The sequence below is a fragment of the Squalius cephalus genome, assembly GCF_949319135.1.
Source record: "Squalius cephalus genome assembly, chromosome: 10".
Classification (NCBI taxonomy): Eukaryota; Metazoa; Chordata; class Actinopteri; order Cypriniformes; family Leuciscidae; genus Squalius; species Squalius cephalus.
In genome coordinates, this window is record NC_137131.1 from 13,213,415 (window position 1) to 13,285,503 (window position 72,089).

Consider the following 72,089-nt stretch of genomic DNA (forward strand, 5'->3'; position numbering starts at 1 on the left):
ATTTTCATAGGCAAAATCCAAACAAATTCAAAACAGTGTGCTAGTGCACAAACAATAACCAGCAGTGAACAGAGAAACAAGAGTAGCTTAAATACACAGAGATAATGACAAGACAACAGGTGAAGGAGATGATGATGAGTGAACACAGGTGCTGAGGATGATGATGACAATGTGCAAGTGAAGATGATGATGACGGAGGATTCTGGGAAGTGTAGTGCAGACACAGACGAAGACAGATGGTGAATGTGACAGTACTATTGAAATGGATTTATGGCCATCGGAATGTTATTTTTTCTGAAAATTGTTATTGCACATATATTGTACATATATCTTAGCATACTATAGCAACCTCCTCTCCCCCACACCTGTCCCACCCACTTTTTCAAAACAAAATTATGCCACTGGTTGGAGATGTGTGTTCGGTTGCTTCGAGTTTTATTCTGTTTTTAATCCACAAATGTACATTGACTAGGAATGAAATGGCTAGAATTTATTCACAAATCTACTATTGAATCCAATGTATCATCAGCGCTCGGATTCGATTCAATGGTGCTGGTGAAGACTTGTAGTAAGACTTGCAGTCTTTGAGGTAAACTAAACGCTATTGGCTATTTGAAAAGGGGGAGGAGCCATTCAATATGTCCCTCCTTAGCTTCATGTTTCAGTGGAAATGATGTCAAAGCATCATACAAAGCTGTGCGTACCAAGGCACTTCAGTGGACATTTAAGCTTATTAAATAGAATCCACTCAGGACAGGTATATTCAAAAGTAAGAGTCCACCAACCAGAGTGCTTAGCACAAACAATATCAGACAACTCTATGAACCAAAAAGAGGGACTAAATACACAATGATAATGAACAGAATAGAAACAGGTGTGATCGTTACATTTCATGGTGTAATAATCATGGTGACAACCAAGTGGTGGGAAAATGAGAACCAAGGAAACAGGAAACCATAAGCAAACTAAGTGGCTTGTTTACACAACACCGTTTTCAACAAAAAACGTAAAGAAAATTATGCGTTTTGGCCGTTCGTTTACACGACAAACTTTTGAAAACGGGTTTCAAAGTGCAAGTTTTTGAAAACGATCTCTGTGTAAACAACAAAAACGCAAATCTCTGAGGACGATGACGTCATTCACATGTGTATTATGTGTTCAGTCTATATAGCTAATGGTCTGTATATCAATCTAATGGCCTGGCAGCAGAATACAGCGTTTTTAGTCATTTTCGTGGATCTGTGTGAATGGGGATCGTTTTGACAATGGTGTCGTCTGTACACGGAAAACTCAAAGAAAAAACTTCTCCATTTTAAGCTTATTGTTGTTGTGTAAACATACCCTAAGGGTCCATGAAAATGAGATTAAGACAATCTAAACGGAATGTGAGTGTGACACAACTTTAACGCATTAAGGTATGCGATTAATTCAAAAGGGTTGCCTCTTTTGCATAGTTTGTGCTTGCTCTTGAATAATCATTTGAAATGTAGCAAAATGGCAGCACCAGTAGTAATGAAAATATTCTGCCACAGATCTCTGCCATGGAAATTTGCATGTATAAATCATAATTAAACAATTTAATAATCAATTAAAAATGAATATATACCTGTATTATATTACGCTGTAGCCACATTGGATCATCGGTTTGAAAAATTGACAGACGGACGATTCAGCTGTAGGCGCCATCTTCTGGTCAGATGCATTATGGGTATTCTCTAGCCATTGAACGTTCAACAATTGTACACTCCTTATTGCGGTGCATTGTGGGATTGAATGAGTGCGCTCAATAACGTCCACTGTGGTTCTGGACATGATTACAATTGGCTGTCTCCTCAGTGTCCTATTTAAGGGGGTGATTTCAGACACAGCCTCCCTTACGAAAAAGTAGTTTATTCAAGTGTTCTATTAGTATACTTCTTTTAGACTAAAAATAAGAAAGTATACTTTCAGTCTACATTTTATATACTTCTCAAAAATATACTTTATGTACCTTTCAGAAATATACTTAAAATTACACTTAAGTGTACTTGACTTATACTGAGAGAAAAGTCCAAGTATATTTGGCCTGTACTTGTACTCAGTCTTTTGATTGAGATATACTTAAATTATAATTAAGTATTCAAAGTATACTTGGTTTGTAGTTGTGTTAAAGGAATAGTTCACTTTAAAATGAAAATTCTGTCATCATATACTCACCCTCATGTTGTTTCAAACCTGTATGAATTTCTTTCTTCTGCTGAACAGAAAGGAAGATATTTAGAATAATGTCAGTAACCAGACAGTTTCTGGGTCCCATTGACTTCCATAGTATATTTTTTTCCTACTATGGAAGTCAAACGGTAGGAAATTAAATTAGATTTAATAGAGGATTTTAACTGTGACACGATGACTGACAGGCCAGTTTAAGTGACAGGATGCACGCGACAGATCCGTCCGATAAAGATGATGAAGTAGTATGTCCCAAAGCTTGCCTACTTTTTTGCTACACATTCAAAAGTAAATACCTTTTCTTCACAAAAAGAGTACATACTTTTATGGCGTAGTGTAACTTAGGCAAATTGGGACGCAGCTTTACACAATGACGATCGCTCTTGACGAGGCATTTGAGCGACGTCCGTTGGTGACGCCCCTTTGGAAATGATTTGTCTATGGAGCTTTGCCAGACCATAACTCAGTTACTACTGAGAATGGTCTGGTTTTAACCAGGCTAAGAAGATAGGCCTATGTCGCAAAAAAATTGAAGACCGGAAGTACGTCTTTTAGTAGGGATACGGCTCTTCCGGTTAGCTTTTTACAATGGCGGAGTCCGATAGATACCGCTGGACCAAATCTCTCCGCAACCTGCCTGAAGTCACATATGACGATGTGGGTCGGATGGTAAATGAAAACTCTCAAGTGGAAAAGCATGAAAGCTGAGGTATGGCTGTCTACATCCTGATGCAGAGCAACCCGGTACACTACAACAACAACTGCGCGTGTTCGCCAGTAAGGTAAACGTTTCTATGGTAACAGCGAGTTGGACCAATCAGCAGACGTTGCTGCTACGCTTAGGATTGTGGGTAGTGTAGTTTTTTTTCATAAGATCGCGGATAAAACATGTTTTTCTTAAAACAAGGTTGATTTCATACGAACTTATAGCTTCTACAGGAGCAAAAACCTTCGTTTCACAACCTCATAGCTCGTGGTCAGTCTACCTCGGATGGTTTAGACATTATGGATGATAATATAGATCCTTATCGAGAAATACCGTTGACCGGAAGTTCTGAATCCCTACTCCGTGTTCCGGAAGCAGGAAGTGTGACATAGGCCTATTGCTCACTCAAATGTAAAATAACGTGATCATCAAACATTAAACAGCGTGTAAATCAAAACTGCCTAATGTTACCAAATGAAATGTCGAACCCATGAAGAGAAAACGACCGTGAAGCTTTGGGGTTGTTGGACTCGATCTACTCCATCTGTGTTTTGATCATCGTTCTGAATCTGATCAAGGCGTAGTCTTTGACAAAAATGTGATTTTCTCAACTTTTTTGTTTAAAATGTTGCCTTTCTTTATGAAACTTACCGACATTCAATTGTTGTTTTTAAAATTAGTTAAAGTACAGATAAAGGTATTTATTTTTCAAGTACAAAAAAATAACATTTGAACATAGTAGTAGGCCTATACTGCAAGTGCAAAAATAATATATTAATATTATAATACTTGCAGTATAAACTACTAGTAGTTTACTGAGAGTACATTTCAGTGTGTACTTTCATAAACTAAAAAATGTACTACTTGTATTAAAATAGTAAACAACTAGTATACTTATAAGTTCACTTGTAGTACAGATGCATTACAAATGAGAAACTAGTTGTGTACTTAAAGTTTAGTACTCTTACACTTATAGTACACTTAAACTTTTATATACTAAAAGTGGGCCAATTTAGTTCCAAGCAGTATTGAAATAGTACACTTACAAGTTTACTACAAGTACACATTGATATTAGTATACTTACTAAATAAAGTATACTTAAAAATATACTTGAACATTACTTAAGTATACTTCATAAAATGATCTTGAAGTATACTTCTTTATCGTAAGGGCTATGACTTGCTCTTGTCTGAGACCATGTGCAGCGTTGGAACTCACAGCTCGAGTTCTTACTTACATCTTTCTTACTTCTTACTCTTTTATATAATGATGAAATATATTTATGATGAAATATGTATAAAATTTAAATCTTAACACGTTTACAGAACCACTCAGTGTATGTGATTCTTGCATAGGTATCAGTTTTTCCAACACTTTATTGAAATTTATTGATGAAATATTTGTTCATGAAAATATTTGTATGCAGATTTCACACAGAAATCCACATGCACGCACGGTTAATGAATGAGACCCAATGTTTTGATTTGTCATGTGTAGTATGTTGCTGTGTTTGGTAATTCTGAATTGAGTTTTATGCAGTCAGATCAAGGTGATTGGATTAGAGTTGTTTTTTGGCATCTCCATGTAGTCCTGTTTGGTATTGCATCTTAACTTGTCTAAAATGCAAAGAAGCTTTTTGCTGTTGCACTGTAGACATACTATGCACTGTGAATTCTGAAAAGTTTGTATCTCTAACGTTTATTTTTATTTATTTTTTCATGGATGCTGTCATGGGTGTACCTAAATTTATGAATTTGGTTATAATTAAATAATCCTTATATAATTTCCCTTCTGGGCTTCCATAGAAAACGACTGACAGTTCTGTTAGTAAAAGTTCTGAGCAGCAAATTCAGAAGCTTGCCACAAGTTTGACATTTTCTTTTAGTTCATAAATAGATAATAAAATGGTAGAGGTTTTGAGAGAGGAGGGAGGTCGTAACACTACAATAGTTTATTATTACCTTTCCACTGTAAAAAAAAAACAACAACAAAAAAACACTAGCCATCATTGGAAATCTGTCCCAATATAATACCACAAAGCTGCAACGTAATAACCGTGAAATTCAATATTGTTCCTCCTGTCTCTAAAGTATCCAAAACAATACTTGGTTAAGAGGTCAAAGAACAAAGTCTGGTGACCTTTCTTTATTTGGAATGATTCCTGTTATTGAGGTTGTGTTCACACATGTTTGGTTCGATTAAAATGAACCCTGGTGTGATTGCTCTGTTAGTGTGGTTCATTTGAATAAGTGTAAAGTAAACGCTGCCATCTGATCCCTGGTGCGCACTAAACAAGTGGACCTTGAATCTAACTTGAAATGGCCTGAAAACATGATGACTGTGGGGGGTTTTAGTGAGCAATCAGCTTGGGGAAATTAAAGGTACATCTTTGTGTCTCTGACCACTGTGTTCAATCTTGAAGATGGCTGAAAATAAGTTGACTATTAAAAAGAAAAGCAGAACCTTAGTTCAAAAACCATATATTGTTTAAATTGTAACTGTTAATATTATTGGTTATTTAGTTAACCAATAATAGTTATTTAGTTTAGTTATTTAAAATAACTATTTATTATTTTGGAATAAATGTAAAAATGTGTAAAAACACTTGCGTAATATGCAACACACACATATATATATATATATATATATATATATATATATATACATACATATATATAAGACAGGCCTTAATAAGAGAGTTGTAATGTCTGTTGAAGCAATTAATACTATTCTGAAAATAAAATCTCATTTTGCAGTTAAAAGGCATTAGATTGAGCATCATAAGCATCACTGTTTGGGTAACATTGACTTGAAATGGAAAGAGTAAACAAGCCATTGTGCCTTGGAGCCTAAGCCCCTTTTCTATATGAGCTGTTGTTGTACATGCTTTTGTTTTAATGTACCCCATGTGTACCAATAGTAATTTGATAATACATACGGTTGATCTGTTCTGCACCAAAGACCTCAACTTGGTTACTCTGCTCATTTCCCTGAAATGTTCCTCTGGCATTCACTGACAATAGGCCTCCACAGACTGGAATGCTAAAAACTAGATAAGGAAATGCCAAGCATGGCAAATGATGTCTAAACGACTGCCTGACATAACTAATAATGAAGAAAACAGATGAACATCCTCTTCAGGAGTACTTCATCACAGAAACTCACATCAAGAATGCAACCTGCTCTGCAAAGATAACTGCAGCCAAGAGCTGCATCCCGTTCACCAGCTTCTCCCTGAAACCTACAGCCAAAAGGAGGAAAGGTGTATGTGATAGAGAGAGAGAGAGAGAGAGAGAGAGAGAGAGAGAGAGAGAGAGAGAGAGAGAGAGAGAGAGAGAGAGTGAGTGAGTGTTTAGGCAGCAGATATGAAAGGCGGTGCATAAAGTACTCATCATTTTAGCACGCATGTTTAAGTAAATAACAACAACATCCCAATGGCACTCCACTAGTGTGCACCCACACTTTTGTTCGTTCTAATACAGAAAAAAAGAGCAAAACATCAGAATAAGCTGTGTGTACTTGTACATAATGTTTGTATTTAAATGCAAGAGAGAGCTATTAGAGGGAATCTGCTGAATTTAAACATGTAAAATGTTAAATGGAGCTGAAACCTTCCAAAATATTTAATGAATGTACACACATAAGGTGAGGGATTTATAGAATCTTATGAATGACAGGAATTCAGATTCTATGGAAATCTGCAAAAGTTTATTTGGCTGCAGATTACTTCTGACCATAGCTATTAGGAAAATGTCAGTATTTGAGAAATATTTCTGAAATATTTTATATTTCTATGAAATATGTATTATCATACTGGAAACTAAACTCACATAGTGGACTTTTTTTCTGCAGACCAAAGCATGAATCCTTCTCCCATTCATATTGTCCAACAATAAAATGTACAACTGCCTAGAGAAGCAAAGCAGTACTTAAGATGTCATGTGCTTGTACTCTTGCCAGCAGCAGGACAGCATAGGCCACACCCGTCAAAGACAAAGCAAAAAAGAATAGAGCCATTTTGATTTTCCCAGTCAAAAGTAGAAATTTATGGAGGAACTCAATGAGCCTCGGCATCTAAACAACAGCAACCTCAGGCACTGCATCTCATCAATCATTTGACTCTAACATGCAGCTTGACAAAAAAACAAAACAAAACAAACAAACAAAAAAAACTTAGGACGGTGTAGGTGCTAAAGTGAATCTTAAATAGCTGTAGAAACATTAAAATTTATCTGCAAAATTGAACTGCAAAACTGAAAATAAATTTGGCAAGTTATGGTTTTAATTGGCTTACAGTACACCCAGTTGAGAACAAAATTTTAAAACCCTTTTTACAAGATGTAAAATAGGTATTTGATGTCCCCAGAGTGAGTATGTGAAGTTTTAGCTCAAATTACCCCACAGATCATTTTTTATAGCATGTTAAAATTGTCCCTTTTTGAGGGTGAGCAAAAACGCATAGTTTTGTGTGTGTCCCTTTAAATGCAAATGAGCTGCTGCTCCCGGCACAGAGGGCGGAGCTACAACTGCTCATGTCCTTGCAGAACAGCACTAAAATGTCAGTAACTGTCTTTTATGTTCAAACCGGAGTTGGACAATGATGGAGAGACTCAAGAAAAGTGAAAACATGAATGCAATATGACGTTTCTGAATGGTTAGTTGATGAATTTATGTAGCTGATGTGGAGTTAACTATCATCAAGTCATTTATTAGCATATTCTGTCATGATAATCTATAAATTGCTCGTTTTGGAACTGTTGTAAGATGCCTACAGAGTGACATGCTATTCCATTTTTATTACGTACTGTATTGCAAAAAATGTGAAAAGATGGATGCGACAAGTATTACTAAACTTATATTTAAGTTCAGTAATTTCACTTTAATGACAATTAATAGGTAGGCTACTTTTCATTGCCATTTAAGTGTGAACATAAACATACAAGCTTGATAAAAATGCTCTTTTAGAAGAAAATTTCAGATGGTACTTAGAGGCTTTTGCCTCTGAAGTCGTCATATATATAAAATGATATTATTTAGATTTTGTTTATTTAAATGACTATTATTATCAGCTATCTTTGCAACAAAAACAGAAGAGAGACGTAAGCATTATTTCTGCCATCTGTATAGCTCGAAAATCATTGCCTGTCCTCTGGTTTGTATAATAGTAACTTATACAACTACATTTGGATTATTAGACAATGTCGAAATAAAGTGAATCTGCAGAGTGTTGCATTCAAAGGCATGTATTGACAGAGAAGAGTTAAAAACTCTTCACATGCTCGCGCTCATGACTGCTACTGAACATCTGAACACACACACACACACACAAAAAAAACAAAAAAAAAGTACATCGACGGATCTTCTTCTGACTGTTCTCCAAAATATAATCAAATGTACATTTCTGCAAGCATGTTTAAACTGGTTAAATGTCAACGGCAGGCAAAGGCATTCTTTTCAAGTCGAGTTCGCACGCCACTGCGCAACAATACACACAATACCGCGGGATGGCGGGTGTTCATAAACTGTGAACAATGGTAGCTTTATTTAATGTAAATTAATGTATATGTCCAAAAAACGGTTAATGTCATACTTTCTAGTATCGTGGCGTAATAATCTGTTTGGTTGTAAAATGTATTACCTGAGTAAAATGAAATCGAATATATCGTCCTGACTCCTGTGGAATCATTCATTCACAGACAGCTTACGAAGATGTTCAACTAATAAAGATCTTCATCGCTGGCAAAAATATGATGCATTTGAAGATTTGCTCTCACTTGACTGTACTGTAGGTCGGTCTTTGGTGTTTTATGCCCCCAACGTCGCCTTCCAGGCAGCGAGGGGATGGGTAGGTTTAAGGTTGAGGGTAGGGTTAGCTGCCTCTAAGGAGCCATTGGGGGCAAAACACCATCGAGCACTGTAGGTCCACTGCCACTTCATCTAACGCTCTCTTCATCTTCCTGTTACGACTCCGAGTCCAGTGTGAATTGAAATCGCTTCAGATGATTCAGTGCGTGCATGGAACTGAACAGAATCAGGAACTGAATCATTCAAACTGATTCGCGAACCGACTTAGACAGATCTGCCAACTTGTTTGATGAAGTCTTTGAACAGAATCGACTCAATAGAGTGATTCATTTGTGAATTGAGCATCGCTCAAGTCCAGAAAAAAAGATACAGCGCGCTTGGAATAAACTACGCATTTAACACCACATATTGCATTAAAATAAAGTAACGAGAGGAACGTCGCCCATTGTAACGAAGTAAAAGTAATTTTTTTTCATTAGAGATATACTCGAGTTAAAGTAAAAAGTACCCACATTCAAATCTACTCTTAAAAGTACAATTTTTCTAAAAAAGTACTCAAGTAAATGTAACGAAGTAAATGTACTTCGTTACTACCCACCTCTGGGACTCACCCCCTTTGTTGCTTTCCAGGGGTGGGGTTTATGTAAATGTTAGGGTTCATGATGTCACCAACCCAGGAGGAAGCTTGTCCCTATCAGTTGTTTGTTGTAGTCCTTAAAAAGCGATTTCTGTAAAAGAAAATATCTCCCTTTGCTTTGAACTTTGAGCGTTGTAACTTTGCAGATGTTGTTTATGCTCAAACAGCAACATTAAACACTAACTAAAGTTAGAAAAGTGAAATCATAATCAACCACCCCTTTCCGAGGTTTCTCGGTAATATAGTTTCTCTGTAATATTTTTTATGCTGGCTGATATATCACTCATCTTGAACTTATAGGCCTACCTGGTAGTGTGGATGCAGTGATATTTACAATTAAAAGTGCAGTAAGCATTTCTGAGAAATGCTGTTGATATTTGAAATAAACCCAAACAGACACACCCCTTCCTTCATTGCTCCGTCCCCAAAATGTGAAGATGGCGACCGAACGACAAGGAATAACAAAAAAAAATGAACATACAATACACAAGAGTAAATACAAGCAAGAGTTTGTTGTTAGTCGCCAGCAACACACCAGATCCAGACGAACAATGACACTCAAAACTGTCCTGTTACTATAGCTAACATTACAACAACAGCATATCTTGGGCTAGTGAAGCATAGCAAAAACCTGTTACTCATGTATGGAGCAGAAGAAACGCGTACGTTTTCAGGCTTTCCTGCTTAGGTCTCTTCAGTGACTAACAAACACAACTAACATATGGTGAGGGGGTGTCTATGAAGGGTCAGATGTTTTCAGTTATGGATGTTACTTTAAAGATGCTCTGTTTGCAGCCATGATTAATTTATTCTGTGAGCATAAATTCCCAGTAATGAACTACATGAACAGAGCTTTTTTACATTCTTTCATTTTCCATTAGTTAAGATCACCACCTGCATGTGATTGTTAACACAAAATGGTTAGCCTACGATGTATGTATTTTGGCAGCAATTTGGTAAATTCATATTATTTATATAAATATATTCATGCATATTGTAGGCCTATTAAGTGTATTACAGGAGTACAGGATAAAGACCAATAGTGAAAGAATAAAAGCAAATTCAAAGAGTCTGTATTCTTACAGATGTTTCTGTAATATAAGCACACTTAGCCTACATCCACATCTCAAATCAGAGTCAGTGCTTTACCACCACAGTCCGTTTCCATGAGAAAAAATATTATTAATGACTGCACTTATTTGTGAAATACAGTAGTAATATTGTTTGTGTCTTCTCCCCCTCCAACAAGATCCCATTTAATGCATTAACTATAACAATGAGCAGGGTTAAGCAACTGTTCATTGTTAGTTCATGTTATTACATGGTTGAATTCTAATGTAGAATGCGGTCTGTTATTTCTTGATAAGTATAACACACCGTTGCCATGACAAACAGAGCGTTGCTATGGACTCAGGATTCTAACCGTAGAGACGGAACAGACTATTTTCTTTAGCGGAAGCAATGCAGTCGTTTTTAAATCAATAAACTCCTTTTTAAATCAATATTTTGTGTCAAATTATTGATTTATTTGGTAGGTAGCCATGCAATAAGCGGGATAATGTAGAGCGAGGCGGTTGTTATAGTGAATACAACCCCTTCAGGCTGATTCAAGACCAAGTCCTGATCAGCCTGTCGGGGTTGTATTCGCTATAACAACCGCCTCGCTCTACATTATCTCTTACTTACCTCAGCTCCATTAACAGATACACACTTTTTATTTTAATAATGTATTAGTATATGTTGCAGTTAACATTAACTAAGATTAACAAATACTTTAGATGTGTTTTTCATTGTTAGATCAGGTTAAAGGAGAAGTTCACTTTTAAAACGAAAATTCTGTCATCATATACTCACCCTCATGTTGTTTCAAAGCTGTATGAATTTCTTTCTTATGCTGAACAGAAAGGAAGATATTTAGAAGAATATCAGTAACCAGACAGTTTTTGGGTCCCAATGACTTCCATAGTAGGAAAAAAATATATAAATATATAATCTCTGTGTGATTTTTTAAAAGACTGAGTGCTTGCAAAAAAAGCACTTTTCATTTAATTTATAAATAAATGTATAAATTGAAGCTCAACAGGTATGAAACATGATCAATGAGTAAAAAACAAAGTTAATGTGAAAACTTGCACTTGACGGCTGGTTAGCATGAGCCCCTGCTGGTAGATAGTACTACATGCACTGTGGGCAAATAAAACAAAACAAACAAAAAACCCTTTTATGCCCGTTAGAATGGATGGATGGATGGATGGATGGATGGATGGATGGATGGATGGATGGATGGATGGATGGATGGATGGATATGTGCATATATGTGTGTATATTTGTCCCTATACTTGTCTCTATCACTAAAGCCCTCCCCTACAATTCCTACACATTAAACACTTTATTCTCTCTATTAAATAATCTTTAGGCACTTTATTTCCACTTTTTGAATATTTTATACATTTATTTATTTTTTTTTTAAATAAGTGCCTCTCCAAGCTGATTTGCAATGGTAAAAGACAGAAGAATGAGTTCGGAAAAAGGCGTATTTGAACTTGGGTCGGTCGTGTCAAAAGCTAACGCCTAACTCTCCAAGCCAATGCTATCAGGACATAAACAAGATCGGAAACAAGGGAACTTAGGGGCTGTTTACACGACACTGTTTTGAACTAAAAACTGAATACTTTTTATGCGTTTTGGCCATTTGATTACACGACAACGGCATTTTGGGTGCCTGAAAAAGCAAACTTTTGAAAACAGGTTTCAAAGAGTAAGTTTTGAAAAAGGTCTATGTGTAAACAACAAAAATGCGAATCTGTGAAAATGATGACGTCGTGCACATGCATATTATGTGTTCAATCTATAGCGTTTCATCGCTATCTAATGGCCGGGCAGCAGAATACAGCGTTTTTAGTCGTTTTCACGGATTCGTGTGAATGGGGATCGTTTTGACAATGGTGTCATCTGTAAAAAAATGACAGAAAACAAGGCAGGGAGAAATAGTGCAAATGGAAACAAAGTCCAAACTGAATGAAACTGTGACATTACGCCCCCTCCCGGAAAGGCGTGACCTCACACCGGCAGATAAGAGGAGGCTCAGGTAGAGGACGAGAGTCTGGGAGAGGAATCAGAGGGAAAGTCCAGGGTGGTGAGACTGTGTTGGAATGGCCTTGAACAGGGACAGGCAGGTGGTGACTCATGCCACAGCCAGGACTGTGCTCCATGGTGGTGTCGCTGGAGGGAGGAACCATGGAGGATGGAGTACCATGGGGATGACCGGAAGCTACGTGGGAGGTGGAGCCCACCACGCAGCCGAAGAGCCGTTGTAGCGTAGGGACAGAGCCGCAGCGACAACCCCCTGCTTTAATGCTGCACACATGCAGGGAATAAAAGACGGCCTGTAAGATGCAAAGACACTCAATTCTTGCAAAGCAGTGACGCTAAGAAAATGCATTTTACATGAACCTGTCTTAAAGAATTTGACATTTCATCTAACCCTGCATGAAAAATAACAGCTTACTTGCAAAAGCACGAAAGTTCAATCACATGTGTTGGTTTTAGGGACTAGGAGGGACACAGAATCACACAGACTTTGCCATTCCCTCAGTAGCTCTTTTTTTCTGGCCAAGCACAGCAGTCTACAGTGATGGCTGGGGGGGCCTAAGAACGCTCACTGTTTCCAAATCCCTTAAATATTTCACTCCTCTGACAGAGCTGAACACTGACTCCTCTGTTTGCCTTCTTTGTGCTGTGCATTTGCACCTGTTTCAGCTCTAAGTCATGATCTGTTCCTCTGTTCATTCTCACTGCAGCGCTTTCTCCCTTTTTTTTTTAGAAAAAAATCCTCGCCAGGCCAGCATTATGCTAATTTTCCCCACAATAGTTTAGGTGAAGAAAACATATTGTGTGCTATTCTAGCAATGACTTCTCTCTCTCCATCTCACTTCCATGCTAATGTACCCTGCAGCTAAAGGCAACTTCTCCTGCTGTGTGGTGTTCCTCGCAGGGACATTTGTTCCTAATCAGGGGAAGGTATCATCAGCATTGTGTGCCATGAAGAATTAAATTGAGAGAATGCTTTTCAGTTCCTGAATTTGAATTGAGATAGCAGACAGGATGCATTATAATTCACATTTATTCATTAAAAAAAAAAAAAAAAAAAAAAAAAAATGGAATGAGAATCAATAACTGCTCTAAATGTAGTTTTTATGCACTTTTTTGTTTCCCATATCAGTGCAATTTAAAACTTAATCGAGTTGGATACAATTAATGTGAACAGTTATAGATTGGGCATTATATGTTACCAAGACTGGACAGAGTCGGTGGTGATATGACAGACATGAAAATGGCACCCGATTTCAGTTACATGATGAGCAGCTATGGGCAATGGTCAATAGAAAATGTTCCATTTCTGTATTCCAGAGACGTATAATGAATAATACACCATCAAGAGATGCAAATGTATGTATACTTTTAAATTGTTTTATTATTTGAAAGATATGTGGTGAACATTTTGGTGCTGTATTGTAAACCTAAAACTTTATTTCTCATTTTAAAAATATGCCTAATTAGTTGAGAGAAAAAAATGTTTTGCATATTAGTGAATACATTTGTGTGACTTTGTTGAATTGTAATTCACACATTTTCTCTCCCTTCTCTTTCTTCTAATCATGTCTGTGCAGTTCTCTCCAAATCAATTGAATTTCTAACCCAGTGAAAGGGAGCCAATTCCTAAATTCTGAATTTTGCCCAACCCTGATGCCCACTTACTCACGCTTGCGCACACATTTGTATACAAGAATACATAGTGCACAGGGTAGAAAGATTTCTCTTCTTTCTAGAGCCGACTTTTTAAAAAATGTTGCAATAAAGATATTGTTGCACTTCAGCAAAGCTGGCAAGAGGTCATGAACCATAAACCAAATAAAGAGTTATAACAGTCACAAGTCATGCATGAAAGAAGTGTCCCTCCAGAGAAAGAAAGGGATTTGTATGTTTGTGTGTGCTTGAGAGAGAGAGAGCCTGCAAGACAGAGAGGGGAGAAAAGAGATGCAAAAGGCACTGAAGGGTGTCAATATATTCTGAAATTGAATTAAAGAGTAATTAGGGAAATCATTACCTGACACTTCAGCATTGGGATTTGGTTAATTTACTGCGCCATCGTTCAGTGAATGAAGTATGTCCTATAAGACTTCTCCTTTTGCCAAAGGTGATAGGCACATTAGATAAAAGCTTAATTTAAATCAGCAGCCTTGACTTATGTCCTTGATGTTGCCACAGACACTATTCCAAGTTAAATTACTGCTATTGAACTGATAATGGTTACCAAGCTGTTTGTTTTATTTGGGAACAGAACATACCAAATTTCTCAAACAACTTTGAGAGAAACTAAAGCAAGTAATCAGTAAATAAACAGTTTCATGGGCAGCAGCAAGACCTTGGCCCTGTTTCAGTAGGTCATTTGAACACTTCCTTGTTGACTCTGCCTTGGCTATTCCCCTTGAGTGAATCGAATCCCCACTGCTGTCCTAACTGCCATTCAATTACTCTGATATCTCAGGAAGTAAGTGAGATCAACCATTCGATTAAGGGCGAGTTAACAGAACTTCAAGAGTACAAACTGCCCTGAGACCGTTGTAAACATTTTTAATTACTTCTTTAAAAACAAAACTGACATAGTGGATGGATAAATGACAGATAATTTGCTTCTCCACATAGATTAATTAGTAGTCCTTTCCTCTTTTAATAAATAAAAAAGATTGATGACAGCAAATTGTTAATTAGTACTGCATGCAAGATTAAGACTTGGTACAAAAGTAGCTGGAACTCACTATAGTTTACACAAGGTTCAGTCTTTAAATTAAAAAAAATATTCCAGGCTTAGTACACAATAAGCTCAATTGACAGCATTTGTTTCATCATGTTTAGTTTCTGTCTTGTTTAGTGTTCAGTCTTAAGAAATTAAAGCTCTATAGTACATGTACAAAGTTCCGCCAGGAAGACTCAATGTTACGTCACTCATTACTTTCTGGTCTATCCAATTACTATCTAATACTTGGAGTATAAAAGATTGTTACTTACACATGTTTGAGTTTGCAGATGATGACGCAAACATTCACCTCCATCCTCCCCACCACCACCAGGATGGTCCCTGTCCATACCTCCCAGGGGGTCGGCTGTGCCCCTGCCTTCATCTTCAGGCAGGATATGCAGAGTCCGCTACCCTCCAAATGTGAATTACAGATGGGGCCTGCGCCAAAGAATTTTACCATCCAATATTGTTGTTTTCATTTTCTGGTCTATTAATTAATAAATGTCATTGTGATATCATCTTGCTTTCCGAGTCTTTCTGGTAGAACTGTTTATGCAACACTATTTTCAACTAAAAATGGAAAACGTTTTATGCGTTTTGGTCGTTCATTTCAGCCCGGTCTCACCCCAAAACGTCACATACTGACGCGTCTTGACCATACGGCAACATACGACGAAAAGGGTACCCCTAAAACGTCCATATGAGACGAAGACATAAGCGCACCAGCAGCGCCTCTTAGCGGTACCCTAACGCATACCTAAACCTACCCATAACCCGAATCGTCAAATATGGACGTTTTAGGGGTACCCTTTTCGTCGTATGTTGCCGTATGGTCAAGACGCGTCAGTATGTGACGTTTGGGGGTGAGACTATGTTATTCATTTATGTTCATTTTATTTTTGGGCCTGAATTAACGCAAACTTTTGAAAATAGGATTAAAAGTGCAAGTTTTTAACAACAATACAGTTATCATCTATAATTGCCAACTACTGGTCAGGCGTAATACAGCATTTTTAATCAATTTCACGGATGCGTGTAAACAGGGATTGTTTTGACAACGTTGACGCCAGTATGCGGAAAACGCAAAGGAAAAACTTGATTTTACACTATCGTGTAAACGTACCCTCAGGTTTCACTGTCACCGTTTGCCTGAGTTCTAGTCCTTCATTTATTGTCATGGTTTCTGATTGGTTGCACACCTGTTCCCTGTTCCATTGATTATCTTCCTCAGTAAGCCCTCAGTTCTCCTCTGTTCATTGTCTCTCGTTAACGTTACGTTGGTTCATCTCATCCTTGAATTAAACTACAACCTGTGACAGTTTGTGGTATAATGTTGATTAACACTAGAGATAATTTTGACTTATCCTTTGTTTCTTAAAAAAAGTTAAGGTTACAGTGAGCACTTACAATGGAATTCAATTAGTGAAGAATTAAAAATCAAAAATGTGAAAATTATAATTTTATAAAAGCATTTGCATTATTTTTTTATAAAAATATTGGTAGCACTTTATTTTACAGTCCTGTTATCCATGTACATGTTATGCACTTATTATAGTAATTACAATAACTGGGTAATAACAAGGTACTAACCCTGAACCAACCCCTAAACCTAACTTTATATTACTTTATATTACCCATACTTTCTTAGGTAAGAACACTGTAAGTACACATAAGCGCACATACTGTAAAATAAAGTGCAACCAAAATATTTATTATTTCAACTGTAAATCTGTTTAAATTATATATTTTTACACTTGCTTTAAGAGTTTACAGTGTTGCATCTTGGCTATTGAAACTCTTTTTTAACATTTACAAATTGGCCCCATTAACTTTTGGTTAATCAGTATTAATCTATAAATACTGTTGATTGAGCCTAACTTGTACTAAACCTGGAAAATTCCTCTACCAAACTCCCAACCCCTAATGTCCATACCTATGTTGTTGAACTTAATGATGAAGCATTTTGTGCTCCGAACTGTATTGTAACAAGTCTGAGTGCTATCGGATCACTCGTAAAATATTGTTTGTTTTCTAGTCACAATATGCATAGTGCTAGTCTGTTAAGGATTTTTTTTTTTTTTTTTTTGGCTGCATGGTAAAGGATAGCGAGCCAAACCAAGAATGCTGCCAGTCTTTTCATTTACAGAGATTACTTAAAGACAGATGGCAAAGAAAGACGATGTTCAAACCAAGATCTTTATTAAACGGTCCTTTAATAACTGAGCCTCTCTTTTTTGTCGAGATTTAACGATTGTTTGAGAAGATTATGGTGTTATTATTTTGATCTTTATTCCAAGAGAAACATTTAATCTGCAATTTAAGCAGGAAAAATGATAATTATGTCACATTTATCATAGTATTAGATGTCAGTATTGTTTAGTTATATTATTAAAATATATATCTGCACTAAACAAATATGCAAATAAATAAAGAAAGGTTCTTACTTCAGTGTTCATAAAGCAATTCACTGACTTTTGCTCATGAAATTGCCACTTACTTGTTCTAGTGCAATGGTTCTTAACTGGTTTTGCTAAAAGACTTAGATTATACATTACAGATGACATTGTGACCCACACAGTACCAAACCTCATTGAATCCAAATGAACAGTAGCCAGGGTTATATTTTATTTATGTGTAGTTTTATTCATTGTTTTGAGGATGAGAGCACAGTCAGACTGTGTGACACTGGAATCTGGAAGTGACAGATGATTATGGACCAAAAAACTGATTTCTGATTTGATTGAACAAACAACCTTTGATGTCAACAGTAAATGATGGACAGAACTTTCTCCTCCCTTTAAAAAACGTATAAGTCCATATGATTAGTTTCAGTTTAGTATTTTCATTTTTTCCTCTGTTGCACAAAACTCTGACCCAAGAGTTGAGATTCACTGTTCTGTATGTCCAGTCATACGTATCTCAATTTCTCTCTATTGTCATGCTAATAATGAATCTACTATGAACGTACAGTATAAAAAGGAAACTCTGGAGCTATTTGATATTTTCAGACTGATGTCCACGAGGCTAACCCTCTGGACTGTGCCATATATCAAGGAACTTCTACAATTCATTGTGCTGCGATATGCCATTTTCTATCAATGACCTGTACAATCAGTTCATTCCCCAGACAAATGCCACCAAGTCCTTTTTAGTCCACCTTATTCAAGCAAAAAGTCACGCCGCAAGTAAGAAGGGAAAATTGCGTTGCCTCTCAACCATGACAGAATCTAATATCAAGATGGATCCATTTTGAGGGCAGAACATCACACAAATAATGCATCTATTTAGTGGTTTATTAAAAAGAAAAAAAAAATCCATTAGCAAATGACCTGAGGTCTGGAATGACAGTACTCTCCTTTTTATTCTTTCATCCATCTTTTTTTATTTTATATATTTATTTATTTTTCCAACAATAGGTTGACTTGTTACATTTGAATTCTTTAGATTTTTTTTTCTTTGATAATGCTTTCTATTGAGCTATCTTTTTTAACATACAGTTTGTCAGATATTGTATCATCTAGAGGGCAGATGGGACAAACATCATACAAAGCTAAAGTATTTGTGCATTACATGAAATGTAATTAAATTGTTCATCTACCACAATCTAAGGGGCAATATGATTGGATGCTTGTGGAAAGTTGATATTTTACAAAGGTGCTATTTAGCATTAAAATATAAAATAATCTATGCAGTGATCATTTTAAGCTTTTACTATAAAAGAAAAATCAAAAATAATACCTGAAGAACAGAATGAATAAGAAAATAGAATCATAACCCTGTATTTGTAGACTGAGCTAACAGAATTAAGACTTCATGCTAGTTTTCACCCCTTTTTTGAGGCATCCTGACATTTATAAACCCATTTTATCTTCAGGATTGTGATGTTTGCAAGCTACGTAGCTGTTAAACAAAACCACTTACAAACTTGCAACGTTGCGGATTGATTTATGGGCCTGCACATTGACCACCTGGCACTGAGAAGGGAGGGTTAATGTTTTTTTTTCAGACATCATCATTAGACATTTCTAGCTGTAGCAATGGTGCTTGTTACTGTGAAACAAAGCTCATATGTCAGAGTCATTAGAGAAGGAGAGCATGACACTGGCTTGGCCTCATCACTATTCGGGTGATTCATACAGCCAGAAGAGACACTCTGACACTCCAGCTACACATGCAGCGGCTGCGACTAAAGCTTCACACACTGCTTACGACAGTTAATAGCCTGTGATACCTCGTGGTGCAAACATACTGCATTAATAAACATCACTTTTACCTGGTTGCACGTAGTTAATATGTAATGGGCATCTTCAAGCTAATTATCAGTATTTCATGTTTTCGTAGTAGGCTACTATTTACAGAAGCCATTATGGGGCAGAGTGAGGGAGAGAGAGAGATGAGGAAAGAAGCGAATAAGCATAATGCATTCAACGAGATATGCAAAAATACCCTGCCTCAGCTGTCAAGATGGTAGCTAATTAAAACATTATCTTTACTTTGCTTCCTTGATTACTCTTCACCAGCACATCACTGGCTCCATCAAGGCTGCATTTTAAGTGAATATTTACCTGTTGTAATGACTTCCTGTCTATGCATTGATAAATGTCCCTGCTTTGTCGTCTCAAACACTACCACGATCCAGATCTCAACTCCGCCTTCAGCAGCCGACTGGTTTTAAAGAGTGCTGTCTCAGCTTTGTCAAACAGTTATTTTCTGCACAATCCACTGATCTTCTGTTGGTCCTGTGGATGTCTTTTCACTATACGCATCATCTGAAAATATCTCGGCAAAAACGCTGCTGATATTTCTCTCACTCTCTCACTGTGAGGACTTGATTTGATTTTGTCTTTGATTTCTTCCCCTTCCTTTCCTCCCAAGATTGCTCATTTCCTCACACGGTCGATCACTGTGAATCAATTGGAAGCCAATGTCAGACTGTTTCTACTCATTCTTGTGTTTAAAAGAGATGTCAGCATTGTCAGTTTAGTGTACTCCTTTGATAGTCTGTTTTAATGGTAAACTTCTACTTATTACAAACATAATCATTGCCACTGTTTGAGATGATATACAACATTCATCTGTCTGGATAGAGGTTTTTCATTTGAATTTATCTGCATTTATCTGCTTTGTGCAACCTTATGGTTATAGTTTTGAAAAGATTGCAACTATTTATCTTAGAAATGTTGATTTGTGCATAATTGTGCATAATAGCCTAATCCAAAGAGACAAGCCACCATTGCATGCTTTCTGTTTTTAAATACATAGCAAATGATATGTGATATTATATTATATCCTATATTAAAGCCACATATTTAATGTAAATCATGTTGGTTCATTTTGTTGCAATATCGCAATTGTATTTGTTTGTAAATTAGTTTCCAGTTTCCATTTTTTCCATGTCACCCCATAAAAAAACTGGCAATTTGTTCAGCAAATATTCTAGGTTCTTCTTCATTTTTTTCCATTGTTTTATCAAAAGTTTACAGTGAGACCATAATGAAAGCTAATCCCTCACACTATATACTGTGTGTATATATATATATATATATATATATATATATATATATATATATATATCCTGAGACTTGAATAATTTTTTATTATTCATGTTATCACATTGTTTAGAGCATAAGAAACAAATGGTAAAAAAAAAAAAAAAAAACATTTTTGAAAAATTATATTTTATTAAAGCAACACTAAGGAACTTTTCCTCTTCGCTCGCCCTACAGGTTGGAAGCGGAATTGTCCGTTACCGCTGTCGTAAATCATTTTGCCGCCCGCAGCCTACCGTCACACGCACGCTCGCTGTTTATCCAGCACCGGCTTTGGAATGAACGATGTCCACAGACAAGGTAGAGTATGTTGCATGATTTCATGAAAGTATGATGTATTGCGACATCAGAAACTAAGAAAAACGAAATAATGTAGTGGACACCAGGACTCAGTTGTTTAAAAAATAAAATGACATGAAATTATGTATAGGCAAAAACAATGGGATTTTTTTTCAATCACCAATACATTTTGGGGTTTCAGGATTTATTTGAACTCAAGATATAATGGAATGAATTGAAACACCATTTTACTTTATGCAATATGTGGGTAAAACGGCCATAAATGAATATTCCCATTCAATGCAATGTATCTATACACTGTATCTAATTTGCACATTAATGTGTTCTTGGAGCAACATTTAATGAAAAAAGAAGTGTAATAATTGGAGTAATAATTAGCAACATTTTAATAATAATATCTAATATTTCATAGGAATATTGATGTATCATTTATTTCCATATTCACTTGTTGTGTCTCCCAAATTGCCTGATAAATATGATTTAAGTCCTGATGTCCTCTACAGTGGACATGTATGAAATCAATGCCCTGTTCTGTAACAGAAAGTCATTTTTTGTTTTGAAACCCCATAACGTTTTCCTGATATATTATCATATTTCCATAAGAGTGCTACATTTGATCACTAAATTAATGTCAGGCATTTTTAAAGACCAAGGATAAGTTGTTTTTCATGGTGAAACCTCCAAACATTTGGTAGCCTATCTCTGAAAAGTCCTGAATGTGCTCTTTACAGGACACTCAGGTTGTGACATGTGACATGTATGAACAAAAGTCTATTCCTGGGTCCCAGGAGTACAGTAAGCCCAATAGGCCTACATCTCAATTCAAGCAATTTTCTAATAGGCTATAGTTTACGACTATCAGCTAGACTATGTGAGTAATGATGTGTAGAATTAATAATACAATATAAATCTTGCAGCTCGAGTAGGCTACTATTTGTATCATAAATATCCCATTCATAAATAAGCACAATATTATTTTCATAACAAGCACATAATGTTCAAACTCACTGTCACCCTGACAAAGTAGCGACATTCTCTCAGCAGTGAAACCCCTCCCCTATTGCTCAGGAACAGCCAATGAGGAGTGGAGGAGGCTTGTCTCTGAAATAAATAGGATTTTTTCATGGTGTGTATGGGAACCGTCGAGTTTGAGCATCCGACATACGCGCAGTTGCAGTGGACCACTGGAGTCTGCATTTATATAGTGCTTCTTGGGGACCGGGTTAAGTTACTATATCGAGGGGAAACAGTAGACTTTAATCGCGTCAGTCGTTAATGGTTATGGGATTGCTTCAGCGTAACTTCCAATTCATAAGAGACCCGTCTACTTGGAGAGAGAAGAGTGAAGACAGGGCGACCGCTTCTAATCACGATAGTTTTTTTCTTCTGTTCACCCGGATTATACGGCACAAGACGTTGGAAATATACACCATAGTGGAAGCAGAGAGTTGGATGCTGGGTTTCCAGGGCTCTTCTCGCATCGCGATGGTGTTTAAAACAAGTTGAACTGAGCCAAATCTTTAAAGGTCACCCTCAGTAATTTGCCTATGCTTTGCGTTTACAATCATTTGCCTCTAATCGTAAAACTGTAGAGGTTGTTGACTTCAGTGGTTGAAACAACGGACAACTAGAAAAGGTAGGCTAAACTTACTATAACTATAGCCTAATCATTAAATTAAACAAGTTGAACTATAATGAACTATTTGAACTCATTTTTATAATAATAACTGAAAATACTCATTATAATTGCAAGCATGATCTCTACATAATCCTTTTATTTGCATTAGAGAAAATGCATGCGATTTAACATTATTAATGAGAAGGATGTTTCTAAAACCCAGGTGGGATGGAAAATGGCAGAAAAAATGACAATATAATGTATATTGTTACATGCCTGTGTATGGAAATATATTTGAATAGCTTAATTCTATTTTTATAAGATACGTTAAGTCAAGGGTTTTCAATCTGGGACCCCCCAGCCAGATTCAGGGACCCAGGGACCTCCATCTTAAAGAAGCTAGATTTTTTCAGTATCACTTTATAAAGGCTTTTAATAAGAACAGTGACTACCATTACTACATTATTTAATGCTTAAAAGAACAATAGTAAGAAAGTTAAAAATGAGTTAATAGTTGGAAATGTCATAATAATTTAAACTTTATGTCTTAGGCCTATATAATATATTATATACCTATATATTATACATACCGGTATAGAATTATAATACTTTAGGGACCCCAGACTGAAAACCCTGGACTTTAACTGTCTTTACTACTGTGTTTGGAAAAAAAAGAGGTGTCAGGACACAGTTATACTTGAATTCAATGTATTGTCTTTGTTGTTTCAGAGGGCAAGGAAAGTTCGGAGAGAATGTCGAGTCGCAGGGTGAAGCATGAGCTGCCAGTGTACTGATTTTAGACTGGCGTATCTGATGAGTCTATGGGTGTGTGTTGTACTAAGCCTTCACTGCTGGGTTCTAGCCCCTGTGGCAGCCTCCCATGATGCCGCTGGTCCGTTTGGGTGGCTCCTTTCAGATAAAGGGCCTTTTCATCACTCACAGGAATTTGCAGAATTTGTGGAGCGTTATCAACAGGGCTTCACAACCAAATACAAGATTTACAGGTGAGTTGGATAATTACTTCTGTTATTTATTGCCAGTGATGTTTAGAATGTGTTCCTATTAATGATATGCGAATATATGGTGCTTTTTCATTTTATTTGAACACATATTACTGTTTAATAAAAAAGTTAACAAGATACTTTAATGGAGGCTGGCTCATTTTGCTTTCACATGGAATACAAAAGAAAAGAACCTTCCACATGCAAATTGCCACATGGTAGGACTAGTGGAAAACGCTGTTGTAGATACAACTATGCAATATAAATGAGATTATGTAAATAAAGCAATATATATATATATATATTGAGAGAGAGAGAGAGAGAGAGAGAGAGAGAGAGAGAGAGAGAGAGAGAGAAATGTTGGGGAAACATCTGCACATGAGGAGTTACTTTACAGCTGTTTTCAAGTTTAAAGAGTAGTTAAAAACTTTTAATGCCAGATTATTAGTCGCAACTGATGTGAGGTGAGGTGTTGAGGGAAGTTGTGCTGAGTTAGAGCTGAGGATTAGATGAAGTGATAAACAGCCCAAAAGGGGAGGAGAGAAAAGCTGGAAAAGAGTTGGCTGTACTGAACCTGACTGACACGCTCATTTGGCAGGGCCGTTGGACCACGCTGCCAGGCGCAGATGGAGATGGCAACATTGGGGTTAGTCAGACACTCTCTCCTCGACATACGTGTGCATCTGTGAATGCTCCACTGGCTTTATTTTTTGCTAGAGACAGACTAGGAGTCAACAAAAGTACAGTTGTGCTTTCTCAATGTCAGATCTCCCCCTGCTGGTGGAAACCTGCAGCTTTGTCTGCGTATGTGTGTGTGAGCGCTGGGGTGCGCGTGTCTTAAGCACATAGTTTTACTTTACATGCTAAGCAGGGCTCCTATCCCAACATCCCTTGTGCCTTTTGAATGACTTTTAAGTACTTTGCTCTCACACTGGCAGTACAGAGAGGGACAAGTTTGCATCTGCGTTGATCTGAGTTGAGAAAGAATCAATTCTGATTCCTGGCCTCTTAACACTCTTTGCCTTGAATGAGACATTTGAGAAAAGATAATGATGTGTGGCACTGGAACAGTTTTATAAGCCTTAATAATGTGTGTGGGCATGTGTCAGATATTCTGTCATCTTTTCTTTGAAAACAGAAATGCAGTGTGCGAGGAAAAACAAGTAGAAACAATTTTCACTCAAAATTGCGAGTAGATTTCTCAAATAATTACAAAGAAATGCCAAGTAACACTTTGGATTATACATGACATTTTTAAGTAGAAAGAATGAAATAGTGTTCTTGTAAAATGTACTCCAGCAATGAGAATTTTTAATTTTTTTCATAGTCCAGTGCTACTTTATATTTGACGCAAAACCGTGTTCATTACACAATCGTTGTAAATAAAACTGCAAAACTTGAGCTGCTGTCCCACCTGCGTGGTTGTAAAATCCGTCAGGATAATAAATCCCCACCAAAACATTCTCACCTCAAAATTGGACATCATCAGCATCCGCAGTTTGCGGAAACACACCTAGCTTTTTACAAATTCATAACGTGCTTGTGGTAACATAGGTTGGTGTGCGGTGACATAGATTAAAGGTAAATTTGTGGCATATGTTATATTCTCATTCTCCCCATTTACCTTCCGCCAAAGGTCGAACAGAGCCCAAGGGTACTGTAAAGACTTAGTAGTGTCTATCCTTCCTGTCAGATGCATGAAAGGGATCTCATAAAACACCAGACATATGCTGCTTGACAAGTGTATGATGGGAGGGTTCTGCACGGAAGGATGGGTGGGTGAGGCGGACAAGCCGATGGCAGCGGAAAAGGTTGCCGGAGCACATACTGTACGTGCTCGCTTGTTCCTCCCGGAGATGCTAATAGCGAATTTCCCAGAGCACAAGGTGACAGCAATTGTCGGCTTAGCCAGAGCTGTGTGAGCAACAATGAGGATAAGCAGTAATTATCCCACGCAAACACTGTCTTGCTTAAGTTTTCCTGCACTATGGATTGGAACTTAAAGTCAGCAGAGTCTGTGATGTTTTTCATTTTAGAATTCGACAGGACATGTGTACTTTCAGTCCTTTACTGGAATTAAAAGTATTAGGAATATTTAAATACATACATTCAAAAAAACAAAAAACAAAAAAAAATACAACAGAGATATTCTGCAACTTTCCAATGTATGGTTGTGTTTAAACTATTTGCTTTTTGTTTCAGATGCTAAATGAGCCCCTTATATTTAAATCAAATATTTTAATTATACATCCCTAAGCAGGAGAGTTGAGCTGTAAGGGAAGCCTGACAATGCCTCCCTTAATGTGATCGTGTTGATGCACCACTTAATTACCCTTTGCTTAATTAGTTAGTCATTACTTCAGTATACAAGTCTGTAAAGGCTATATGTGGACTGTAAACAAAAGAAGATCATTTTTTGTTCAAGATAATTAAGGGACTTAGTTAAATGGTAAAATCCATAAGGTTAGGTCTAACATTTTATTTAGATTACTGTAATTAATCTTAATTTAAAGGGAGATTTGTAAAATCTTAAAATTAGAAACACATACTACCATAGCATATACCCAGACTGCTGCTTTTTTTCCATCAGAGGGTAAAGCTTAGAATGAGGACAATGTTGAATAAATCAATATTTCCAATTAAGAAAGCTTCTGAAAGGGTTTAAGATGAGTAAATATAATTGAATTATCATACATTCTTAAATATGTACAAGTCATAAGTGTTATTAATGCCTGAAGCATTAGAGGTCTATTAGCCTCCGGAATCTTCAGCGTTCTAAATAGCTTTAGACGGAAAATGTTTAGCCTAACGACAATAATGTCTGAACATTCCCCATAAAAGCCTCAGATCATTGATTGCTCAATTAGTGGCTCTACATTGTGCTATTTTAGAGAGATATTTAACTTAATGCAGTCGTGTGTGTGTGCTGTGTACAGGACATTAATGACAGCTGGGTTCTGTAGAAATACTTTGAACCACTCTTATCAAAGAATATCTCAGTGTTGTCCTGAAAATCAAACTGGGGCAAAGACTGTGATGTTCACCAGTGTGGAATTTCAAATTAAACACATGAAGGGGTTCCGGTATGGCATACATGACAATTTTTTTATTTTATTTTTTCATTCGTGGAAAGAAATGGTTTCATTTCACACCTGTTGGATTTGTTTTGCCCTTATTATATTTTCATTCGCCAGTTATATGTTATCAGGTAAACTCTTAAAAATAACAGTTCTTTATTGGCACCAATGGTTCCATGAAGAACCATTAACATCCATGGAGACTTTCTACTTTCTTTAGATTATTCAAATGTTCTTCACTCTAAGAAAAAATGGTTCTTTAAGAACTGTTCACTGGAAGGTTATATAATTACACAAAAATTATTATTCTATGGCAACACTGTAAAAAACTCCTTCTTATGGAACCTTTATTTTTAGGAGTGCAAAGGAGAATTTAGTTTCAATTCAAAAGCATGATTAGTGTGATATTGCTTTTATACAAAAGTTATTTGAACAAGAATTTAATTTTGAATGACTCACATTTTATACACAATATGGCCAGTTTATTTTTGCATCACCAAGGGAAGTAATAATAATAATAACTTGGACTTATAAAGCGCCTTTCATGGTACCCAAGGTCGCTTAACAAATAGGGGGGGAGTTAGGGGTCAGTATTTCTAAAAGTAATCAAATCAGCTTGCAACCTAGATCAACATTAGGTGAATTATGGTAATCTAGAGCATTGTTTTGCAGTTTTGACCTTTACAATTTACTTCCATTGTCACGCCCAAAACATTCCAACAAATAGGGCGTTATCACATGACAGCCCAGTTAGAATATGCCTATCATAGACTTGCTTGTAATTGCGCAAGAAATGTACACAACAGAGACTGGGTTTCCCAGAATCCTAATTCACCCTATATAAGAGAACAAGAAAAGGTGGGTGGGAGTGAGAGAGGGAGAGAGAGATCGACAGAAGGAGAGGGAGAGAGAGATATCAGGCTAGTAGCGTCAGGCCCTAGCTAATCGTCTCATTATTTATGTTTCAAGACATGTATATCCCCTGAGTATGCTTGCACTTGCATTGGAAACACAATCAAGGACAAAACACCTACTGGCTGCTATGGTAGATTGTTTTCCTTGTTCAGTTTATCAGGGCCAGAGCTCGACTGAGAGAGATGAGCTGTTGGACTTCCCTTATGGGAATTGAATGATGGAAGTGCACAAAGGTGCGTAGTTTAAGCCATATCTCACAACTGGGAGGAGTGATGATGATTGGGGCTTTGATGGCTTAATATTTTAGTATGACGAAATAATCTTTGAATAAAGAGCGAATGTCCTTTGTTGACCAATTAGCTCTAATTTTAGGTCCGGAAAGTTTCTCGAAGTCCTAAATGACTCATGCTGTAGAATGAGTGAGGCCCTAATGAGCGTGTTTACTTCAGATTAATGTTAGCTTGAAGAAGTGTTTGATAAACACAGCTAATGAGGTGTAGCAGCTTTCAATTTGCTTCAGGTTAGTCTTGAATTAAGAATCAAGTTAAGACCACAATACAAACACAGCTGGTAGTTGGCAATAAAGGGCATTTTATTGAAATATATATATAAAAAATGTCATTTGGCTTGTTTTATCAGCATCTCATGCATATTTTAAAGGATCATGAAACAAGGAGACACTTTTAGGTGAAAGCAGTTTGTAATATACAGTGCTATGCATAAGTTTAGACACCCATGCTAAAGTTGACTAAAAAGAGGAATAAAAAATCATCTTTTGGAAATTGAACTTAATGCCTTAATTAAAAAAATTAGGAAAAATCCAACCTTTAAGGACACCAATTTTCTTTGTGAATGAATAATGTATCGTAAATAAATAAATGTTCTTCCTTAAAATACAGGGTGCATAAGTCTGGACACCCCTATGTTAAATTCCCATAGAGGCAGGCAGATTTTTATTTTTAAAGGCCAGTTACTTCATGGATCCTGGATACTATGCATCCTGATAAAGTTCCCTTGGCCTTTGGAATTAAAATAGCCCCACATCATCACATAGCCTTCACCATACCTAGAGATTGGCATGGAGTACTTTCCATAAGATCATCTCTCAATGCAAATCAAACCAGCTATTAGGCTAACTGAAATAAAACCATGCCAATCTCTAGGTATGGTGAAGGCTATGTGATGATGTGGGGCTATTTTAATTCCACAGGCCAAGGGAATTTTATCAGGATGCATATTATCCTGGATCCTGGAAGTAACTGGCCTTTAAAAATAAAAATCTGCCTGCCTCTATGGGAATTTAACATAGGGGTGTCCAGACTTATGCACCCTGTATTTTAAGGAAGAACATTTATTTATTTATGATACATTATTCATTCACAAAGAAAATTGGTGTCCTTAAAGGTTGGATTTTTCCTAATTTTTTTAATTAAGGCATTAAGTTCAATTTCCAAAAGATAATTTTTTTATTCCTCTTTTTAGTCAACTTTAGCATGGGTGTCTAAACTTATGCATAGCACTGTATATATATCAGTGACTTAACCGGATATGCTGGGTGGCACGTTATGTCAAAAAATGTGCCTGGTGCAGATACATTGGATGGGTTTAATAAGCAAGACGCTCGCGCTCGCGCTCGCTCTATATAGTGTTAGCTACTCACTTGCTTCCTCTCATGACACATAGCAACACAGCTAAAATTATTCCTAATATGTTGTACGGCGCATCTGCCTTAAAGGGTTAGTTCACCCAAAAATGCAAATTCTGTCAGTAATTACTCACCCTCATGTTGTTCCAACCCTGTAAGACTTTCGTTCATCTTCGGAACACAAATTAAGATATTTTTTATGAAATCTGAGAGCTGGCTCAATAGGCTGCTAGGTAATTGTATCTGCCGGTCCAGAAAAGTTAGTAAAGATATTGTTAAAATAGTCCAAATGACTACAGTGGCTCAACCTTAAGTTTATCAAGTGACGAGAATACTTTTTGTGCACAAAAAAAAAATAAAAAAAAATAACGACTTTATTCAACTATTAATTTTGTTCTGTGTGGGCCTCTGAGTGAGTTCACGAGAGCGCCACAACGCATGCGCGAGAACTGAGAAGATGACGCAGATGGGTCTCAATGTAGTGTTTATTATGGTTCTAAAGTGTGCATTTCCTGGATGTCCGAATCGTGAGAAACCAATGAGAAAACGTAAAAGTGCTTTACCAATGCTGCAAAATGAATGGCTTACCTTTCACACTTTCCCATCTTCTCAGTTCTCACGCATGCGTCGTGTCGCTCTCATGAACTCATGTCAGAGGTCCATATATATTTCACATTATTACTGTTTTTTTTTACAGTATTTTTGATCAAATAAATGCAGCCTAGGTGGCCATAAGAGACTTCTTTCAAAAGCATTAAAAAAAATCATATACATGTACATATGTGTCAGCATTACCGCTCAATACTATGCATGAGAACACATGGCTATTACCCTTTAACAGCAGTTCATCTGCCAAAACCATTGTAACGCAGTTCAGATGTTATGGGAAGAAGGAGGCGGGAACCGGCGAACATTCAGGAACTTTAATACCAAAACAAATACAAAAAAGTAAAGACAGCAGCCCCTCACGGACGACTGCTGTCACAATAAAACAAAACACAACACAAGTTCAGGCCTGTGCTCTCTCGCTCTTCACTGTCGTCGCTCCTCCTTTATTCTTCCGCTCCTCCGTGAGAGATACGAGACCGGTGCGTCGCGCAGGTGTCGCTCATCAGTAATCACGCCATCGTCCTGCTCGCCACAACCATCCATAGTCATGTGCAGTGCTCGAGGTGGGCCGGTACGCACAGGTACATAGTACCGGTACTTCTATTTTTTAATCAGTATGTACGTACCCTCACTTTTTCTTGCGTACTGGCACTTCTCACATGTTGCCGGTACTCTGACCGCCCTGGAACATGATTTCAACCTTCAGGAGTACTGACACTTTTTCTTTACCCTTCGGTTGTGTGTTGCAAGAAGTGTGCATACACCTGGCTTCCTCCATGAGTGCTGTCAGACCACCGAGCTTTCAATCAGAGACTGACACCATTTGACATGTTTGTGCAGCAAGCATTTATTACGTGAGTTTCTAGATTTATGGACTGTTTGAGTTATCAGCCTGACACTGATAGTCTTGGACACAAATGCCATCCATCCTGACTGTGAGAGTGTTAAATGATTAAACCCCTTATAGTATATTTGTGGGTCAACAGCGGAATAACAGCCGCAAAAGTTATTAAAAATGTAAAAGAACCTGCAAATATATTTTCAATGCAGGGCACAAATGCAAATGGCATTACTTTACAAATGATACATGGTCTTTGTAATTAATGAATTGCAAACTTACAGAATATTACCAGGCAGAAGTTTGGGGTCGGTAAGATTTTGATCATGATCCTTCAGAATTTATTCTAATATGCTGATTTGCAGCTCAAGAAACATAATCAATGATGAAAACAGTTGTGCTACTTAATATTTTTATGGAAACCATCTATTTTTTGATGACTAGAAATTTCAAAAGAACAGCATTTTTTTTATCGAAATACGTTGTTGCATTATAAATGTGTCACTTTTGATAAATTTAATACATCATGCTAAATAAAAGTATTCTTTCAAATAAAAAAATCTTACTGTCCCCAAACTATTGAACAGTAGTGTATATCTGTATTTTGTTGCATGCAGTTATGAATATAAGTGATTAAGCATGCATTTGATACTGTTAACTCAGTTAAAAGTTGTTGTTCCTACTCTCTATTTATTTATTTACTTGCTTACTTAATTTTTCAAAACTGTAGTGAGAAATTACCTGTGGCGTGTCAAAAATTATTAAACTTTTAAAAACTGGTCTCGAGACCCCTGTATTCTGTTCCATTCCGTTGCTCTAAATCTTTTTGAACGCAAGAACGTGTTATGTGTTAACAGCTTTTTACTCATTCTGTTCTACCTGTTTCTATAAGTGTGGTTTAGCAAGGCGCAATGTATTACAGAATTTACGTACAGGTACTTTTTTTCATTCATTTTGCAGCCTACTTGAAACTAATTAATAATTGCTTAATAATTGAATGTAATGTAACCTATCCATAAATCTCACCATAGAGTGTATTGCATAATATTGCAAAAACGTTGCATAAATCTGACTCTTTCCTATTAACGAAGACTGAATGTAACAGTCACCCAGATGTTTCAAACATAGCGCTGCTTCCGACAGCATAACAAGCTGGTCTCATTTGCTTGTACCGTGACACTCTCAGTCTCCCTTTGGCTTCAGACTGCTTCCTCTGGAGCGTGTTCTCACCGTTGACTCCATGTAGCCGTGGGTCTCTGTGGGGAACCCTGGCAGGTAGTTCTTCAAAATGCCTTCTCCTGCTGTGAGGCTCTAGCGTGGGCCCAGTGGTGGATTAGCCTCCAACTCCATCCATAACTGTCTATCAAAAACTTTTGTTCTGACACAGTGTCGATCATTTTTTCTCTCTCCATTTTTTTTTCTCTTTCTCTCCCTCTCCCTCTACATTTGTCTTTCTTTGTCTCATTGTCCTTGCTGCTCTTCCTTTCTGCTGTCAATAAGTGTCATCTGTTATTATTTAGATACATACACACTTAGCAAGCTATTTATTGCAATATCATATATAGGGTATAATGAGGCAAGATGCCCTCTAGGGTATGCTGTCCTGAATTGTGACATTTGTGACAACATTTGTGTGATTTATTCAGTCTTTCAGTCAGTTTTGAGGTTTCTGATTTGTGTATTGGTAGCAAAAGGTTTCTGTTGATGGGGATTCGTGGATACAGTAATTGATTTAGATTGGAATGGAACTCCTGATTACTGCTTATTAATAGTAAGGTTGTTGTAAAAGGGATAGTTCACCCAAAAATGAAAATTCTGTCATCATTTACTCATCCTCAAGTTGCTCCAAACCTGTGTTTTTTTTTTTTTTTTCATACTATGGAAGCCAATGGGGCCCATTAACTGTTTGGTTACCGACATTCTTCAAAATATCTTTTGTGTTCAGCAGAAAAAAATAAATCATACAGTTTGAAGCATCTTGAGGATGAGTAAATGATGACAGCATTTTCATTTTTGGGTGAAATATCCCTTTAAGTTTAGGTATTGGGTTGGAATAAGGGATGTAGAATATGGTCATGCAAAATAAGGCATTAATATCTGCTTTATAATAAACAGCCAATATCCTAGTAACATGAATGCTATTAAGCAACTAGTTAATAGTGAGAATTGGACCCTGAACTATGTTCCCTTATTATTATATTGAGAATTATTCCTTCTGAATTTATAGTCTTTTATTCTATTGTGACAGTAACCACAAATGACTGTAAATTCAGACTGAACAGATTATTCCTTGTTTTAAAGTAATAGGAAGAAGAACAGAGCGTAAAAGGAATAAATGGATCTTTCAGATCTATTTCTTTGATTTTGTGATTTTCCAGTCATTGTATTTTATTCAGTTTGAGTGAACGAAGTGTGTCTGATTTTAAATAAAATCTTTGATTTCGTATTTTACATTACTGAAACTTTAATGTTTAACCATAATAAAGTAAAAAATATAAATAAATAAAAAGCTGGAACAGGAGGTTGAAGGTCATTTTACCCCATTAGTTGGGCAAGATTTTTAGGATTATTTTCTATTTTGCATAGGAAATGTTTCTATTAACGTCCCCTGATAATATATTGAATGATAATATTTATGAATATGAATATGCATAAATATGCTTAAATGCACATTGTTATTAAATGTATTTCCCCAGCTTCCATAATTTCAGTATGATATGTAGTGAAAAATATAGTGTATGAAATATAGTATTAAAGTTTTATATTAAAAGCTCTCGTTTTGTGTTTTGCATACTGCATTTTACTTTTGACTTAATACGGTGATGATCATACTCTTAAAGTACATCCTACCTAACTCAGTACAGCCATACAGTCTTGTTGCATACTTTTTTATTTTACTTAAGTTTAGTTACAGCGCTTAACGTTATATAAGGAACATTTTATTGTATTGTGCTGAGCAGCTGCTGCTGTAAATGAAAGACATAGTGGCAACTTATTTTGTCAAACGAAATTCCAACTGTTTTCCTTTGGCCTTTTATTTGTGAAAGAAAGAAGCTTGCCATTGTTGCTGATTACTCCCAGTCAGCCCTTCTTCAGTGCAAAAGTCGGAAGAAAAAAAAAAACCAAAAACAAATTGCACCATTATGTAGAGGACAACAGCTTTTAAAGCAGGCCAGAGCAATTCCTGAGGTTGGAAAAAATAAAGAGAATGCATAATATGATTTGAATTGCTGGCAAGGGGTCATGCAGTCATCGCATTTTCTCCTCAGCAGGTCTTAACCGAATATGCGTTGTACTCAAGCTGCGTGAAGGTTTCTCAGACCTCTCTTTAAACTGCTTTTTTTTCATTTGGGGAATATATAGAACGCCAATTTCAGAGAAACTTTATCTGTAGTGGCTTACACTGAACCAGATTCTAAAACAAACTCTCCCAGATTGAAAAAATGATTGTCAGGATTTTTCCCTCCTGTGTTCATTGTGGCTCAAATGAAGGACATTTCCAAATAGGGTGTATGTGTGTGTGTTTGTGCGTGACCTTGCAGAGAGTTTGGGCGCTGGAGGGTGAACAGCCTGGCTCTGGAGAGAGAGGACAATGGCGTGGCTCTACCCCTCGATCCAGAGTTTATGCAGACCATCAGACAGTTGGGCCGCAGACCCACCCTCGCTGCCATTACCGAGAACATCATCAGGAAATATGGCACTCACTTTCTGCTTTCAGCTACACTCGGAGGTACTTCAACAAAGATACCTGTTCATTTCTACAGAATGTCATCATTTCCATTGCAATGTGTCTTGGTACACAATGACATGAGATGCTAGTGTTCTAGAAAATTTTGGATCAACTTACAGTTTAAATCATAGTTTAATTGGGATAGAAAATGTGAAAACGTATTCTACAAGTCTACAATAGCCAAAAATCTAAAACAATCATAAAAAATAGAGCACTAAGATAAATGTACTAAGTGATTCAGTCAGTTTTTGTAGAGAATAAAAAAAAAAAGATATTAATACCTAGGGCTGACAAAATTACCATACTTTTTAATGCATTTATTTAATTTGACATTTTACATCCATCTACTCTTGAAAACTATCTGCTCTTTAGACAACCCAATTTCTACAAATGTGAACACATGAAAGTATTTGGCTGTGCATGCACCTGTTTCACTGATATTTGTGTGGTATTTAAAAACTTTTTTTTAATTAGACATGAATAAGAAGGGCATCTGTTGCATAAATCTACTTTCTGGTGTATTTGATTATATATGTATATTTTCTCCAACATGCATCATCCACACAACCTGTTGAACTTAATAATTACACAACTTAATTTCCAATTAAATAATGTAATCAGTTAACAGCTGTATTAATAAGATTTCATTAAAAACTTTAACATGAATGTTATCTTTAATTGATATACTTTCATATAAACCCGTCTCATCATAAACAAGATCTGTTGAGCATTATGTAAAGTGTTAATGTTTTTTTAATGACAGAATAATTAATTTCTAAAATGTATTAAAAAAAAAGAAATCTTTGATAAATTTTCCATCTTCTATTCCCTTCTTGTAGTCTGTGTTCCAGAGTTTCACTGAATAGATAATTCCCTTGCTTCACTCTCCCTTACAACACAAAGAACATTCTTTATGAAGCCATTTTCCCCAGCGCTCCTCACTCTTTTATGTTGCTTTGCCCTTGTTGCAGGTGAGGAGGCGTTGACTATATTTGTGGACAAGAGGAGGCTAAGCCGGACGGCTGACCTGACTGACTCAAATGGCACGGCTGTGACTCTGGAGGCTCTGCACCAGCTGGCTGCCTCCTACTTCATAGACAGAGAGAGTACTCTGCGAAAACTGCACCACCTCCAGATTGCCTCCACTGCCATCAAGGTAACCCTGTGGCCTAGATGCGCACAGACCTGGGGACCTGACCCCACGTTTGAGTGCTTATTTTTGGAAAGGAGTTTGACTTGAGCTCGGCTGTTTCTATTGTTTTGCAGCTGCATCATTTGGAGCTCAAAAGAAGTGGGTTAAATGTTAGAAAAGCACAGTAGTTTTCCTTCACTTTTGTTCTTGTGATTCTGGTTGTGTAGATATAAAGTATTAATGACTCAGGTGGGAACAAAATGATGTGTATACGCACAGAGAAGCTTTTGATTGAGTTCAATTTAGTTTGAAAGCCACTGTTTTTACACACATTCAGCTTTAAGCTCTTTGAGACATACATGATTTAATACATAGCAAGTTATCTGTAGCAAGCAATATGTGTCACGCCAGTGATTGTGCTTGAAACAGTAACAAACATATTCTACACCAAATGAGTTAAATACCATCTTCAAGATGCACTGTGTCTACACACTTCTACTTTAAATACATGTTATTGAAGTTAGAGTTGAAATGGTTATCTGGAAAACAGGGGATGGTTCATTAGGTGTACAGTATCTGTCATACATATTAATCTGTGTTGACTTGGGAGGATAGGAATTGTAAAAAAAAATTTGATTAATGATTCCAGTTTGTTAATGGTTCGATTTAAGATTCATTTTTATGCTTATACTAAAGAAAAGAAATGTATTTGAAAGAAGTCTCTTATGCTCACCGAAGCTGCATTTATTTGATCAAAAACACAGTAAAAACAGCAATGCTGTGAAATATTATTTTAAGTAAATGACATTTCATTTCTTATTATTATCAATATAGAAAACAGTTGTGCTGCTGAATATTTTTGTAGAGACTTTGATATTTTTTATGAATAGAATGCATTTATTTGAAATAGGAGTGTTTTATAACATCATAAATGTAAATATCTTTACTGTCACTTTTGATCAATTTAATGTGTCCTTGCTGAATAAAAGTATTAATTTAATTTCTTTAAAGGCGCAATATGTACGATTTTTAGATTAAAATATCCAAAAACCACAAGCTGTTCACGTGAGCTGATGCAGGAGCTTCTGACGTAGAACCCGGAAGTGCCGCACTGTGTTTACAACGTCAGAGACTGACACGGAAGAGAAGAAATTTTTGAATAACGTCGTTATTTTTGTATTTTGCGCACAAAAATGATTCCCGTCGCTTTACATTAAGGTTGAACCACTGTAGCCACATTGACTATTTTAACAATGTCTTTACTACCTTTACAATGTCTTGAAATTGTTAATAATGTAGCGAGGGGGGGGGGGGGGGGGGGGATGCGGTTTACAGGGTACAAGACACATTGCCTCCTGACAGCACGTGTCTTGGCTTTAGAGCTTGTAAGCTATCTTGATGGAAATAAGTAGATGGAGGTCCTTTTAGATGCCTTTATTTACCTGGCATTTTAGGTGATTGATGTGAAATATTCTCAGGATCAGCAGTCTTTAATTCAGCCCATGGATTTTTACCTCATGTGGATGAAGACGGATGTGAATAGAAAGGCTCTCTATACCAAATTGGTGATTCTCTCTGTGGCAAACATACGTATGAGAGAGAGTGGTTTGCTCAAATGGAAGAGATATCTTTTTGGGGGAGGGTATAGAAGGAATATAGCAAATAAATAAATATGAAGGTGCTGTTGGAATTATGCATCAGTGTGACAAATTATCTGTTCCATTTCAATAATTTCTTTGAGAGCCCAGCTCATTCGTCAGCCATTTTGAATATAAGTGAGGTGTCAGGCTCTAATGAATAAGAGACTTATGAGGAGGATTTTCTGCACCGCCAATAATAAATGCATCTTTAACCTCCACAGTCAGACACGACGGTGGACGGGAAATGCAGTGAGTGCCAGTTGACATCAGTCACAACATTTCATTTTGATTTACAGGAGGGAGGAGTGTTATGTGAGGTTTATAACAATAGGGCATGTTTAGATAGATAAGAATGGTTGGGGTAGTCAGGGCTGCGCATTTTAATGTCCGACTACATGATGTGCCTGACATGCCTTCTGCAATCAAGGTGATATACTTGCAAGCCATCATGCTAAGCAGCCAGTATTTATAACTCTGAAGAGGCTTGGATGGACATCGGGCAATGGTTCAAGGACTCATTAGAACTTTGATTTTCTAATGAATGGGACTGAGTAAAAATATCAATTTTTTTGATTAATCGTGATCTTCATTTGAACAATCCGATATCCTTTGATTGTTCATTCCCCCATCTGGCACAGACTCTGTTTCTCCTTACCACACGCGATCCTCTTGTATTCCTCATCCACATCAGTTTTGCAGGATTGAGCCTGCTCTACATTTTGTGACTGTTTGCCCCTCTCATTAGACATAAATTATTTCATAGTGAGTCTCTTTTTTGTGCAACTCCCTGTGCAATAATTTCTTCATCATCACCCCCTCTCATTTTTTTTCTGTAATCTGTCCAGAGATATAAATGGTACAGATAAATCAAGTTAAGTCAGTGAAATTACAATATAAAATGTAACCAAATACTACTAGACTGATTTTTTATGTGTTATAATCATTTTATAAATGGTAAGTGTTTAGTGATTTGATAAGTGTTTATTTTGTCTAATAATAATGATAGAAATAATGGTTATTATTATTATTTATCATACCCTAATGTGTTAAAGGGATAGTCCACCCACCTGTACAACTTAATTTTTTCTGCGGAACACAAAAGATATTTTGAAGAAAGTTGGTAACCAAATAGTTTTGGTTCCCTTTGACTTTCATTGTATTTTTGTCCATTTAATGGAAGTCAATGGTAACCAAAACTGTTTTCTCCATTTCTGTCACTGATGGATTTTGGGGTCACCTTTGGCTTGCTTAGTTGGGGACACATAATATTCAGCAATATTATTGACTTGACTGTACTGACACCATTAGATGAGAACTGAACTGAGCTGAATGATGACATCACTGTTTTCTCCAGAGCTGCTTTATAGCTGAGTTGAACTCATTCCATAATTGATGAACTTTACACAGTTATTGAACCAAACTGAATCAACAACTGATTTCAACTGAATAATGACTGTTTACTATTGTCTTTTTAGAGCTGCTTTACAGCGAAATTTAATTCTGTTTGCGTCACTGAATCATTATTTTCCAGTTTATCACTGTAAAGCTGCTATGAAACAATCTGTATTGTAAAAAGCGCTATATAAATAAAGGTGCTTTGACTTGACTAGTTACCAACATTTCTCAAAATATTTAATTTTATGTACCTCAGAAGAAAGTAAGTAATACAGGTTTGGAACAACATGAGGGTGAGTAAATGATGACAGAATTTTCATTTTGGAGTGGACTAATGTGTTAAAAAATAATACACATCATTTTTTATAATACTCAATAATACAAAATGTATCGTTTTTTTAACATTTATATTCCCTTTCTCCTGTATACTCAGTCACGTTCTTCTCTGTTAAGCAAGGGAAAACCTTTTGCATGCTATGAATACTCTCACTAACTCTGTGGTAGAGTATATGAACTGTGGAAAACGTTATGAAAAATTATGATTCAGAGAAAGAGTTGGGCATTTTCCCACTGGTAGTGCTTTGACGTTTGCCTGGGTCATCAGTCAAGCATCCCGAGCACAAGCTGGGAGGCATGAAAACTCTGCCAGCACCTCCACACCTCCCCCAGTCTCCCCCTCTTAACTGTCATAAACCAGAACGAGAACTTCCGAATCCTACTGCGAGGAGAAAAACGCTTGAAAAATCAAAAAGAATTTCCAGCTAATGCACGCAGATGAAGCTCTCTTGTAGAGAGCATGCCTTTGTGTTTCGTTCTAAGATTTCACTAGCTGAAGCTGAGAGCATTAACCGCTACTAGACTCGCTGAGGATTCCCTGCTGCTTTCAATAAAGTCCCATTTTCTGTAGAGAAGGGTATAATTCCATTCTAATGCATACTTTCCTCCAATGATAAGCTTCCCACATAGCACACATTGAAGCGAGGGGTACACTAACCCACCGGAAAGGGACTTTTTATGAAAACAGCTGCTTGAATATCTCAAAGATTGTTTCAATGCAGTCTGAAAACATGCCTGATGCAAATAGGAAAATGCCTTTTGACTAATGCTCACTGATTAAATACAGCCCCATTCTATCCGGAACTTTGTGTAAAGCAATATCATAATAAGAGCCAATGCTCATGAAACATTAATGACATTTCTAGCATATCAAAAAAGCTGGGATCGGTATCTTAAAATCCATTATTATTCAAATATGTGGCTACGCAGGCCCACTCATTGGAGTCTTTGTTGGATTAATCACAGGTGGGAATTACTGTCTGTTTTTACTCATTTACTGTGGGAGAAATACAATGGATTGCTAATATTTATTTAGCAAATCATTTTAGTCACTTTAGATTTTTACAGTCTTACTGTCATGTTGCTCTGTACTTTTCTTCTGTGGAACACAAATGAGGATATATATAAAAAAAAAATTAAGTGAGCTCTTTCTTTAAAGTGAGGCTTATGTTCTATATTTGTTATTACCCATTCTAAACTAGGCAGCGTTTTAGTCTCTTAGCATGACAGTAAGAGTCAAAAGAATGACACAATAACTATTTATAGAATGGTACATAAAGGATCATGGGTGCCAGGTCTTCTTTAATAAAGACAGAGGGGACAGTCTTATGAACTTCAGAGTGATTGAGAGGGAATGTTACAAGTCACAACTGACCCATTTCCTTTAATACAACCCTTATACTGAGCCACACTAAAAACAAACCTTACACCAGTCACTGATCTTTTTAAAGCCTGATGCTGGAAGTTCTGATGTAGTCAGCACAAATAAAACATTGCAGATAATTTGAAAAACCACAGTCTTCAGTCCACGTGATTTGTACTCAGCATCTTTAATGGATGGCACATAGTGCACACTCAGGTAAATTCCAAATTTCCAATTCAGATGCACTAGCTGCAGCAACAGTTCTCTATTTTTGTCCGTTTCATTATAGAAAGCCCAAGTTCTGCACATGCTCCGCTCCGTCAAGCCCTTGTTGCGGACCGGCTCATTGCTATGCATAGAAAAAGCCATCTTTATACTTGCAATTGGTCAATTTTCCCTTTAAGTCGGACATCTGTCTTTGTTAGAAATTAATCTGCTGATCCCTGTAGAGGCTCCTTGGATTTTAATTAATTGCGTGGACGCGTCAATAAGAGGAATGGAAATGCCAGCGGTAGGCTTGCTGAACTTGTACTTTTCCTCCTGATTCCACTTTGGCTTGAAAGTTATTTCAACACTCTGAATGGAAATTAAATAAAGCAGCTCTCGATAATGGGGATTTGCTGCTTGTGTAACACATTAGAAATGCTTCCTTGGCTTTTCCAGGTCCTCAGTCATTTTCAGTGGTTCACTTGCATGACAACAACTGCGTTCTGCATGAAGGGTTCACTATAGTGTTTACTTTGTCTAGTTTTATCCGCTTCACCGTTTATCCGGTGACCCTCGAGTAGATGTCGAACAAAGGCAACTTTTCTTCCAACAAAGAAGAAGAAAAGTTAGTTTCGCCTGACGGAAATCTCAGGTCACCATTAATCTACAAACAAGACATGAAGACTTTTATTCACTCACCGGGGGAAATATTAAAGAAGACAATGTAGAACAGAGAACAATTTGTAAGTGACAGGTAGGGAGATATATTTGCCCACAGGCGGTTGGTTTTCTTCCTATGTGTCAGACGAGCCTTGATATACAATGACTTTTGTCAGGGAAAAATGTGAAGCTTTTGTCAGGAATGATTGAGCTGCAAATGTGCACCATTTTAACACAAATCTTGGATGGGAATAAAGATTCCATGTTGATAGTTTTGTCAGTGAGATGTCAGTGATATGGTGGGTGATGTTCAACTCTTATATCTACCTATTTGTCTGCTCTGGAATATTGATCCATTTGCCTCACAACAGTGTACATAGTTTCTTCTAACAGTTCTTTGCATTTCTTTTCAGTACTGTACCTTACAATAAAATAAATAGCTCTTTTACCACAACTGCAGCCATGTTGGATTTGAAATATCTGTGTTGATATGTACCAAATTGATAGTAAAATTCAAGTTGCATTCGGCCATTTACTTCCACAACAGGTCCATTAACCTTCACTATTTACGTACAGTGAAAGTACATTACGTTCACTGTGGAATATTGCCCTTCACTACATTACTGAATTTGGTCCAAATGATAGCTTTTTCAATAACAGTCATGTCCTTGGCGTAACGGTAGAATCGTTATGATATTTTGGACAGACACTTTTACAGCATAGTTATGCAACATTGTATAGTTCTTATATTCAACAGCAAACCTGTGTAGACTTCTACAAGATCAAAAAGGCTTATTGTTAGACATGCATTTAAAAGAAGCACTGGATAAAACTATGTTACTCTGATTTCACTGGACAGTCATCTGCCTGCTCTGCATATTTAATGGCCTCAGTGTCATTTCTGCCTCTGTTTTGCTCAGAGTATTGTCATGTGTTTTCTCTTGTCTTCCCTTAAGGTGACCGAAACAAGGACAGGCCCTCTTGGATGCAGTAACTATGACAACCTCGATTCTGTCAGTTCCGTTTTGGTTCAGAGTCCTGAGAATAAGATTCATCTACAAGGTAGCGCATTCATTATTTAACTTTACCCCAGATTTTCCAATGATATTATCATTCTTTGAATTTTATTATTTTATTGGAAGAAGCAGCAGCTTGTTCACAGAAATATTCCACAACCATCTTTTGTTTGAAAAGCACATAATATGTTCCACTTAATTTTCCAAGATATTAGCTTGAAAAGGATGGAAATTTATTTTATTTTAAAAGATGTACTTATCATTTTACTATACGCTACCATCCAAATGTTTGGAGTCGGTATGATTTTTTAAAATGTTTATAATTTCAAATTTAAATGACTGTTTTCTATTTTATTATATTTTATAATGTAATTTATTCCTGTGATGGCAAAGCTGAATTTTCAGCATCATTTCTCCAGTCTTTAGTGCCACATGATCCTTCAGAAATCATTCTAATAAGCTTATTTGGTGCTCAAGTAATATTTCTTATTATAATCAATGTTGACATACATACATTTTTTAGAACATAATGCATGCCTTTACTGTCACTTTTGATTAAGTTAATATGCCCTTGCTATTAATTTGTTTAAAAAAAAATCTTACTGACCCTTATTTTTGTATGCATATTATGTATTTATATATAAACAATTTTGCATTCTTTTAGGGCTTCAGGCCATTCTGCCAGAATACCTAAGGAGCCGATTTGTGGAGGCAGCTCTCAGTTATATTGGCTGTCACTCCGAGGGTGAGTTTGTGTGCCGGGATAACGACTGCTGGTGCAAATGCAGTGTCGATTATCCCCAGTGCAACTGTCCCAGTGAAGACCTGAAGGCTATGCAGGACAGTCTGAAACTCATCAGAGAATCATGGACGCAAGCCAACCAAGAGTTTAAAGAGTCTGGTAAGATTTACTAGTTGCTTTTAAAGAAACATTATGAATAGTTCAAATAAATTGTTCACCTACATTTTTTATTCCGTCATCATTTCTTCTGTAAAACACAAAAGAGACTTCTCTTTTCCATGCAAGTGGGGAGATTGAAACTTCTGAAGCTGAAGCTTTGGACTGAAGCTTCTAAAAGGACACAAACATACCATAAATGTATCATAAAAGTGTTTTGAAGTTATACAATAGCGTTTCTAATTGGCTTAAATGGGTATTCACTGAAAATATAGCATTACATTGTCAAGTATTGTAGCAGTTTGTGTGAACAAAGCTCTTTTTTGAATCGGTTTATCCAGTTTAAAACAGTCTGAACAGTCTTTTAACAGTGGATAATCATTTAAATTTCAGTCTTTTGTATGCTTTTGTATAACTTAATAACATATAGAGTCAAATGGACTACTTTTAAGATTCTTTTATTCCTTTTTGAATTGAAACCATTAGTCCCAATGAGGAGTAATTTCATGGAAAAGAACCACCAGCACAATTCTTAAATAATTATCCTTACAGTCATATGGGGGTGATTAAATCAGAATCACTTCGAGGTGAATTATTTCATTAAATATTTCAAAAGCAAGCAATGGTTTTGTCTCGCAAGAAGTTTCATAGTTATGATTTTTTTTAATTAGTCAATTCAGAGAGGCCTGTGGCATGCCAGCACCAAATTATATTTATGTTATGCCACTTAGATCTGTGAATATCCCTGACACATACAGTGATTGTTGTCACCTTGTTATATTTGATGGCTGACAAGGAAATAGTGGGAAGTGCTTCCTGGGATCTAGTGTCATTGTCATTGTGGTAAAGCAGCGTTTTGGACTTGGCAGGCTATACTTGTCCCTAAGCTGGGCACTGTGCCAGCACGGAGCAGGTTTTTGTGTGCATCACAGCCATGTTGGAGCTCTACCTCCTGCAGCAACAGCAGGGAGTGAAAAACCACTGCCTAATGACTGTAAACCAAATAAATAAACAACAATCATCTGCTGGAGCGAGATCATCTACTAGTTCGCTTCTCTATTCGGTCGGGACTCAACACAGTTTTTGTTTTGTAATGAAATTCAAAATCAAAACAAAACTTGGACTGATCAATGGATATCTAAAAATGGAACTTGTAATATTTTCAATTACCTAATGTTTGATTGCATGAAAAATCCAATTCTACACAGACTGGAATTGTCGGGTTATGATGAGGATCTGTGTTGTTAATTATAGCCTCTGAGATCATTTCTTGTTAGATGTTAGGTAGAGCATTGATTTGGGCGTTGAGCACCGTAACACGGCTATCGATTTTTCTTGCCACAAACGAAAATGAACTTCCCTCTGCTTGAAGACATTTGTGTGGCCGAGGTGATTCTGCTTTGCTTTAACGACTTGCCATCCTGTCAGAACTTAATGTTTATTTTTTGGTGTTGTTGTTGAATTTGAACCACATGTGCTCCTTCAAAATCAGCCTGTCCTTCTTAGAAATGGCTTAGCGTTTCTTAGCAATTCATTGAAAATACCTTGCTGTCCTCGCCTATCAGTGTTCAATCACACAGGACAATTTTCAATTTTCATCAAAGGAATGAAAATAACGTTCCACCTGCTCACCTTCCACCCCCAGTTTCACTGTTGACTCATTTTATCGAACATGACTGATTTCTTTTCCCCCGACATGAGGCAAAGTAATTCCAGTAATTTATTCTCAACACTTGTCTGCCTTTCTAGAGGACTTCCAAAATTTTGTGAGGAGATTACCAACGTTCTATGCTCTGAACACATCTGCTGTGCAGTACTTTTGGAAGATGGACCCTGGCGTTCAGCAACGCTTTCAACTGTTGGAGACTAGCACTCAACAGCTGCTCAGCAAAGCACAGCGGATTGTCGGCAAACTCTTCAAACTGAGCAAAAGGTGTCGGACTCAACCCAAAATATCTGTGCCCAGGGAGAGGTAAGATATGTGCCATGTTCCTAATGGGTTATAAATGGAAATGTCCGTATTTATAATTGATTGTAACGTGATGAGAGCTAAAAATAGTTTGTCATTATTTCTTGAAGGATTCAGGGTTGAACAGGCTTTTACAGTAAGGTTCCTTTTGTTAACATCAGTTAATTAGGTATCATGAACAAACAATTAGCAACAATCTTTTTACAACACTTTCTATGAAGACCATGCTTATAATGAAGTATAGCTCCATTTATACTTATTTATAAGTATTACTATTTTATAAATATATGTATAAGACTCATTTAGACCTACAGTATACTGCATTATAAGTACAGTTATAGTTATATTTATATTATTTTTGCAATTAATAATAAGTCATGCATTTGCTTTTTCAATGCGCATGCTCATAATCCATTATACACTGATTTAGAAGTATAAATTAGTCAGTCGTATGGTTCAACATGAATAGTTATAATTATAAAAAAATGTAGTTAATTAATGTGTGTTCATATAAGCAATGTTTGTTTAAACAACTTGATAAAAATATCTATATTTCATTTTTTGGGTGGACTGTCCCTTTAACAATGATTAATTGTTATTATTAAAATGATGTAAAAGTATTGTTTATTGTTTGTTCTCAATACCTGATGTTGCCAATAACTGATGTTAACAGACCTTGTTGTATTTTTTTCTTTCTTTCACAGAATGTTGATACTTGCCACAAAAGATCAAAATGCATGTTCATATAAATGTCAAACCCTGAATTCTCCTATAATGTCTGTATTAGTCACGATGTCACACACATACGTTGTAATGTTGCATTGGATATATATTTTTTTATTTTTTTGGAACTGATTCCAAATGGATGTACTAATAGGAGATTTAAAATGTATGTCCTCCAAACTAATTAATTAAGAGATGCCTTTAACACACTACTCAGTCCATATCTGAGGGCAATTGTGGCAAGCATAATTGTGTTAAGTCTAGTGTCTTGGCTGAAGTCCCAGCCTTTCTGAAATGATAGAGACTGTTCCATCTAATCATTTCAAGAGTTAGTGGATGAATAGGTTTTATCTTCCCATCTATAGGCTAAAGTGCAGGATGCTTTTTAATGGAAGACACGAGAAACAGGTAATTTATGGGCTCTGCACTGGCATGATAGTGCAGTGCCTTTGGTAAGGGCTGTGGAAGGAGAAAGTTCACGACTGAGGTCTGAAACTGAGTGTTCAAAGATGGTAGAGGGTCAGGGCTGTGCAGAAATGAGAATTATGCAAACCACGCAGCCAGCCAATTCAAGTGGAAACTACTTGAGTCAGATGAGGTGAAAGCGAAGCCTAAAGCGATGATCAGCTTCACAGTTGAAATTCTTGGTTCATTAATATTCATATTGACTTCTCAAAGACATACTATTCAGATATCCCCATATTATCACTTAAACTAAAAGGGTGCATTGGGATGACATGCAATACATTTGTAGATGCCTCTGAAAATCTTCTACTACATAATTTATTCCCTGGAAGGGGCAATGAGATTTTCAGATTTCTTCCTTCCAAATATCTAGTAAACTGGAAAATTAGCATTATATTTTCTTGGCATATGGCAACAGTTATACAATTTATAGATCATATTGATGGGTAAAAATAAAATAATTGAATAGAAATGAAAAAAGGCAGCATATGAGAACCAAAAGTTTTTATTTTTTTATTTTACGAGCACATATTTTCCCTGAAATAAAACGTTTTGCAAGAGAATGCAACGTTTCTCGGGGGAACGCAAAAGTTTTGCTAGAGAACACAAAAGCTTTGAAAAATATTTTTTCCTCCCATCCCATATTGTGGGAACCCCAGTTTGAAAAACCCTGACATAATGTCATATTTAATGCAAATCATGTTGTTTATGACAAAGAATGCAAAATAGTGTATTTCTATTTGTATTTTCCTGTCAATATGGTACAAAATAATCTTATTCAAATCTATGTAACAAATGAGTTAGGTCAAAAGTAATCAGAATACATTACCTTAAATGTGTAATCTACTAGATTATGTTACTAACTAAATTTTTTTGTCATGTAATTTGTAATCAGACAACAATTTGTAAGTTATCTAGCTACAACAACAACAACGTGTGAGTTGCTTCCTGGCTATATGCCCTTATTAATTATGTAAATAATTACATGATTAATTAGGGTGTTTTTAAGCATGCATAATTAATTATTATTTTAATATGATTCTAATTTATAAAGCTGTTAGTTAAAAAATGTGAAGTAAACACAAAAAGTGCTGTACTCACCTTACTGTTGAAAACAAACATTTCCATATATGAGAAGAACATCAGATCTCAAGTCCAAATATACAGTATACTAATACTTTCCAAAGTTTTCTATCTTGGGAATAAGGAGTCTAGGGCATGAGAACAATAACTTCATGTGTTTGAAATGCTTCTGCAATCTGCCTTGATCTATCTTCAAGAGCATCCTTCCTCTTTGATAACATATGATTCAAGCTGCAGCTAGAAAAATAAAGCAGACAAATAGAAAAGACATTTTATTAGACTGCTTTTGAGTTCCTGATTTACTGTTTTGTTTTCTTTGTCACTTCATCATTCACACTTGATTTATTTGATGTTCACACTTCCTTGAAAGTACTTTTTTTTCATCCCTTTTGTCAGGCAGAATTTATCAACAGCTTGATCTATTTTTTTCATAAAATGCATTCCCATATATTTGCTTTATGTTTGTTTTCATATCACTTTGTCTTTCACTATAGCTTTAAATAGAATCGGTGCTTTAAAATAATAGTCAAATACATTAACTTTCTGAATCTGATTTTGAGAGATTATACTACCTGACAAATACATATTTCTTAATGGGTGTAATTTTTCTTAAGAGCAAAAACACTTATTTAAGCTATTGTTGTTCTTCCATCAGATGCTTTTTACTCTTTAAAATATGGAAATTGTCATGAAATTGTTTTCTTGTGGAATAAATGTGCATGAGCATGTTTTGTCTCTGGTGTGAATTTCCGTTTCGCTGTCAGTAAAATATGCTGACAGGCTGCTGAGATTTCTTCCATTGCCAACCACCTGCATACTGACTGTCTCTCAGGCAGCCTGGTGCCATGAATATTTATACATTCTGTTGCCATCACTTATGTTTTAATCCAGGGTAAACTGTTTTTCTCTGCACAAGTGGAAATTCCATGGCAATGAAAATCTCCGGCTATCTCTCAGGAGAGCATAACAAGGGGGCAATTTCTGAAATAGATTTTTGCACTACGAAAAGAAGTTACCATACATAACACAAGCCTCGGAAATAATGAGTTATAAGCCATTTCTGAGCAAAATTAAGAATTTAACCTTATTTAAACTTATGATATGTTATGATTTGTGTTTTTTAGTGAGGATTGACATGGCATTAAAATGCATCAAAAATAACATTCAATATGGCTTAAATATTTCATAACTAAGGTACATGGATAAATACATCATTTACTCTTTTTAAATTAGGCTTTATAAATGCTCTATGAGATTATTTTTTACTCTATTATTGTTTTTGGAAAAACAAAGTGAAATGGAAAAATGGGAAACAAATACATTTTAGCTGATGTTTACAATTTGACTGATGTGACAGATCGTGCTGATCCACTCCACTGAGTTCATTTGCCAGTGGCTGCAGAGAGAATCATTACAGTGTCTGAATATGCATGTTATGGTAATTTTTGCAGGATGGCATTTTTTCATGCTCATAAAATGGATGAAATTATTTGGAAATAATTTAGAGACTGGTGTTGTTGTTTTTTAAGTATTTATTTTTCCAATGTTTCTACTTGGGTTAAGTAATCTATTATGAGAAAAAATCTATTATGAGTCTGTACATTTCTATGAATAAAGTAATCTTAGTTTTAATCTTTCTTCATTGTTGACCAATTAAAAAATGTTTAGTAATATAAATTATTATAATGAAATAATTACTTTGAGTAAATTTTTTTGCAAGCTGCAACTATTTCTTTATATTATATTGGATGTTTTGCGCAATTCTTTTTTGGATAGTGTGAGAAACTACAACACATATATACGTATATTATATGTTTTATTTTGTTCAATATAAAGCATACAGTGCGTATGTGCTGTTACACTGCAAGCTATTGGAGAATTCCCATGAGCTTCAAGTACCTTGATTAATTCTTGTGACATCTTTAATATTGCCACTTACTTTATCTTCCAACTCTATCTAAGATGAAATACAATATCATTTAAGACTTTCAAGACAATCTGACTTATCACATTCATTCCTTCCTTCTTTCCTTCCTTCCTTCCTTCCTTCCTTCCTTCCTTCCTTCCTTCCTTCCTTCCTTCCATCCTTCCTTCCTTCCTTCACCATAGGCCTCTCAACTATTGGCTGAGGTATATCCTCTCCATCATGTACTGCAGTGAGAACAATCAGATAGGCTCCTACATGGAGGAAACTCGAACCTGCTCCTGTCATTATGAGCACCCGTCCTGCCAGGGTGTTATCCCGTGCTCCGTGGGTGACGGTCCTCACTGCGCCTCCTGCTCCTATGAGAACCGCTCTCGCTGTGCCAGCTGCAATCCCGGATACATGCTAAGCCAAGGGACCTGTAGGAATACCATACCGGATTCTACCGACAACTACATCGGTTTTGAGACCGACCTCCAGGACCTGGAGCTGCGCTACCTGCTGCAAAAGAAGGACGGGCGGATCAGTATTCACGCCATGTTCATAAGCAATGACGTCAGACTCAACAACTGGTTTGATCCCAGCTGGAGGAAGAGGATGTTGTTGACGCTGAAGAGCAACAAGTTCAAGTCTAGCCACGTTCACATGCTCCTAGGGATCTCCCTGCAGATATGCCTTACTAAAAACAGCACCCTGGAACCCGTGCTGTCCGTCTACATCAACCCATTTGGAGGGAGTCATTCTGAGAGCTGGATCATGCCCATTGACCAGAACAGTTACCCTGACTGGGAAAGGACCAAGTTAGACATCCCACTTGACTGTTATAACTGGACCCTGACTCTAGGTAACAAGTGGAAGACCTTTTTTGAGACAGTACACATTTACCTGAGGAGCCGTGTCAAAACAGCATCAGCTCAGGGTAACGGCAGCGCCCATTTCGAACCATTGGAATACATGGATTCGTCCCGTAACCTGGGCTACATGAAAATCAACAGTATGCAGGTGTTCGGATACAGTATGCACTTTGATCCAGATGCCATTCAGGACTTGATCCTGCAGCTGGACTACCCGTATACACAGGGCTCGCAGGACTCGGCCTTGCTCCAGCTGCTGGAGATCCGAGACCGGGTCAACCGACTCTCTCCACCGGGCCAGCAACCTCTGGACCTGTTCGCCTGCTTATTACGCCACCGTCTCAAACTTTCTACCACTGATGTGGTCCGAATACAGACTGCTCTTCAGGCCTTCAGCGCCAAGCAGCCCAACTCAATGGAGTATGAAACTACCAAACTATGTAGCTAATAAGGCACTGCAAGTTAGCAGTATATTTGTAGCTATTTCTGTAACTGTAGGTAAATGGCCTGGTATACTTTCGGGGGAAAAAAGAAAACATTGGACAGCTGCTGGGATACAGTGTTGATGGTGATGCCACAGTTCTGGTGTTTGTTTGAACCACTGATGTAATGGGCACTTCAGAAGAATGGCCAAACTTTTGCCTTTTCTTTTCTTAACTGCATTGATGATTTACAATAACTCAAAGCGTGATGACCTCATTTCAGTTTCATGGTACACTGCAGAATTTAGCATCAGCTCCAGTCATAATAAACAATGAAGGAGCAGTAGGACTTTTTTTTTAAGTGACTTTTATTGTCTTTCAGCAAAACAGAGGCCATAAACACATGGTGAGCCCAACCTTGTTAGTGTAATCAGGTGTTCCCGCTGTGTCTGGGCAGAATTCTGACTTACTTTCAATTTGTTTCCCTTTTTTTATGCTGTCTGTCAACACTGTAACTCTCAAAAATATCAGTATCCTAATCAACAATAGGTGGTATTGTTGATGCTTCAAACTTTTTTTATGGTATTTGTTTGAATATGAATGTAGGAGGAAATCTGAAAAAAATAAAAATTACACATAAGCAAGGTACTTATATATGCTGTTTCATGTACATTTATTTTTATAAAATTAATTATTTGTGACAAGTTACAAAGGTAATGTCCATAAAATGTATAGAACATGAATTTGTTAATACTCTAAATAAAAGTCATTTTTATGTGCCGTCTGTAAATATCTCCAATTGCTTGAATTGCACATAATTTGTGTAATTTTATTTGGAGACTTTTGCTGTTTTAAGTTATAGTGAATATATGTATATTGATTTTAGCGTATACGAAAGATCAAATCTGTGTGTACGTACGTTTTATAAATGAGGCCACTGATGACTTATTCCTCGAGTTTTTTCATAGAATCACCTTGAGACGAAGTAAGCCACATCATTAGGGAACAAATAATGAAACTGCCACAAAAGAGAAAAGTTAGACAACTTTTTCACTCTAATAGATAAACCAAAAGTTAAATGAGTTATTGATTGGTTAGCCGTGATATATCTGAAGAAACGACCCAGCAAAAATATAAATTTAAAGGGGCAACAGAAGGAGCCAGGCTAATGACCATTATAGGAAGTAATTATGGGGGACAGTTCTGAGATATGACTAAAAATTGGTGATAAACAACTGGGACATAAAGTGTTGCTCATCAGACACATCTGGGGAGACTTTGTTTTCTGCGTAGAAAGTTATAAAAGAGAATGACTTCCGCCCAGCCGAATACTGAAATTGTCTGAAACATTTACACTAAACAAATGCATGTCAGCTGAGAGATCAAAGCCCATTATCTGAGATATTTATCTTGCCATTTGAAACTCTGCATTATGTTAGATTCTTATATACTGTATACATTGTCTGACTTTGTGGAAATGAATGGATTTTTCATAAATGCTACTTCCAGCATCCATACTGATGATTTACTACCCAAGGCTGGCATCATCAGTTTTCTATGGCTTTCTTTAATTCATTTCAATGGGAATCCAATCAATGGCATTCTTGATTGCTCAGTATGACGTTCATAAAAAGCAATGACTCCCAATTCTGTGATTTAATTGGTTCTTAAAGGATTAGTTCACCCACAGATGACAATTCTGTCACCAATTTAATAACCCTCACGTCTTTGCAAACCTTTATTGCTTTCTTTCATCCATGTACCACAAAAGAAAAAAAGTTTGAATAATGTTCTGGTGCAATTACAATGAATGGGAACTAAAGCTCAATGATCCGATCACAACGGTTAACAGCCCACCGGGGTGGAAGATTATCCTAGCCTGGATGCCAGCCGAACTTAGCCCCGCCCACAACATTTGAGGTCGGGAAGTTCGGTCTGGACTTGATCTGTTGTGGAGCAACTATGCTTGAACCAGAGCTGTTCAGACCAATCAAATTGTCAGGGCAGGCTTTATATGATGATGGTCAGATGATCAACAGTAACGTAATCATCCACGTCACACGTTACCAAAGAGCGTTTGGGTTGAATTTGTTTACAACAAAGATGCCGCCATTGCGTCTGCTATAGAAGATATTGACAGCGCATTCATTTTAAAAGAGGAACAGAGTTCCTCAGAGGAACAGAGGAACAGAGGAACATGTTTTTGCCGTCCTTCCTAAAGGATTTGGCAAAAGTTGAATTTATCAGCTGGCCCCGATGGTCGCTAAGAAGATGGGGCGCAATGAAAACCCTGTGGTCATTGTGGTTTCTCTGTTGCTCTGATTTGTTGTAGGTCTATCCAATTGAGTGCAGAGGCATTTTCTTTCCTGGTTCGGTTGAAACACGTCCCATAATCACAGCCCAATGGAGCAGTATATCAGACTCATATGGGCCACTTTTATGATTTATGATATGGTTATTTTTTTGTCATTTTGGAGCTTGACAACTCAAATTCTCATTCACTTTCATTAAATGTCAAAGACTAGCCAGGAAATTCTTTGAATTCACCTTTTGTAGTCCTTTTTTACACAAAGGAAAGTCATACTGGTTTGGAAATTCATGACATGAATTTTTATTTTGCAGTGAACTGTCCCTTTAAATTCTTGCATTTTATACAACAAACTGTAATTGGTTATTTGCAATTATTTGCAACTTTCATTGGAGCTATTTATATATGAGCACATTTAAAAGGGGTTCGAACAAAAGGTCAGTCTTGCTACATCACTTCTAAAGCAAATTGGTGTAAAATTCACAATGCAAAGAATTATATATGTTATATGTTATATAGTGTTAGTATTATTTATTACACACACTGCCTATAAACATATAAAATATAAAACCTTTTATCTTACTGAATTAAGATTTAATTTACTTAGGTTTTATACCATTTATATGCATTCAGTATTATAGCATTTATTTGCCAATATTATATACCAAAAAATACCTTTTTGGAAGCGTAATTGTTTTAAAAGAGAACCCAAATACAACAAATACATTATGTCATTCCTATCGCAGGCTACAAACATCTACCGTCCGTGAACTGTCTATACTGTTTGTTTTTACTCCTATTGAAAACTCAATGTTCCCCAGAAGAGCCATTTTTGCAACCTCATTCAGTGTTCTTCATAGTTCATCACACAAGCACAATCAAGAAAAACTCCCATAGTGACACCATCGCCTTACTGAATCCCAGCCTATCCAAAATGTGTGCTCCCATATAAATGTAATGGTTGCTCTAAAAGATAATACGAAAGTGTAATAGCGTAGGAAAGTTTTTTTTTTTAGGTGAAGGTGACACTGTAACACAAAAAAAATTAATCTACAAGAAAATCGTTTCCTCTGTAACTTTATCTTATCTAGCACAAGGTGCCCTAGCAGTATGTGGCCGTTTCTAACAAGAAACCCCCCCCCCTTAACTTCAAAATGGTCTAAAGTGCATCTATTTTATATGAGCTTGTGCGCTGGCTGCACATGGCAGGTAATTGACATTTGTGTGAGCTGCATATTTGTAGTGCAAATGTTTAGGGGCATAAATTATATTTATGCACATTACATTATGCTGCCTGAGGGGGTAAGTGAAACTAATTTAGTGGCAATAAAACTAAATTAATGGACTACAAGCATCTGAGCACATAAAGAAGTAATTCTGCCTGAAAGTTATATTAACACTGAGAGTATGTAATCGTGGAAAGGGCCTCATAAAAAGTAATGATTTTACATGCCAAAAATAAATGCGTGTCTCGCTGGAATTATCCAAGTTTCAATCAAAGCTCATCAGCTCTATTTGGATCAAGAAAGACATGGATCTGGCCCAGTGTTGAAACCGTTTCAGCATATTTAATGAACTGTAAGCAGGGCATTCAGATGTGGCTAATGGTGGCGATATAGGCTCTGGAGAAAATTGCTCAGGCATGTTGAAAGTCAAGAGTTTCAACATTGATCTGCAACCCATATTGGAGGGTTAATATATATACTGAAAATTAGGTTGTACTGTATCTAATTCATCTAAATAAGTAAAAACAAAGGATTGCCAAGTATACTCATGCATAAGCTCAGAGCCTTGTATAAGTGCTGATCTTTCTGACAGAGTCATAATAACAGGACTATTTGGGGGGATTTTATATACACTTGGTCAGCATTTTTACTGAACTGGGGTGCGTTTCCCGTATAACGACATCACTCGCTGCTTAACTACCATAGTGCAATGCATCGTTGAACAAATCAACTAGCTAGTCAAGACTGTTTCCCAAAACCATATTGTCACAAACTCGTTCAACCACGTTGGTTAATGGTGTCACGCAGGTGTTGGAGTCATAACTTCTTTTAATGAAGATCAAATTAATGCTAGATGCTTGCTTATTTGGCTCAAGATACGGATTTATTGAGTCAACGTCATGCAAACAAGAAACTATGGGTGCTTCTCAATATCCCTCCTCGTCTCCTGGCTCCTCCGTCCTCCATCCTATGACCTGGAAACCGATCGATTTCAGCCATCTTGAAGGACATCTCAATTCTCTAATTGCACCGCGAGGAGGCGAGGATCGAGGAGTGAGGAGGCTTCCTGAGGAGTTATGAGCAAGGATACACAGGTGTTGGGCACAGGTTTGAACGCTCTGTTTGAAGGGGCGTGTCTGCTGTGAGACTTCAGTGTAAACGCCCACTGCTGTGATTGGCTGACATATTTGCATATGAAATAGCTAGTATTACATGTGGAACTCTCTCTAAAACTTTTGCTACGTTTTTACTATTACAGCTATCGAGATTAAAGGGTTAGTTCACCCAAAAATGAAAATTCTGTCAGTAATTACTCACCCTCATGTTGTTCCAACCGCGTAAGACCTTCGTTCATCTTCGGAACACAAATTAAGATATTTTTGATGAAATCTGAGCTATGTCTCACTCCTCCATAGGCTGCTATGTGACCGAAACTTGCTGGCCCAGAAAAGTCATCAAAGAGATCGTTAATATAGTCCAAGTGACTACAGTGGCTCAATCTTAAGTTTATCAAGCGACGAGAATACTTTTTGTGCGCAAAAACAAACAAAAATAACGACTTTATTCCACTTTTCATTTCCTTCTCTCTGGGCCTCTAGTTGGTTCGCGTAGTCTTTTTGCGCAGCGCGTCTGTGTTACACGTCACCACGTAGGCTCACTATTGGCCGACGCCGGTCATGTGTGTGATGCGTGATGACGTGCAACACAGACGCGCAGCGCAAAAACACTACGAGGCCCAGAGAGAAGGAAATGAAAAGTGGAATAAAGTCGTTATTTTTGTTTGTTTTTGCGCACAAAAAGTATTCTCGTCGCTTGATATACTTAAGATTGAGCCACTGGAGTCACTTGGACTATATTAACGATCTCTTTAATAACTTTTCTGGGCCAGCAAGTTTCGGTCACATAGCAGCCTATGGAGGAGTGAGACATAGCTCAGATTTCATCAAAAATATCTTAATTTGTGTTCCGAAGATGAACGAAGGTCTTACGCGGTTGGAACAACATGAGGGTGAGTAATTACTGACAGAATTTTCATTTTTGGGTGAACTAACCCTTTAAGGAATCGTGAAAAGTATTGATCATAATGATCTATTCCCATCACATGAAAGGTTGCAGTGATTAGCATTGAGCAGATGACAGTCTGTTGATCGCGTATCAAAAGATCTTATCATTGCAACGCAATTTCTGCACTCTCACGAATGCTTTCACCAGAGGTGTAAAATCCAGGGGTCAGAAAGTAAAAGTCCTGCCATATATTTATTCCACCCATGAACTCACTACCCTCACTCCACCCTGATTTCACTAATTAGTTCTTTCTCCTGGCTGAAAAACGGTGCTAATTAGCAAATCCAGGTGATTGGAACAATAGGAGAACTTTTACTTTCTGAACCTGGACTTTACACATCTGGCTTTCTCCTAATAACAATGCAAATACAATGTAAATATAATAAGAGCTTCGTTGGACTGTACATTTTAACAGCGTCATGATTTTGTGATGATTGATTTCAACGAGTTTTGGCAAGTGTCCAGATAAACTCACGCTGTTTGATTGACAGCTTGGGAAATTGGAAAGGGAGCGTTCTTTGATCGCTTTCTTTATATCATTTAATCACAGTTTAAATAAGATTTTCATCTTACTAAGAGAAACGACGTGAAGTTGATTGTTTAGTCACTGGCTTGATTTACTGATGCATAAACAGTATTGAACGATATTTTGAGAGATAATATGTCTGAACTTGAATAATTACATCAGAAATCACTGATAACAGATCAGGCATTAGAATAAACACTTACATGTTTGTGGCGTTGCTGGCAGATCCATATCATAAAAGTCTGTTTGCAAAGCCTGTGCCGAAATTTACCAAATAATCCAGAGCGAAATTCACAGAATAGAAACAAATAATGCACTGCTGAGACATTCACATTGTTGGGGGAAAAAAAACACTATCCTAGCATTAGGATCATTTGGAAGGCAATGGTATTATTGATCCTGTATCGATCTTTTCTCGTTCTCATGTCACTGTTCACTAACGCTCCAGTGGGCGGGGCCAAAGCTGCCCTGGGACGTCACAAGTCTCCACTTTTTAGATCCTGTCGTTTGGTGGCCTTGGTTTCAATAAAAGCAGTTTTTGGAATAACAAGAAAGTTTTGAGTTTTGAAACTTACAGGGTATTTGTATAGTATAACAAACTCTTAACTGTCAAAGGATCAAGGAACATTTGAATTCTCAGTCTATGACCCCTTTAATGAAAAAAAAAAAAAAACAAGTGTAAATGTCCTCCAAGGCACCTTGGAAAAGAATAAGAGGTGGTTTGAAATGCAAACAATATGTGACTGGCTATACATAGACTTTACCATTCCCAATGTCAGAAGACCAAGTTTTGGAACTCTACAATACAAATGTGAATGAGCAATAACGACACATGAATGGAGCAACTGACTCAAAAACTCTCAGAATATATATCTCAGAAAAAAATATTCCAAGAAAAATATCATAAAGAGCATCATCATGTCAGCACATATTTGAATATGGCACAGGAATATTTGATTGGATTCATGTTTTGCAGAGACACATTTACTGCATGTGTCCTAATGTTAATTGAATGTTCATATTGAATTGTACAGCAGTCTGGTCTTTACTGTTTTTGATGTTCCAGATGCTTATGTAAGAAAGAAGTTAAAAAGTGTATTATCTTTTAAGGCCATGGATCTAAAAGTGCTACAGAAGTAATTAGTGCAGCTCTCACTTCCCTGTCAGCTTTCTGTACAATGTGCTCCGGTGTGCGCAGAAGGCAATTAAACAGGACGATCGCCATTAACTTTTTAAGAGCACAAGGATTTGTGCACATACCTCATTTGTAATCAGTCGCTTCCCTGAGACATATTTAACTGTGTGGCTTTAAGGTTTATGTGTACTGCAATAATAAAGCTTATATATTCTGTATCACATTCTTAATAATTCGAAAATGTACTAGTATCTAATTCATTTCAGGGCCACAGTCTGCACTTTGCAGTCTTTTTTAGATGCCAGTTTATGGATGTCCTGCAGAGCCAATAAACATTTAATTTGAGTGGGTACTTTGTCATTTGCTTTAAAGCTTCCACATCATTGCACTAAGTTTGCCAAAACCTCAAATTCATAATGCATATACAGTATAGTTGCGCATCGGTTAAGCTGTACCGCCTGCGATAATTGCAGTGATTTTACGCACAATCGTCCCACTAAGACACCCAATGCTATACAGACACATCCTTGAGAATACAGAAAATTGCCTTTTTCCCTCCCTAGAGAATGTGTCAGACGAAATCAACAGGGTGGAAAAATAATTGTTTGTATTGCATGTCATCGTTTCTCCATACAGTAAACAAAATGAAAGGGAATTCTGAGGATGCATGGCGAACGTTATTGACACAAACTGTTCTCCAGTCTTTTTGTCCCCATCTAATTCCGATCATCGACGAGAGTGACATTATATGCTGATTGGCACATTGTGCTGAAAGGAAAGTCTGCGCCGTTGCCAGTGAAAATGAAGGCTCGTGGCTTGTCACTGTGCTTCCCCTGCAGTTAGTGCATGTAGGAGTGCTCTCATGGGCATTTTCTCATTTATGATTGCTTTTCGCTCTTGGCACTTCCTGGACTCCCAATCCCCTTCTTTCGCTCTCATATATATGTAGTTTGACTGGCGGGCAGTTCCTCATTATTTGCATTCTGATACCTGCCAGCACTAATGAGAGAAGGGACCGGTGCTGTCGTGACAGAGCTGGTGGATTAATGTCCGCGCAGTAGCGAGGGAAGTCAGGGAATAGTTCATTATGGCAGATTTTAACTCTGTGATGCTCTTTCTAATAATATGGCATGATAACAAACACCCGAGACCACGGAGACCCCACCTGAGGGACCGTTCTGCCTGTGGGGACCACATTGTGCATTTAAATATGTGTTCGCCTTCTGGTGCTTTATTAATAGAAAAAGAAGTGTGTTTGTTGCATCTTCTACTGGAGAATAATAGATTTTTGGCTCCAGAGCTGAAAAAATGTTTTAGGTGGAATATACCTCACTTATTTCTTGCCATTCAGCTTAGAATGCGAGAGTATTGATTTTGCAATGCAAACACGTGGGTTAGTTATGAGGACCTATTTGAACTGCATTGATCATTGTCGGCTAGCACTATAATTTGGACCAACATTGGACTGCAGGGAGAAGTTATATTTTATCACTATTGAGTCTCTACCTTAAAAAAAAAAAAAAAAAAAAAAGAAGAAGAGGAAGAAAGAAAAGGGGAAAAAGCAGTCAAAAAAAAAAAAAAAAAAAACAGTATAAAGAGCATCGAGTGCTAATTTAGTTATAATGTAAATGATTCAAAGAGGTAAGATGGCCCCAACCTGGGGCAAGAATGAGGAGGAATGTATAAATGATTTTTGATATCATTCTTTTTAATATTTATATATTATTTAGTGTCATTAGCGTAAAATACTAAATCAACTCTTCTATTTAAAATTGTGTTTTGACAGTTTGAAGAATTGGAAAACTGACAAAGGGGGAATAAATATTTTATTACTTTAATTGTGCATATTTTAATTGAAGATATGTCATAATATCAACTTTATAACAACAAAAACAAATAACAACACTGCTAAAAAGAAACTGGGTTAGTATGAGGATCTGTTGGAATTGCATTGACCATTGTTGGCTAGCACTATTATTTGGACCAACACTGGACTGCAGAGAGAAGTAATATTTTATCACTATTGAGTCTACCTTTATAAAAAAAAGAAAAAAAAAGGAAAGGAAAGGAAAGAAAAAAGAAAAAAAATAGCAGTCAGCAAAAATCCCTCAACACTACAAAATGACTTGTGTATTTGGGGATAAAATATACAGCTGTTCTTCGGAAATATTTATTAAAAGTCAAATTGATGGTGTCAACGTCGCCAGCCTACAGCCTCCCAGTGCCACTGGTGCTGACGACGCACAGCCATCCCTCAAAAAGGGCCCTGTGGTTCTGCACAAAGACAAATTATCCTTTCATTTGAAACGGAGTGTTTCCTTAAATACCTGCTGTGCTAACGAGGCCCTCATGTTGTGTTTGAGTCTCACTCGCCGCTCTATTAGCGTCCGGGGCCCGAGCGCAGGACTGATCTCACTGAGTGATTAACTAAACCTCGGGGCTGACAGGCCTGCGAGCCTCTACGGAGGGAGAAGCCGGACTAATGTGGGGCTCTGTTTAACAAGCCTGGTGCAGATAGGAAAGATAGGAATGAGGGGATGGAGGTGGGAGGGTGTGATGGTGTGATGGCTGCTCCACTACACGGGAGAGACTCCCAGGCTGACAGTAGTCAGGCGAGCCCCCTAATGAGCGGCTCCTGTCGGATGCCTGAAAGCTGGAGGAATGCAGCAACGCACTAAAGCTCTAAAAGCGAATGGCAGAACGTGTCATGAGTCTTCACAATCACATTGCTAAAAGGGCACTGCCTTCTGTCACAAATCATAATCAATTATGAACAGATAACAGTGGCGTGTGACTTTAACCCAGTGTTTGTTTGCACGCTTAAAGACCATTTATCAGTTGACTACTAGAATGTTGCATGTTTAATATTTGCATACAATTTATATATAAAAAATGAAATTAATTAATTTATGATTATAGACATTATTACATAACGAAATGCAACATTACAGTAAAAAGCATACTTGATGTAAATGCTTTTTTTTACGTTTTTTTTGGGGGGGGGTCACTTTTTAAAAGATTTTTTTTGTATTCACCGAGAAAACATTAAATTGATCAAAACTTACTTATAGGTACTTATACATTGTTAAATATGATACAGGGCCCTATCATACACCAGGCGTGACACAAGTGTTTTCTGCTAGTTTCAGCCCGACACAGTTATCATTTTCATGTCCTGCGCCACGTTGTTTAAATAGCAAATGCATTTGCGCCCATTTGTGAGCCCATGGGCGTGCTGGTCGGAAAATGGGGTGTGTTCAGGCGCATTGCTGGCGCATTGCTATTTTGAGGTAACTGAAATAGACTGCGCCATTGACCAACAAAAACCTGGTCTAAAGTCAATGGCGCAATCTTTTTTTTTTGTTATTTAAAGAGCGCGTTAGTAATATGCGCCTATAGGTGGGTCTACAATGCGCGTACACTTTCCTTATTAAACACACAGGGACGCACAGCAGCACACAAACATGCCAAATATTAAAAATAAAAGGATTACAATGTAAAAGATTAATATTGTGTACATAAAGATATGGTGAAATCCGGCTAGATGGTATGCTTGCGCGCTTTAACCTCGCGCATGAGCAGATCCGTTTCCTCTCTGGAGACGCGTTCAGTCTTTCTGCTTGCAAATTCCGCCGTGTAAATAGCGAATCTGCCATGGCACGAACGCAACTGTCTTTTAAAAGGAATGGGAAATTACACTCTGATTGGTTTATTGCATGTTACGCCCAAAACATTACTCATTCTCTTACTCATTAAGAGAATAGGGATACACTTTTTAGACCATGCGCCTGGCGTGCCAACACCGCCGTTAAAACTAGCAAAAGTGGATTCGGACACGCCCTAAGTACATTTGTGCCGTGCGCTTTAGACCATGCGCTTAGATAATTAAAATAGGGCCCATTGTGTAGCTAGAAAGTCACATTTTGCTGGAGAAGGGATTTAAAGCACCAAAATAAGGAATATGTCTTCCTTCTTGTAAGAGGGTAAGTTGTCATCTTTCTTTCTGAAGATGGTGGAAGGAGACAGAAAGCAAGACTGGATCTCAACAATAGCATCACATGGTGTGATTATAGTTATTATAGTGGAAGTAAACTGACAACTATGCTGAAGTCCTAGAGGTATTGCAAATGACTGAATGTGATATGTATAGCTGACAGTCTCTCCTGAGGATATCAAGTTTGAAAACATCTTAATTAGCAGCAAGATCCGTTTATCGTTACAGAAGAAAGCTCTCTGGTGTTTATTTTCTCACACAGGTTTCAAAGCATCATGGTCAGGAGAGAAAATGAGTGACACTTTATATAAAATTTCAATTGGAACACTAAACATAGCGCCTAAACAAATACAATTACAACCTGCAAAGTGTGAAAGTAACCAGTGTTTACTTTAACTTTCAATGACAAAACCAAATTTGTATCAGTGTCAGGAAAGCGGGAATAAGGCCATGGTAGGTTCAGTCTGTTCCTCATTATCTCTTGGAAATGTATAAATATGGCGAAGAAACAAATCAGATGATAAAACCTTTAGCCGAGACCAGTTTCCATCAGTCAGCTTTGCACTGCGAAACCACCGTAGTTTCTTTGTGTGCTCAAGTCAGCATTTTTATTAGCCTATTAAAACTTTGTCACTGCAGAAAGCACCAAGTGCCCATTCCTCCGTTTCTGTGTGACATGCTCAGGAGCTTGCTGGGTATTTTGTTTGTGTGTATGAGGCAATGTCAGGATACTATAAAAATAAGAGGGCTCTGTGCTCTTAAACATGCCCAAAATCCTCATTATCTTTTTCTAAATTCTGAATTAACAATCTTTTTTTTTTTACTCTGTCTAAGTTCAGTTTTAGGGCTACACTTTTTATTTCTAACACATCAGTTCAAGAGGACTTTGCCAAATTATATTAGTTTTCTCAAGAATATTTTTTACTAAAATCCAGGTTATGTATATTTGACAGAAATGTCAAAACAGGTGAAACATTTTCATGAATCAAACCATTATTGCATACAAATTTAACACTGCTATATATATATATATATATATATATATATACCAAAGATTTATGTGATAATTATAGGGATTTTCAAGTTACTACTTTGAGACTTGCTTTTGGTGTAAATATATATAAAATAAAGTCTACACACACACACATTGGGTTTCCATATTTTGTGGGGACATTCCATAGATATAATGATTTGTATTCTATACAACTATATTATTATATCAACTATATCCCCCTAACCCTAAACCTACCCATCACAGACAAATTTCTGCATTTTTACATTTAAAAAAAATATATTATCCTATTTGATTTATAAGCTGTTTTCATCATGGGGACCAAAAATGTCCCCACAATACTGACATCTTTGTGGGGATATTTAGTCCTCATAACGGGTGTACCTGAACCACACAGACACACACACACACACACACACACACACACACACACTCACACACACTATGTGTGTTGGCCATCGTTGTACCAATTTTCTGTTTGTATTAAATACACATTATTACAAGATTTACAAGTAGAGCTACAGTTCACATTCAATTACTTTTCTTTTTTTATTTGTTTACCATGTCTTCAGTTTTTTTTTTTTTTTCAGGATGCCGCTACCGCTTACAATCATGCTTTGTTTTCACACTGACATCCCTCCAATTAAATAGAAAGAATAGACTTCTGCAGAAAAAAAAAACCTTTTGGACTCTTTAAAAGTGGCCAGTAGGATTAAAATATTGCAACCTGCCACTTTCTTTTGTCAGAACTTTCTGTACCTTGAGCTTTGAAGTCTCCTTAGAAGTGTTAAACCACAGTTAATTAGCATAATAGAAACGTTAACAGAGGAAAGCACACAAATCACTTCATGCAAACAGGGACAGCCACCAGGGGAAAAAGTTGCAGGTGTAGGCGTCTGAAAAACTAGATTATTCACCCACATTTTCTGCAATATCTCATATCAAGACATTAAATATGGATGCATACTTTATCAACACATTGAAGGTTCAAAAGAGTCTTCTTCCATGTCTCTTTCATGTCTTCATGTACATCACCGCTGCATCGCTTATCAGACCTGACACATATACCTCGTACAATGCAGCCAATTATTTCTTTTCCCTCAGAGAAACATGCTGGAATGTTGACGCTAAAGCAGACAAAGACTCCCAGGCTTGCTTTGAAGAGCGCTTACTTTTTCCTGTCAGGAGAACCTAAATTAGCAGTTGTATCCCCAACTTCATATGAGTGTTCTAGCAGCAAGAAATATTCCTCTTCTGCTTCTTTTTGATTTGATTTTCTGTGTTCTTTGATAGTGTTTCACTAGAGACTGATATGTTAAATTCACTTAGGGAAAAAAAATTTAAATACAAAATAGAAGGGGCCATTCCATTGCCTCATACTTTCCCCAAACCAATCAACACTTGAAGGGCATAAAGGGTAGAATATGCACGAAAACAAGATCACAGATCACTTGAAATCCATGGAATGGCAAAAGGCACTGACAGTAAGTTTGAATGGCGAACAGTTTGCATAATATTCCTGTGGGGGCCTGCAGATTGGTTACCAAAGCAAGACCCTTCAACCTTTTGTCCCCCTCTTCGAAACCACCACTGCACGGCAAGTGAAAATTATTGCTTTTTGCCTTTTGGAAGAGATTGTGTGAGAGTTTTTTTTAATTTATTTAATGATTTGAAAGACACCGTACCTTTCAAAAGCTGCGTTCATTATGTGATTTGCACAAGTTGAGAGAGATCAGTGTCACCTCAGGTGGTCTAGGCACATCTGAAGGCACTCTTTCTCCTCTCATCTCCTTTTGTTGCCCTGCTGCCTTTTGATGAAAACTAGATCACACGTACGGTTGTTTTCACTCAAGGAGCTCATATAATGACAGATACCTTAAAATTTGTCTTTTATTATAGGCTACCATTTGCTACATAAAAACAGGATTGGCACTTGAAGACACTATATATCCATTTTGTGAAGGTCCGGTTCAAGAGACTAGTTTATGTTCTACGTTAATAGGTAACATTCAGCACTCTTGTTGTAAAAATGTGAGCTTGAAGTACCGTACGTGTCTCCAGCATGGTACAGGCAGAATAATTATAGGGTAAAAATACTTGATAATATTGCTTTGTGTTTTGCCTCACACAGCGTGAATCCTGTGGTAACCGGTTTAGACAGAGAAAATGTAAAATTTATGGGTTCTTAAATGAGCACTTTGGGGAGTGTGGATTTATGCCCTGCTGAGGTGTTTAAGAACACGCGAGTCTTAATCATGACAATGTCCGGGATTTTTTTCTCAAAGTCCTTGAATATTTATGATTTCATAGGAAAACATGAAACTCAAATGTAGGCCTATATCTCATAAATCCTGTCAAGAACATGCCCAGGTCATATTTGCACCCAAAATAATTTGTTATTTGTATACATATACAGTATATGTTACATCATTTTCATGACAATTAAGCACATCCAGGCCATTACTATATGTAAAAAAAAAAAAAGTATAGGACTAGTTATCAATCTTGTTTGATGCCTCTTGGTCTCTTGACAGTTCATCTGACACTGACTCTGAGAGTGATTCAGAGAGCCAAATCTCATGGTACTGTGTATCTATAGCGTGTATAGTATCATTTTGCGTGCTCTTTATATGCAGAAATGACCTTTTACGTGCATCCATGCATGATACGCACTTTTTGCGTGCATATGATACATTTAGTAAATTTTGCAGACCAGATGCACGTAAAAGATTACTTTTGCATATAATGGTAAAAACTTGAACTTGTGCTATATATACACAGTGCCAGGATATCGTGTTGCATCTGTCCCAGGTATGTTAGGCTGATCAAGACTAGCCTGGCTGTTATAGCTTGCTTCAATGTTATGATGAAATAGCCTCTATTATTATTATTATTATCATCATTATTATAATACCAGCTTATGTATATAGGAGTTATGCATATAAATTATGCATAATTTAGCCCTGATAAGATTGATATTTCATGAAATAAAACTAACTAATTAGGCTATAATTTCTTGGCGACAGTGCAAAATCCTAATACATTTTCAGATTCATTAGAATTTAAATGTTGTCTCCTGATGTTTTACCTATCCTAACATAACAGATCCATTTATTCATGGATTCTGATTCCAGTGGTGGCTGCATATGATTGTTTCCGATTCGTGTGATCATTTCCAATAACTCCAGAGCGTTGTAAAGTCCAAAAGTCAAATGTATTGAAAAAAAGATAATGTAATCATTTCCAAAATTCACAACATGTTTTTATCAACCGAATTATTCTGCTTCAATCCATATTTGTTGGCATTTAGAGTTTCAAAAACAACAGCAGTGAAAAAACTTTGGTCTCTCGCTTGCCGGACACAAAGTGAGACACGCACCTTCAGCGGCGGTCTAGTAGCTCTTACACAAATATATTACAAAAAGTTTGTATTACGTAGGCCTAAAATATGACGACAGACATTCAAAACTTCATTCTTAAACCTCAGTAGAAGCTTCGGATGTAAATATGACATGACAAAAATGACATTCTGTACAGTCTATATGAACGGTCAGAATGACCGCTATGACTAACAAATACAAATACTTTTCTTATCTTTTTTGGCTAAATTATTTCTTATTTCGGTTACACTTTTTTTTGGATGGTCCACTTTAGACAATCTACGAACTATTAAGTAACTTTGCAACTACATGTCAGAGTATTATTAAACTGTGGTAGACTGTTAGGTTCAGGTTCAGGTTAGTAGAATAAGATAAATAGCCAAGGCAGAAACTCAAAATTCGGATTTCTGGAGATTCGTGAGGATCCTTCATGTCAGAGCAGTGAGCATAAAAAATTAATTGTGTGAATGTACAAAGTGCAATAACAAAGACTTGGCCTCATACTTAGATTATCTATATGCACTTTCATGTTTCTTTGTGCTTGTCAGAGGGTGAGCATAAAAAATACTTCTGTACTTCTCTCTGATGTGATGTGATATAATGGCCAGATTGGAAATTCCTGTTTCAAATTTACCATTAATCCAGATGTAATATTCACTCTTAGCTTAAAATGATGTCAAACATCAACCAAATTATGCAAAATTGGAATGTAGGTATTTCTGATAAAGATTTGACTGAATACCCAAGTCACCCTGATAGCACACTAGCAATCATATGGCACAGACCATGCCAGCACTATCAAAGGAAGATTTCTGGAGTCTCAGGAGGGTTAGCTACAGACTGTATCACACACCTACTCTCCTGTGACCCGTCACCAGCATACCCAGAATATCAAGAGAAATAGCACAGATGATTGCGGGAGATTGCAGCGTGCCTCCTTTAATGGCTTGGAAGCAATGGCTCTAAACCATTTCTATTTTTCACTGGCAAGTACTTTCCATTGCTTTTGTCGTGTGAAAACTTCACTCAGCCTAAGGGAATGAGGGTCAGTGTGTACAGTATGTATATTTATGCGTGTCTATGTGTGTACATATACTGTGGTTGGGAAAAAAACATTTTGGACACTTTCCGGCACAATAACAGTAAATGTGTAAATGTCAGTTGTGCTGAGAAGATTTAGTCAGATCACATTAACAACTGACATGTTCCACTTTACACAATCATTTCACAACCACAACGTGTACAAATACATTTTTACAAAAATTCGGAATAATTATTTTATCATTTAGAAGCTAATAAACTTTTTTTATGATTTTTGTTTTGTTTTGTTTGAAAATTGAGTTAATGCTCTATTTCTTTAAAATGTATGCTACTTGGTAGATTTTCTTATATAATAATAATACAAAAAAATCATATTTGTAAATTATGTGGCTTAAGTACTATTGAGGCTACTTCATACAAATATACTAATTTCATAAACTACAAGCAATTAAAAATATTCACATGATTCCACTTTGACATCCAAGATGGTCAACAAGGGATTAATTAAATGCAAATGTACCATTTATTTATCAGTCCCAAAGCAATTAATTCAGTATTCATCAGGTCTCATCCTAACCCTAATTTATGAAATGATTCCCATAGGCTCAGTATGTCTATCGTTTCATATGAATATATTTTGCAATAATGTCTAACTAGATAAATGTTTGTGGAAATTCCCAAATGTATATTTACTAAATCCTATATCAGCAGAGAATGCCTCCGGAGAGCTAAACAATGCATATGCAAAAACAAGATAATATTGAAGCTGTATCTTTGAGGTGAATGAATGCAACAGGCTAGTATTTCTTTAATACGTGTAAAACAAAATATATTTGTCTGTTTATGTCTGTTTATTCGTCCATACAATGAACATCAGTGGATGTCCCAATGTTTTTTTGGACCCCATTGACTTTTATTGTATGGAGAAAAACTGTTGAAACATTTTTCAAAATATCTTTTGTGTTCCAGAGAAGAAAGTCATTGAGGTTTGAAATGACATGAGGATGAGTAAATGATGACAGACTGAAATAGTTCAGAGTGAAATAATATGACAGGCATCATCTCAGATGTTAAAGAAAACAACTGTGAATCAAAACAAGCATAGAGAGTGATCTATGCTTGCCAACAATTTCCAAAAGGTACAATAACTCCACTGGTCTTCTTAACACCGTTTCAAGGGAAGTGTGCACCAAGCATGCGCATATTAATCCATATTTCCCTAGGAAAACACCCTCAATCTTTCCTGTTTTTTATGTCTGTCGTGACATCTTATCCTCTCCTATGAGGAAGACGTCTCCCACCTTCAGTGCCAGGTATTTACACAATGGTGAGCTGGCCTTAAATTTAACAAGTAGTCCAAAATTCGTTCAACAACCTCTGACCATATTTCCATCTCTTTGTCAAGGTCTCTCGAATCTGAGCAGTTGGCTGAATGTTTGACGCAATGATCTTTGGTGACAGGCCTTTAAGTCTGTACCGACCGGAAAGGTAAGGTATTATGGTTATGTGGCGAGCCTGAGTATACGCCGGGTGTTTTTTGGGTTTTTTTTTGCACATTAATCTGACAATAAATGTGGCACTCCCAGTTTTCCTTATGCACACCCAGAGACACTTTTCTGGCTACGCTAGTGCTTTGTCCTTCCCTGAGTGAATTAATCTCTCTCTCAAATGTCTCCTTGAGTAATTTTAACCCAATACACTTTGCTTGCCATTAAAGTGATCCTATTATGGTTTTTCGAATATTCCCTTTCATGCAGAGTGTAATATAGCTGTTTGTGAATGTTAATGTTCTGCAAAGTTGTAAAGTCGATAGTGCACGATAAATAAAGTTATTGTCTCCCAAAAGAAAGATTAGACTCTGAACCGCCTTTACAAGTTGTTTGTTTCGAATCCTACGGTTCTGCATCACTAGAAAAGACATTTGCATAACGTGCTATGTTGACTATGTTGAACGTTGTCCCCCTGCGAACAACTTGACCAGCCCTCAAATGTAATTTTACCGACGACCGCTTCTCAAATCTCTGAGTTCAACACGGGATTCACAAAACCCTTGCTCTTGAAAGATGGGTGAGTCCCCAGTTTATTCTGAGCTTGCTCCTCAGAATGCCAACCTGTAAGTATGAATAATTATTGATGAATTTTCTACCATGTGTTTAAAATAGGTAGTTTTGTGTTTTGTATTGTGTAGGTCTCCAGCTAACTCACGTTATTACTGTCTACTGAAATACTGTGGTCCACTATTACCTATTGCAGATTGTCTGTCATTCTTACTACTTTTGAGTAAAGATAAAGGATGGAGCAAGATTTATTCTTACAAATGTTTATGTTACATCAGTCATTCATGTTAGTCCTCGGCTAATGTAAGTTATGCACTGTTATTGATACAGTACCCGCATGTGCACCACAATAAATTAGAAATATACTCATCGTTTTGTTGATGGACATTCTCTTGTTAATGCTGATGCTGAAGGTGAGGAATTACTGTTGCAACATCTCATAATGTACCTCAAAATGAGTAGTGTATCACTGAGAAACTTCCCGCTCAATTTGTCCTTGCTATGGAGGTTCGGGTTGAATAACTAGTTCTTCTAATGTTTCATCTTCGGGCTCGCGGTTCTCTGCTCGGATTGATATGGTAGAATCGATGTCATCATTACTGTCTTTAGTTTACAGTGTTTACAATCTCTGAGCTGTAGGAAGCTTCAGGACTGAGCTGAAGTTATTATGGTAATGGACGTTTTTGTTACCGACAGGCGCTGTACGCGGTAAAAAAAATCACAACAGACTGTGCCATCTGGCCAATAAGAGCAGAGTAGCTCGTGGAAAGGAGGGATTTAGAGAGAGGTTTTTTTTTTTACCTTTGATGCATGTAAGCCTGTTGGTGGAGACCTCCAAAACAAAATTAGGAGATTTTAAAATATCATAATGGAGCACTTTAACTCTTCAACGGCAAGCTCTCCATGCTTCTTTACTCTGAAGTGTGTGTTGGTGAGGAATCTCTGTTCCTATAGCTGTTATTCTGAGTACTGTATACTGTATTTGCATAGATCAAGCAGCGTCTCCTTTTTGTCTGTGCTCCTGAACTGCACTCAAGCTCTGCATTTACCTCTTCCACTGGAAGCTCTGCATCAGCTGAGACCACTGGATTCATTGACAGGAGAAAATCAGGTCCATTCCACCACAACTGATTATCAATCAAACTATCAACAGATCGTCCTCTTGTAGGCAGATCCGCTGGATTGTGCTTTCCATCTCAGTGTGACCATGACTGAGGCAAACTGAGTAACTGAGATTCCTAGCCTCACTAAACCAAAGGGCTTACATTTCCATTGAAATGTGGATCCAATTCAAGACTATCATTGAGTCTATCCACATGCTGAGCTGGTTTTCTCTGATTTTAAGAGCCTTTAATAGATTATAGCCTAGCCTGGCACCCATCAAGGCTCCCATTAGCTCCAGTCGAGGAAGTGTCATTTTCTTTAGAGGCGCAACTCTGGACTTTGAGGCTACCAGAGTTAAAATAATTTCCACACTCTCACCCTTGCCTTGCAGATATCCAACTGCACAGTAAGCTCTTTCACTCGTGACACAGAAGACATGGAGCCTGACTGTCTCACATTGCTGATTTGTCAAGATGTGACAACATCTAGGTATGGCCACTAGGTGTATCTACAGTAACTCGTTGCACCACTGCATCCATTTGTGAGCTAAGTCTGGGGGTAGTTCCTCATCCGAGTTAAGACATTTCCACATTTCCTGAAAGAGATAGTATAGGGTGTTAGGAAGCATATTGGATCAAAGATATATGACAAAATTTGAAGGACACACATCTTAGTATTCTCTTTTCTCTTCAAAACATCCAGCACTTACCGCAAGTCGAACACAAAGTCATTGCGGTCTTGCCTCAATATCACTTCCAACACTTTCATTGCTATGCTGTGTGTCTATGAATCTGCTGCGCTCTCAATCTGGTCTTTTATCCATCTCGTACTTAGGTTAGAGGAGTTAGTTGTCCATTTCTGCATGTCCATTCCTGCAGCAGACAAGATTGCCTTTGCTTGTGCTGTGATATAATAGGCTTCATCCACATCAGGCAAGCTCGCAAGGAGGTCATCCACATATAGACACATAAAACTTTGTTGACTGCCTCAGTCTATTAGGGGTGTAAGAAAATTTCGACACGCGAATATCGCAATATTATGTTTGGCGATACTGTATCGATTCTCAAAAACACGCTGAGAGTTTAGATAGAATATGTAAATATATATACAGTACTGCATGCTTTCCTCTTAATGACAACAAAAAGGACTGCTGTGAGGAAACAATTAAGAAAGCATATAATAGCGATATGGATATGTTTGCATTTATATAGTGCTTTATACAAAAGATTGCTTTAAAGCAAGCAGCTTTACATAATTAAATATAAAGTGGACTATACACTTTCTCTAATTTAAAACTGTAAACATTTAAATCCAAGAATATATAAAAACTAAGCCTTTCTTACAGATTTGCAATATATTGCAATATTTTGTAGTTTAAAAGACTTTCACAAGAAGTGTGGAGCTAGCTAGTGGCTATGTGAGTGAGTGGAAATGGCTGAACACTACAAGTAAATGAGACGGAAGCGGGGAACAATTAGAGAGATCAACAAGGACGACGAGGATTGTCAGAGAGAGGAAAGCTAATCGGAACTGGACAAAGGAAGAGAGGAGGAAACACAAACAGACGAACTCGAAGACGAGGTAGAAAGCGCACAGGAATATCAAGACCGCATGGTGTTATGAAAAAGACGTGCTACCAGGCTGATTCAGTGCAGCCAAGATTTAAAGTCCAACTGAAATCAAAATTGACCCTATTTACTTTGTTAGTGCATATTA

General features: G+C 37.0%; 1 protein-coding gene across 1 annotated transcript; it reads left to right on the forward strand.

Moving 5' to 3' along the window:
- The first annotated feature begins 22,137 nt into the window (after positions 1 to 22,137).
- Positions 22,138 to 51,306, forward strand: brinp3a.1 (bone morphogenetic protein/retinoic acid inducible neural-specific 3a, tandem duplicate 1). The gene is made up of 8 exons (XM_079884818.1): positions 22,138 to 22,642; positions 23,354 to 23,628; positions 34,252 to 34,439; positions 35,411 to 35,595; positions 42,129 to 42,234; positions 42,853 to 43,089; positions 44,836 to 45,058; positions 49,436 to 51,306. The coding sequence occupies exons 2-8, from the start codon at positions 23,399 to 23,401 to the stop codon at positions 50,550 to 50,552; spliced, it is 2,286 nt and encodes a 761-aa protein (XP_079740944.1). The 5' UTR covers positions 22,138 to 22,642; positions 23,354 to 23,398; the 3' UTR covers positions 50,553 to 51,306.
- The last annotated feature ends 20,783 nt before the right edge of the window (positions 51,307 to 72,089 follow it).

Coding starts and splice junctions, on each gene's coding strand:
- brinp3a.1 (XM_079884818.1), top strand. CDS start 23,399: ATGAGCTGCCAGTGTACTGATTTTAGACTGGCGTATCTGATGAGTCTA. Junction 43,090..44,835: donor CCAAGAGTTTAAAGAGTCTG/GTAAGATTTACT, acceptor CTGCCTTTCTAG/AGGACTTCCAAAATTTTGTG. Junction 45,059..49,435: donor ATATCTGTGCCCAGGGAGAG/GTAAGATATGTG, acceptor CCTTCACCATAG/GCCTCTCAACTATTGGCTGA.